The 70,871-nt window shown below is 46.0% G+C and overlaps 4 protein-coding genes and 2 long non-coding RNA genes across 7 annotated transcripts; 3 read left to right on the top strand and 3 right to left on the bottom strand.

Moving 5' to 3' along the window:
• The first annotated feature begins 36,881 nt into the window (after positions 1-36,881).
• On the top strand, positions 36,882-39,724 carry LOC136481683 (uncharacterized). Its single transcript, XR_010764815.1, has 3 exons — positions 36,882-37,545; positions 37,863-39,007; positions 39,512-39,724. It is a non-coding gene; the product is annotated as an uncharacterized lncRNA (long non-coding RNA).
• A 3,427-nt stretch (positions 39,725-43,151) lies between these two features.
• On the top strand, positions 43,152-45,131 carry LOC136481682 (amino acid permease 3-like). The gene is made up of 2 exons (XM_066479003.1): positions 43,152-44,055; positions 44,182-45,131. The coding sequence occupies exons 1-2, from the start codon at positions 43,228-43,230 to the stop codon at positions 44,821-44,823; spliced, it is 1,470 nt and encodes a 489-aa protein (XP_066335100.1). The 5' UTR covers positions 43,152-43,227; the 3' UTR covers positions 44,824-45,131.
• A 1,360-nt stretch (positions 45,132-46,491) lies between these two features.
• Positions 46,492-52,157, bottom strand: LOC136479612 (uncharacterized). Its single transcript, XM_066477419.1, has 3 exons — positions 51,943-52,157; positions 51,478-51,564; positions 46,492-47,041 (listed from the first exon to the last, which is right to left on the bottom strand). Exons 1-3 carry the CDS (start codon positions 52,155-52,157, stop codon positions 46,492-46,494), a joined length of 852 nt encoding a protein of 283 aa, XP_066333516.1.
• A 276-nt stretch (positions 52,158-52,433) lies between these two features.
• LOC136479610 (exocyst complex component EXO70A1-like) lies at positions 52,434-53,516 on the bottom strand. The gene is made up of 2 exons (XM_066477418.1): positions 53,040-53,516; positions 52,434-52,727 (listed from the first exon to the last, which is right to left on the bottom strand). The coding sequence occupies exons 1-2, from the start codon at positions 53,514-53,516 to the stop codon at positions 52,434-52,436; spliced, it is 771 nt and encodes a 256-aa protein (XP_066333515.1).
• A 1,666-nt stretch (positions 53,517-55,182) lies between these two features.
• LOC136481681 (uncharacterized) lies at positions 55,183-56,975 on the top strand. The gene is made up of 3 exons (XM_066479002.1): positions 55,183-55,482; positions 55,576-56,400; positions 56,504-56,975. Exons 1-3 carry the CDS (start codon positions 55,225-55,227, stop codon positions 56,597-56,599), a joined length of 1,179 nt encoding a protein of 392 aa, XP_066335099.1. The 5' UTR covers positions 55,183-55,224; the 3' UTR covers positions 56,600-56,975.
• Positions 56,976-57,941: 966 nt separating this feature from the next.
• LOC136481680 (uncharacterized) lies at positions 57,942-60,157 on the bottom strand. Of its 2 annotated transcripts, XR_010764812.1 has the most exons (7): positions 59,619-60,157; positions 59,427-59,480; positions 59,183-59,279; positions 58,844-58,953; positions 58,652-58,722; positions 58,414-58,530; positions 57,942-58,321 (listed from the first exon to the last, which is right to left on the bottom strand). It is a non-coding gene; the product is annotated as an uncharacterized lncRNA (long non-coding RNA). The 2 variants fall into 2 exon arrangements; XR_010764813.1 differs by lacking the exon at positions 58,652-58,722.
• Between the last annotated feature and the right edge of the window lie 10,714 nt (positions 60,158-70,871).

Below are 70,871 nucleotides of genomic sequence, written 5' to 3'. Positions count from 1 at the left end.
GGCGATGGTGGTGGTGAAGATGCAAGATCAATAGCAATGGTGGCCACCTTCTCATTGTCACTATCATCATCGGATGATCCACTTGATGAATCAATGTCCGTGAGCCAATCACCAACAATGTAGGCCTTTCCACTCTTCTTCTTCTTGTAGAAGTCCTTTTTGCCATCTCTCTTCTTGTATGGCTTGTTCTTTTTCTTCTCATCTTCATCTTCATTGCTTGAGTCATCTTTCTTGCCCTTGTTCTTGTTCTTGAACTTGTCTTTCTTAGGGCTTTGTGCATTGATGAGCTAGATGGCCAAGTTCGCCACAATTGTAGCAATCCATCTCGGAGATTGGCTTTCTTCTTGAGCTAGTGAAGAACTTCTTCTTCTTGTCGTCAAACTTGATGCCACTCTTGTTTAGCTTCTTTAGCATCTTGGCGGTCTTCTTCACCATGAGAGCAAGACTTTCTTCATCATCTTCATCACTTGAGCTCTCATACTCAAGTCTTGCTTTGCCCTTATCTTGGCTAGCTTTGAATGCTAAGTCCTTCTCTTTCTTCTTTGTAGAGGATGAGCTATCTTGTGGCGTGATGTGCATGTACATCTCATGAGCATTGATCTTTCCCAAGATTTGTGTCGGTGTAGCGGCAGGAAAGATCACCTTGAATGTAGCACGGTCACAATGTGTCCCATATTTGTTAATGCGGAGGACACTCAAGATCTTTCTCACAACAGTCGGATGGTGACATTTGAGTAAGTCCAAGCCCATTGACTTCCTCTATAAGAACATTTAAACGTGAATACATCTCATTAGCACTTTCTTTAGGAAGCATCTCAAAGGAATTTAGCTTTTTGATTACAAGATGATAGCGTTCCTCATGCTCACTCTTGGTTCCCTCATGGAGCACACAAACATCCGACCATAGTGTATGGGCGTCTTTGTGGTTCCTTATGCGGTTGAACACATCTTTGCAAAGGCCTCTAAAGATGGTGTTTCGAGCCTTTGCATTCCATTTTTCATAATTAACCTCATCGCCTTGTAAATTAGTTGCATCCCGAGATTTTGGGAAGCCTTGAGAGGCGGCTCTAAGAATACCAATGTCTAGAGCTTCTAAGTACGCCTCCATGCGGATTTTCCAATATGGAAAGTCATCTCCCTCAAAGATAGGAGGAGGTCCATCCCCGTGAGACATCTTGCTCTAAGCGGTTAAGCTTAAAAACATGAGCACGAGGCTCTGATACTAATTGAAAGGATCAAGATGCCCAAGAGGGGGGTGAATTAGGCTAATTCTAAATTTTCTTGCAATAATTAAATCCTATGGTTAGCCCAATTAACCCCTTATGCCTAGAAAAGTGTTTCTATTACTCTAACGCACAAAGGACTTGCAATCTATGTTCCAAACTTACTCTATCATGGCAATTCTATGAATGTAAGAACATGTATTGAATTGCACAAAGTAAATGCTCAAAGTAAATGGAGAGAGAGGAATGCGGTGATGTTTTGCTGAGGTATTGGAGAGTCGCCACTCCCCACTAGTCCTCGTTGGAGCACCCGCGCAAGGGTGTAGCTCCCCCTTGATCCACGCAAGGATCAAGTTCTCTCTATGAGTTGATTCTTTGACACTCCGTCACGGCGAATCACCCAAAGCCGCTCACAACTTGAGTTAGGTCACCCACAAGCTCCACCGGGTGATCACCAAACTCCCAATCACCACCAAGCCATCTAGGTGATGGCGATCACCAAGAGTAACAAGCACGAACTCTCACTTGACCACGCAAAGCCTAATGAGAAGATGGATGCACACTTGGCTACTCTTGATTCACTAATGAGGCTACTCTCTTGGACTCTCAAATCTCAATCACCTCACTAGGACCTTGCTCTTCTTGGCACTCACAAACAGTGTTTCTCAGCTATTGAAATGAGCAAAAGTGACTCCACACATGAGTGGAGCTTCTATTTATAAGGCAGCCTGAAAAACGAACCGTTATGAGCTTCTGCGGGGTGACCGGACGCTCCGATCGTACTGACCGTACGCTCCGATCAGTTCAACCCTGCTGAACCAGTGAAAATGTGTTGATCGAACACTGGCAGGGTCCGGTCACCACTGACCAGACACGTCTGGTCGCATTAAACCCTTACTAGAACCTTACTGGACTCGATCGGATGCTGAACCCTCAGGGTCCGGTCAGTACTGACCGGACGCGTCCAGTCACAGATTCCCTTCTCTAGAACCTTACTGGAGTCGATCGGACGCTGCCTTTCAGCATCCGGTCACTTGACCTCTCCAACGTCGGTGGCACCGAACGCAGTCTGTTGATCAAATGAACTGACCGGACCCTGTGGCCAGCGTCTGGTCGCACCTGGGGCCAGCGTTCTGGTCAGCATTTGACCCTCCATTCACTTCCAACTCTCGATCATATGTGAATGAAGTTTGCTCCTAAGGATCTTAGGCATTCATAGGAGCTACCTAGAGCTAGTTTTAACAAGTGTGCACCACACCTAACTCACTAGACTCACCTAGGTCAAGCTACCCATCCATACCCCTCTTAATAGTACGGCCAAAGGAAAAACAAAGTCCTAAACTACTCTAAGTGTCTCTCCAACTCCAATCGACACTTAGAACTAGTCATCCTTAACCTTGTCCTCCATCCGTTTGAAAATCGAAACGATTTCCATAGTAGGGGCATGACTACTTTGATTGCCCAATTGATCTCCATTACCATGACCTAACTTACTTGTCTCTACAAAACACATGTTAGTCATAGTAATCTTGTATTGTCATTAATCACCGAAACCCAACTAGGGGCCTAGATGCTTTTCAGTATGACCATCTATCCTAAATATGATCACACTCACTAAGTGTCTCTATCACCAAACCAAAAAGCTCCTATTAAGTTTCACCTTTGCCTTAAGCTTTTTGTTTTTCTCTTTCTTCTTTTCCATGTCCAAGCACTTGATCATCATGGTCTCCACACCATCATCATGATCTTCACCATTGCTCCATCACTTGGAATAGTGCTACCTATCTCATGATCACTTTGATAAACTGGGTTAGCACTTAGGGTTTCATCAATTCACCAAAACCAAACTAGAGCTTTCAAGCGCTACTAAGCAAGGCTAGCCACTATAATCCGCTGCAAGCCATGTAGCTCCTCTACAATCAGTTCCGCTTGCGCCATCTCTCAAAATGTTGTCCCACACCTGGAATAGCCATTGTGAAGCAGGGCAACCTACCACAAGCCACTGCAAACTGCTAAACCGACTGCTAGAGGAGCTGCCTTAGGCGCACACCAAGCTGACCCCGTCTACCGAGATCCACACACAGACACCGTAGCTTCTAGTAACCTAGCTGTCTCATCGAGGTACAAGTGCCACACACGCCCTCTGGCTACCAGTCAGAAGCCTCCACTCAGGTCATCGGCAACACTAGTTTGCTAGCACCACCTCCCACGTAGGCCTCCTAGGCCAACTCTGTGGGCGCCTTCCATGCTGGCATCCTCACTAACTTCATGGTCGCAACTCAACTATCAGACAGATGCTGAAATCCTTGACTCGCCACAGCCAAATCCCCCTCCCAGCCACCTTCTGCCGCAATGGACACCTGGAAACTTGAATCCTTAGCTAGGCCTCCACCTTCAAGGCATGATGGAGGTGGCCGGCACAGACTTATAGGCACGAGCTTCCAAAATGACGCCTCCAAGGAGGATCATGACTGCCACCAGCGCCACCGTCGCCTAACTAGAAGGTCAAGGTTTTACACCCAGGAAGAGCACGCCATAGAGGGGACAAGGGCCAATCGATGGGCGCTTCCAAGAAAGAATACGGTGCCCATAGGCGTCACTACCGGATTCAGCTTCTTTGCCGAGTGTCTCAGGCACTCGACAAAGGCCGATATACACTCAGCAAAGCCTTTGCCGAGTGTTACACTTGGCAAAGGGCGCTCGGTAAATAGTTTATCGGCAAAGACCTCTTTACCGAGTGCACTTTATCGAGCACTCGGCAAAGCCTTTGCCGAGTGCTAATCTGACACTCGGTAAAGAAAAGTCACCATGACGGCGAGCGCCACCATGACGGCGGCTTTGCCGAGTGTCAAGGTCAAGCACTCGGAGCACCGTTGACTCAGACACTCAGCAAAGGTGGCCACTGTGCCGAGTGCCACCGGCAAGACACTCGGCAAAGGTAGCCTATTTGCTGAGTGTCCTATCAAGACACTCAGCAAACATGCGACCTTTGCCGAGTGCCTAGCCCATGGCACTTAGCAAATCTGTGATGTTTGCCGAGTGCAATGGCCTTTGCACTCGGCAAAACATGTTCCCAGGTAGTCACTTTGCCGAGTGTCATGGCCATTTCACTCAACAAAGTGACTGAAAACGACCTTTTTTATTTGTTTTTACATCCCATCCAAACAAACAAAAGATATATATAACAAATGTAACACCCCAGGTGTTTGTCACTAGTTAAGCAACGGGTTTAAGCTCAACCATGACATGTTTAGTAGTGATGGAGATGTTAGGTTAAACATATGAAAATGAGTCACCATGTAAACTTGGACCATGCACCATTGCTTACATGCTGTCCTTTTCTAAAGAGTATGCTTGGGTAATGCTTGATGTACTTGTTTCATGTGCCTTGCATCAATATCCATCGATATTGATCCATGGAAAAGTTTCGTGAAGTTTGGAATCAAGAAGTCGCATGAAATGATGAGTTACATTCTTTCTTGGATTGCTTTATTAAGTGAATGGAATTATAGATCGTCAACCAAACCTTGCTACCTTGCCCAAACGACTCAAATTGAAATCTACAACAAAAGTCATGAAGGGTTCGTGTTGAGAAAAGGTCAAGAAAACGCCTCCATCGGTCATGAACTCTAATTTAAGCTTTCCCGTGATGCTACTTTGACCTGGTTTGAAATATGGCTTACGTTATTTGCATGGCAGTGCACCCTTAAGCAAAGTTGTAGTACTTGATTATATAAACAACTTTTATTTTTGGGTCATGAGCTAATTTAGTGCTTAACTTGGTCGTTTAGAGATCACAATAATCAACATGGTACTGTTTTGGAACTAAGGAATTTTTCTAAGTCAAAGAGAGTTTACCGTTTCGATGTGCCTAACTTTGTGACGATATAACTTGATATCCTTTGAGAATTAGACCTAGATCACTAAAGAAAAGTTGGAGATGGTATGTAGATCTACAACGTTTACTAATAGAGTTTTTGCTAAATCGTCGTGGTTTAGAAATTACGGATGGACGAACTTAGGCTTTCAGACGTATTTTTTAGATAGAATTGAAATTTCGAATTTGGTGAACAGGGGGCGACCGACTTTAGCTGCCGGGCGCCACGTGGCCTTGCGCTGGCTCAAATGCGTGCCACGGCGCCTCGATCGCTCGTCTTGGTCGCCAGAGGCACTCCCCACTCCCTCACCCACTCCCTCACTCACTCCCTCGCTCGCTCCTTGACCTCTCCTTCGCTCGGTGGAGCGCGCTCGCCAGGGACGACCGGGCCGAGCTCCATGGCCACGAGCAGAGCAAGCTCCCACCGCCGGCCATCCTCGCGTCCCTTCTGTGTTCTTCGCTGCGCCTCCAAGCTACCGCAACCGAACGCACCTAGCCCAGCCGGTCACCTCAGACCGCCACGCACGCGCGGAGCCGGCCGCCATTGCCGGCAAGTCAAGCTCCACGGCCGCCATCCTTGCTCGTCCTTTGAGCCTCCTCCATCCCAGCTGACCTCACTCTCGACCTCCCCGCTCTACGCTGCCTCCTGTACGCCACCTTCCCGGTCGCGCAGCCACCAGCAGCCGTCGCCGCCATCATCCGCCGGCCGTCGGGCCACAATTCGTGTGGCCGCGCCAACTCAGGCAGCCTCGGGCCGAGCCGAGCTGTCCCCTGGGTGCGCGCGGCCCTGCTGATGCTCCACCACCACTCCACCGCCGCCGACGAGCCTCCTTCGGCCGGCAACGACAAGTCCGGCATGCTCCTCTGCTGTTAATTCCGACCAGGGGCCTTGGGCTCAAATTTGACAAAGTGGAAGGGTCTAACTGCGAAGTCTGTGACTCAAATGAATAGTGCTAATAAGGACCCATTTGCAGTAAATTTGCTGAATCTTTGGAAATTCATAGTAATTCATAGTAAATTCGTAAAATAGCAAATGAGGACTTTTTGGAATCCTTGTGAAATTCTCTATGCATTAGATCTATAATATGGCATGTTTTAGTTTCAATATTTTGCGATAAAAATAGATTTGTGCAGTAAGGTTGTAATGCTAGTTGAATTTGTTATTTTCCATAACTGCAGATCTAGGGCTCCAAATGAAGTGAAATTTTTGTGGCATGCTACTCATGTGATGATTGATGTGTGGTAAAAATTTCATGAGTATTGGATGAAGTATGAGTGAGTTATTGGTTTATCTTGCTCTCACATGATTTCTTGCTTTAGCAACTTATCTTTTTCATAGAGGTTGCTATACATATTCAAATGGAGTGAAATTTGTATAGTAGACTATTGAGAGGATATGTGAGCCACTGTAATTTTTGTAGAATTTTTTGTATACTTTTGGTATATGTTCATTAAGTCACCTTGTTATCTAAAATAAATTAAGAAATGCATTAAAAGAATTTATTTGGTCATGGACACTAGGTTTTCTGGTGTTCTTTAGTCATGTGTGAAATGTTGGTAAAGTTGGTTTTACCCAATTATGAATTTGCAACATAAGTTAATAATTATTTTCTTGCTGATGTGGTTTATGGACAGATCTGGGAACTTAGCAAAGTTCTTCATGACAATGTGCTTTGTTGTGAAACTTGTTTATACAAAAGTTGTAGATAATTTATGTATCTAGCTTCTGTTAAAAGTTGGTATCATTTGGCCGAGTAGTGTTTGAGTTACAACTGTTTAAAGTTAGAATACAGGAATTGTTGCTCTCTGTTTTGTATGAACCAGTTTCTGTAAATGTATAATTTCGACCTACTTAACTTGTGAATCATGCTATGATGGTTATAGATGAAATGTAGATAATTTCATAAGCTTTCCAAAATGTCTTCTTGCAAGTCATACGGATTTGTGTAACTCAAGTTATAGCTAAATCTTGTAGCTGTTGTTTGCATCCTGAAATTGGTAGATTCCAATTATAGTGTTTGCTTGTATATTGTTAAGTGGGACTTATGCCTTGAATGATGACTGAGTTAGAGCACCTGAGATCTTGGGAAACTTGTGTGCATGCTTGGTGTTGTCGTCTTCTTTGCCATCTTAGCATGATAGATTGTGTGATGTTTAAGTTAAGCATCGCAAAGTACTTAAGTGTGTTAGTGTAAACTATGCTTGTCTTGCTTGCTATTTTGTGATGCGTCTCATGGTACTATTCTTCATATTTATGCACTTGCATATTGCATCTCACCTAGGTATGCTAGATGCACCACGTGAAGGATGGGATGTTGGAGCCAAACCCGAAGACAACGTTTGATGGATCTATCCCGAAGATGGAAGGACTAAGCAAGTGCTAGGACCTGAGATGTCACCAGGACGGTGCAACCTAACTGAACTGACTTGTGTCGGATCCTAGGCAAGCCCCGGAGCATATTAAGCCTCCTAATTTCTAAAATGCAGTTAAAGTATTACGGTAACATATATATATTGTTGCATTAAGTTTAGGTGTTGGATGCAAACACTTGTTGCATTGGTTATCCAATCCTTGTCTAGATATTGATACACTGAATCCTATGTAGCTTAGGCTCGTGTAGTGCTTAGCCCTACTTTAATACGGTAGAAGTCAGGTGATTTCCTGTCACCTGCGAGATATAGGAAGATACATATGGCATGGTTGGCTATATTTGCTATCGTGGAAAAGAACCAGTCTTAATTTGAAATGAAGACCGGATGGAGGCTTGCCGGTTTGCAGTGACTCCGTCTGTGTCGCTTAAGGACTGAATCTTGGAGCCTTTCCTGTTCATGTTGAACGCATGCCTCTCTCTTAGTTGGCCATGTCTGAAGACCGACCGCGAAGCCGAGTAGCTCAACTCGGGCCGGGAGTCGATAAGTATAAAGTACGCCTCGGAAGGGAGCCGTAGGCGTGAGTCCAAGGGCAGGTGATTTAAAAGTCCTGATCGTCCTGGCAGAAGGGTAATCCCTAAGAGCGCTGACACTGATCGAACCCGCAAATTTAGTTCCTAAGTTGTCCCAAAGGTGACCCACGGCTACCCTTGCAAAGTATGCTAGGGTGAGAGTTAGGATTACCCCCTCAGCTGAGTTGTAATTCGATTCGAGTCGCCGTCTCTCCCGGTTAGTGAGAACTTGACGGGCTTATCTCCAAAGTAGATACACTAAATAACATAATGGTTCAGAAATGATGATATGATGATGACAGCCTTATTATACCTGCTATGGTTAATATTGTTTGCTCCTAATAAGTGAGTGCTCTAGTACAGGTGCAAATCTAGTGAATAGGTAAATGATGATAAACTTGATGCGAAGTTTAAATAGGTTACTATATTCATAAGCTCTTTTATGCAACTGTGTCAAGCTAGCCCACCTCATAAGCCTTGCATGACCCTTGGTGTCCTTTATTTCTGGTTTTGATGGGTAAGTCTAGCTGAATACATTCTCGTACTCAGGGTTTATCCCACCATGTTGCAGGTGGAGTTCTCGACCTGTTGATGATGGTGGCTAACCGCTGGTGGGCTCGGTGATTCTATAGTTACTTCTCATCTATATGCTTTTGTCAGATGATGTCACTTATACTAGCAATGTATTTGGAACATATATTAATGTAATCTTTTGAAAGCTATGTTGTTTTCACTAATCGGTTTTGAAACCCAAACTTGTACTATTATTTGTGAATCTATTTGTAATATTATTTTCCGCTGCAACCCTGCGTATGTGATGTGTATTTGCTTAATCACGCGATCTTGGTTGTGATGTTGATTTACCGAGGTCTTTCGGGACACTCGGCGGACTACCGGGTTTATATGAGTGAAAGTATGCGCGTGTCAACATGTTAGCGGGGACAGCCATACTTGATCTTGTATAAATTGGGCGGTTCCGTTACAGCTGATATCAGAGCAAGATTAAGCATAATACTGTCATGTACATTGTTTAAAAAACAAAGTTGTGGTTTAAAAAGCCTATTTTAACTAAAACTTTAGCTATAGGCAAATTTATCAAAACTAATTTGCAAAACTATGCTAGCGACATCCTCCTTTATGCCCAGTTAAGGACTGTTAGGTGGCTATCTAAGTACTAACATGGGGGTTTTTACTTTCGTCATCCATATGGCGTGCTATTGTATGGATGCCATTCGCTTGAATGGTAATGTATGGATCAATTGTCTCTACGTCTAGGTAAGTGTGAGTTGTGAGAGCATGACCGTCCCACTAGTCGGTCTAGGGGAGAGTTAGCTTTGGTTACTAGAATATTTACATGTTACACACATATATATATGAAGGTACTTAATTATGGGTATATCTGTTGGGTAGCTATGGATACTGAAGTATATATATCTGGGGATGTATATATGGAGAGTATCTTAGTTTACTGCTTTCATTGTGTGCTTATTTATATCTTGTGGGATGGGCTGCAATGAATTTATCTATAGGTACGCTAACCACGAATGCGTAGATTGAATGTAGCTGACGACTAGCTATATATCAAGAGAGTACGTGTTATGCCACCGACATAGAATGTGATTGCCACCTTAGGCTGGCAATTTCGTGAGGACGAATAGGACGAGCATGCATCATGATTGCGCTTGTGCATAAATATGCTTCCCTCACCTTGTTCTAATAGTAAGTAACTTGTGATCCATGTGATGTTACTATCTTCCCTGTGTGAAGCTAGCCAAAATGTCTTGTCCCATGCTGCTTGAATAGCTATGCTTGAAGTTAGTGTGTGATTAGTTTTGTCTTGTATGTTTGCTTCCAAAGGAAATAGATGACAAGTTATTAATTGGCAAAAACTCACCCCTTTGAAAACTAAATTGCCAAATGTAAGTAAAACTTGTTTTGTAGAGATATCCACCTACTCAGTAGAAAGGAAATAAAAGATAATAGTACCTTCCCACCAGGTTCGCATGTTTATGTGCAGTGGTGTTACTGTAGGTGACTACTTATTATGTACGAGCTTTGTGCTTAGTAATAGTCGCTTAAGCTAATCGGATTGAGTGTTTCGAAATGCTCGCTTAAGACCATGATGTAGGCGTGGATGCTCGTTATCTAGGTAGTGCCATAGTTGTCACCCTTTTGTCCTTAGTAAGCATGTGAGTGTGGAAGAGCGCTATCCTAGAGCAGCGTCCAAGTTTTGATAATCTCAGGGTTGTCGTCTACAATTAAGTTCTCTCTTAGGAACCTGAGCCTGTACACATGGTTGCTAGCCTTGAACATTGCGCTACAAAGACTTTATCTATGCCTTTGCTTGACCTTAGGCCCAAGCTTAGTTCCCTTGAATGCTTGCATGTTTTGTGGTTGTCCTGCTCCTGTGTGGGAGGACCCTGCTTCAAAAACCCTTATTAGATCTCATTGCTCCTTCCTTTATAGATGATCTGGTGCAACGCTAATCGCTATCTGCCCTAGCTTTGGAACCTTTTCCTCGCAAATCATGTCATTGCTTTATCAACTGAATCCCTAGTTAGTGCAATGGCTTCGTCTCTCAAATCTCGTGTATTTTGTCTCCAACTTTGTCAAGTCTCTGGATGTTTATCAGTCTTGATCTCATGTTGTTGCTCGACAAGACCAAATCTCATGTTAATCTTTATCTGGTAATCACTTTGGTGGACATGAGGCGTTTGTGGAAATTAAGCAAGAGTCTCCTGCTTAGTAGTCGTCAGCAATTAGGCTATGTTCTTTTGCGCTGTGTTTTGATCTTTTGATCGCCTCCTTGTTGATTCCTAACCTTGTGACTATCCTTGTTTGCTATCCCTCTTTTGCACAATGCTTGTTCTTACAATCTAATTGGTGCCACTGGAAATTTCACTTTGGTTGTTTGTTCAGTAATGGTGCCACGATTAGCGATCTACGGTGCCACGACGGAACCTAGGGCCTCCTTATGGGCGGCCGACGCATGGTTGTGCTGCTGGGTGCGTGCTGGTATCGAGGTTTCTAGCCATGATCCATTGCCGAACTACACCGATGTGTTATTTTCACATGAGCTCTTCCTTGGTTATCTCTCCATATCTTATCGAAAGTCCATATATCAGACCGAAAGTAGTAGAGCTTCCTTTTGAAGTCACAAAAAGGATAACTTTTGAAGAACTGGTCATCGACATAAATATTAACCGACTACGAGAGGTGGTAGACAAGTGACTCCACTTGGTTGTCCCAGTATTGACGTCCATCACCTAGTGAACAACTTATATCATCATTGTTGGATCAGAAAGGCACACAACAATTAATGTTGGACAAGTTGTTAGTCAGATAAGAATCGAACGTCACATTATGATTATGACCTAGGCTATCCAAGTCTTGATTATTATGTGCATGCTGATCGCACAGTCGAGATCAACAATCTCTAGTGTGACCCCTTGTCTGCTGACTTCGATGGCGACCATCTGTTATGCGTCAATCACAACTATTGTTGGCAAGAGTGTAGATTTAGAACTTTTAGTGTTGAGAGACAACTGATTAGTTACTAGTCGGAAGCTTAACCTCCAGCTAGGTGACAACTTTTTGCTAATTACGAAGGCTATGTCTCGTAGAAGCAATGTTAAGCAATGTAACAGCAAGCCGCTTAGCAATGCAACTACTGCTTTGTTTTCCAAAACCTATGCTATCAAGTCAATTCCATCTTGGATAATCACACAGATAGTACAAGACGTTGTATCGGCTACGTAAGGAGCTAGCTAAAGCATGTGCCTAGTTTTGATCAGCATCATTGTGCCCCTAGGTACCACAAACGGATTTGTTCAAGGTTCTGTTGGACCAAGTGCCAGAGAATATTTAGAAATGGTTCCTTGTCTCTGTAGGAATGCCCTACATGTGGAATAATGCTTTGTGCCCTGCGAAAACAGCCCACAAGTCCAACACTTGTGCATCGTCAAGTTGGTGTCTAGATCAACGGCGGAAATTGTTACCTAAGAAACATGTCAGGAAGACTATAGCCTCCATCTTCAGCTAGAGAAAGGCTGCTGCTGCTATGAGAAAGGTTAAAGAGTGCAAAACACACACCTCAACGTGTGAAGCAAAGAAAAGGGAGAACACGAAATCTGTCCAGATTTTGTGGCACTAAAATTGGTTATCTTCAAGTCGGTAATTAGTGACTCAAACAAAGTTGGATTGACCCCAAACTTGGTGATCTCATTCCTTGCTTAGGACCCTTCAATGTCTTAAGTTGGGTTGAGCATTGGTTGAGTAAAACATCGGATTTGAGAGATATCTTCTCGGCTCGGTTTGCTGCCATTTCAGAACACAGCAGTTTTGGTAGCCGCATTGTTTGGATAGTCAAACAGTGTCCGTTTGAGCTGAATTTTGGTGAGCGGTTAGAGGACTCACGGATCTATGTTTCTACCCAAATTCATGCACAATGGAGCACTAGTTTGTGAAATATGAATAGAAAACAAAAGGGTACAGAATCTGCAATTTCGCTATGACTACGATCATCCTTTGCATTAGACGGTTGTGTTTGTAATTCATGCCAAGAAATTACAACTTGTAGGTGTATTTCTGTTAGACAACACTCCATACCCTTGAGAAGACTAATTGCACCCCTATGTGCCTTGCTTTTGCCCTCTTAGATCAGCAATGCGTGAGTAGTCAAGGTGTTCTAGAAGTCAAATTGTGCCCTTGCAATTCGAAAGTAATTGGAAAGGTGCCAAACCATAGATTTTTGGATTATGGTTTTTAAGATATTGATTGGCCTAAGAATGGAAGCCTCAACGGCAAATATAGTTTAAGAAAACTAGTTTTGCTACGATGCAAGTAAACCCAACTTGCTGTGCAACTACACCACGAAGGCAAATCGTACTTAACCTGCTTGGTAGCGAACTAGTCCCTAGTTTTGTGATTACTTGCAACTTGTGTTGCCCCCAAGCCTCGCTAACATCCTTCTGCATCAATGGTTCTCCAATGCTGACATGCCTAAGGTATCTTCCATGTGTTTTACCCAAGGGGTTGCCTCAGATACAACTCAGATAACTGTTGCCGTTTGGATACGAGAATTCCCTTAAATAATGGTCGTCGAAAACGCTGAGTCAACAGAGTTAGCTATCACATTCACCGCTCACTCAACTGACTCAGGTAATACAGTATTGTTATTAGAGAAAGAGCACTGCACATATGGAACATTATGTAGCTTTCCATCAGTTGACATATGAGTGAGTGCACCGCTACAACCAATTTGGATATTGATTAACTAGCTTCTCATACCCTCAAAGGATGTTTACCCTGTCTATGATCACCTCCTTTGCGAAAGGTTGTGCTCAAGCCACTTTTGTAGAGAACTGCTTATCAAACCTTGGGAACAAATATAGCACCGTTGCAAGGAATATCCGTCAACGGACTGCGGTCTAGTGCAAAGTCCATAAGGTCCATGCTATATCCACTAGGGAAGTAGATGTTACAAGTATTTAGTATACACTTGTATCACTCTTCATACATCGAGGACGAAGTACGTAGGACAGTGCTATCTTGGATTCCTTCCAATGTAATAATGCTTTATGGACGCCAATGAAGGAAATTCTTCAGACAACAGCATACGACGAAGAGCAAGTATCAGAAAGTGTCATGACCAAATTAGCCTCTCTGATACTTCGAAGTTAAGTAGCCTAATGCTATCCCTGATGTTGGAAACTGGATGACAAGTTTCTCTTCCCTTACAAGTCTTTCGCACCAAATCTCGGGACACGATTCCTTTAAGGGGGGAGGGTTGTAACACCCCAGGTGTTTGTCACTAGTTAAGCAATGGGTTTAAGCTCAACCATGACATGTTTAGTAGTGATGGAGATGTTAGGTTAAACATATGAAAATGAGTCACCACGTAAACTTGGACCATGCACCATTGCTTACATGCTGTCCTTTTCTAAAGAGTATGCTTGGGTAATGCTTGATGTACTTGTTTCATGTGCCTTGCATCAATATCCATCTATATTGATCCATGGAAAAGTTTCGTGAAGTTTGGAATCAAGAAGTCGCATGAAATGATGAGTTACATTCTTTCTTGGATTGCTTTATTAAGTGAATGGAATTATAGATCATCAACCAAACCTTGCTACCTTGTCCCAAACAACTCAAATTGAAATCTACAACAAAAGTCATGAAGGGTTCGTGTTGAGAAAAGGTCAAGAAAACGCCTCTATCGGTCATGAACTCTAATTTAAGCTTTCCCGTGATGCTACTTTGACCTAGTTTGAAATATGGCTTACGTTATTTGCATGGCAGTGCACCCTTAAGCAAAGTTGTAGTACTTGATTATATAAACAACTTTTATTTTTGGGTCATGAGCTAATTCAGTGCTTAACTTGGTCGTTTAGAGATCACAATAATCAACATGGTACTGTTTTGGAACTAAGGAATTTTTCTAAGTCAGAGAGTTTACCGTTTCGATGTCCCTGACTCTGTGATGATATAACTTGATATCCTTTGAGAATTAGACCTAGATCACTAAAGAAAAGTTGGAGATGGTATGTAGATCTACAACGTTTACTAATAGAGTTTTTGCTAAATCGTCGTGATTTAGAAGTTACGGATGGACGAACTTAGGCTTTCAGACGTATTTTTGAGGTAGAATTGAAATTTTGAATTTGGTGAACAGGGGGCGACCGACTTCAGCTGCCGGGCGCCGTGTGGCCTCACGCTGGCTCGCATGCGTGCCATGGCGCCTCGATCGCTCGTCTTGGTCGCTAGAGGCACTCCCCACTCCCTCACCCACTCCCTCACTCACTCCCTCGCTCGCTCCTTGGCCTGTCCTTCGCTCGGTGGAGCGCGCTCGCCAGGGACAACCGGGCCGAGCTCCATGGCCGCGAGCAGAGCAAGCTCCCACCGCCGGCCATCCTCGCGTCCCTTCTGTGTTCTTCGCCGCGCCTCCAAGCTACCGCAACCAGACGCACCTAGTCCAGCCGGTCACCTCAGACCGCCACGCACGCACGGAGCCGGCCGCCATTGCCGACAAGTCAAGCTCCGCGGCCGCCATCCTCGCTCGTCCTTTGAGCCTCCTCCATCCCAGCTGACCTCACTCTCGACCTCCCCGCTCCGCGCTGCCTCCTGTACGCCACCTTCTCGGTCACGCAGCCACCGGCAGCTGTCGCCGCCGTCATCGCCGGCCGTCGGGCCACTGTTCGTGTGGCCGCGCCAACTCGGGCAGCCTCGGGCCGAGCCGAGCTGTCCCCTGGGTGCGCGCGGCCCTGCTGATGCTCCACCACCACTCCACCGCCGCCGACGAGCCTCCTTCGGCCGGCAACGACAAGTCTGGCATGCTCCTCTGCTGTTAATTCCCACCAGGGGCCTCGGGCTCAAATTTGACAAAGTGGAAGGGTCTAACTGCGAAGTCTGTGACTCAAATGAATAGTGCCGATAAGGACCCATTTGCAGTAAATTTGCTGATTCTTTGGAAATTCATAGTAATTCATAGGAAATTCGTAAAATAGCAAATGAGGACTTTTTGGAATCCTTGTGAAATTCTCTATGCATTAGATCTATGATATAGCATGTTTCAGTTTCAATATTTTGCGATAAAAATAGATTTGTGCAGTAAGGTTGTAATGCTAGTTGAATTTGTTATTTTCCATAACTGCAGATCTATGGCTCCAAATGAAGTGAAATTTTTGTGGCACGCTACTCATGTGATGATTGATGTGTGGTAAAAATTTCATGAGTATTGGATGAAGTATGAGTGAGTTATTGGTTTATCTTGCTCTCACATGATTTCTTGCTTTAGCAACTTGTCTTTTTCATAGAGGTTGCTATACATATTCAAATGGAGTGAAATTTGTATAGTAGACTATTGAGAGGATATGTGAGCCACTGTAATTTTTGTAGAATTTATTGTATAATTTTGGTATATGTTCATTAAGTCACCTTGTTATCTAAAATAAATTAAGAAATGCATTAAAAGAATTTATTTGGTCATGGACACTAGGTTTTCTGGTGTTCTTTAGTCATGTGTGAAATGTTGGTAAAGTTGGTTTTACCCAATTATGAATTTGCAACATAAGTTAATAATTATTTTCTTGCTGATGTGGTTTATGGACAGATCTGGGAACTTAGCAAAGTTCTTCATGACAATGTGCTTTGTTGTGAAACTTGTTTATACAAAAGTTGTAGATAATTTATGTATCTAGCTTCTGTTAAAATTTGGTATCATTTGGCCAAGTAGTGTTTGAGTTACAACTGTTTAAAGTTAGAATACAGGAATTGTTGCTCTCTATTTTGTATGAACCTGTTTCTGTAAATGTATAATTTCGTCCTACTTAACTTGTGAATCATGCTATGATGGTTACAGATTAAATGTAGATAATTTCATAAGCTTTCCAAAATGTCTTCTTGCAAGTCATTTGGATTTGTGTAACTTAAGTTATAGCTAAATCTTGTAGCTGCTGTTTGCGTCCAGAAATTGGTAGATTCCAATTATAGTGTTTGCTTGTATATTGTTAAGTGGGACTTATGCCTTGAATGATGACTGAGTTAGAGCACCTGAGATCTTGGGAAACTTGTGTGCATGCTTGGTGTTGTCATCTTCTTTGCCATCTTAGCATGATAGATTGTGTGATGTTTAAGTTAAGCATCGCAAAGTACTTAAGTGTGTTAGTGTAAACTATGCTTGTCTTGCTTGCTATTTTGTGATGCGTCTCATGGTACTATTCTTCATATTTATGCACTTGCATATTGCATCTCACCTAGGTACGCTAGATGCACCACGTGAAGGATGGGATGTTGGAGCCAAACCCGAAGACAACGTTTGATGGATCTATCCCGAAGATGGAAGGACTAAGCAAGTGCTAGGACCTGAGATGTCACCAGGACGGTGCAACCTAACTGAACTGACTTGTGTCGGATCCTAGGCAAGCCCCGGAGCATATTAAGCCTCCTAATTTCTGAAATGCAGTTAAATTATAATGGTTACATATATATATTGTTGCATTAAGTTTATGTGTTGGATGCAAACACTTGCTGCATTGGTTATCCAATCCTTGTCTAGATATTGATACACTAAATCCTATATAGCTCAGGCTCGTGTAGTGCTTAGCCCTACTTTAATACGGTAGAAGTCAGGTGATTTCCTATCACCTGCGAGATATAGGAAGATACATATGGCACTGGTTGGCTATATTTGCTTATCAGTGGAAAAGAACCAGTCTTAATTTGAAATGAAGACCGGATGGAGGCTTGCCAGGTTTGTAGTGACTTCCGTCTATGTCGCTTAAGGACTGAATCTTGGAGCCTTTCCTGTTCATGTTGAATGCATGCCTCTCTCTTAGTTGGCCGCAGTCCGAAGACCGACCGTGAAGCCGAGTAGCTCAACTCAGGACTGGGAGTCGATAAGTATAAAGTACGCCTCGGAAGGGAGCCGTAGGCGTGAGTCCATGGGCAGGTGATTTAAAAGTCCTGATCAGTCCTGGCAGAAGGGTAATCCCTAAGAGAGCTAGGCGCTGATCGAAACCCGCGAATTTGGTTCCTTGAGTTGTCCCAAAGGTGACCCACGGCTACCCTTGCAAAGTATGCTAGGGTGAGAGTTAGGAATACCCCCTCAGCTGAGTTGTAATTCGATTCGAGTCGCCGTCTCTCCCGGTTAGTGAGAACTTGACGGGCTTATCTCCAAAGTAGATACACTAAATAACATAATGGTTCAGAAATGATGATATGATGATGACAGCCTTATTATACCTGCTATGGTTAATATTGTTTGCTCCTAATAAGTGAGTGCTCTAGTACAGGTGCAAATCTAGTGAACAGGTAAATGATTATAAACTTGATGCAAAGTTTAAATAGGTTACTATATTCATAAGCTCTTTTATGCAACTGTGTCAAGCTAGCCCACCTCATAAGCCTTGCATGACCCTTGGTGTCCTTTATTTCTGGTTTTGATGGGTAAGTCTAGCTGAGTACATTCTCGTACTCAGGGTTTATCCCACCATATTGCAGGTGGAGTTCTCGACCTGTTGATGATGGTGGCTAACCGCCGGTGGGCTCGGTGATTCTATAGTTACTTCTCATCTATATGCTTTTGTCGGATGATGTCACTTATACTAGCAATGTATTTGGAACATATATTAATGTAATCTTTTGAAAGCTATGTTGTTTTCACTAATCAGTTTTGAAACCCAAACTTGTACTATTATTTGTGAATCTATTTGTAATATTATTTTCCGCTGCAATCCTACGTATGTGATGTGTATTTGCTTAATCACGTGATCTTGGTTGTGATGTTGATTTACCGAGGTCTTTCGGGACACTCGGCGGACTACCGAGTTTATATGAGTGAAGGTATGCGCGTGTCAACATGTTAGCGGGGACAGCCGTACTTGATCTTGTATAAATTGGGCGGTTCCGTTACAACAAACATCACCAACATCACATATATATCATCAACATCACATATATATCACCAACACCACATATATATCACAAACATCACATATATATCACAAACGTCACATGTCTCACAATATATCACAAATAAGTTCACAAGTAATCCAAGTGCTCCATCATCTACAACCACAATTGCAAATAGAAGTATCATTAACAACCACAAGTATCATTACCAAGATGGTCAATGAGTCTGATTTGGTGAAGGATTCACTGGAGCATGAGGATTGTTCGATGCCGTCGATTGATTCTACACAAAGGAGAAGAGATTGCATGTGTGAGACAAGATAAATATATACCATACATGAATAAAACTTTCAAACTCTACTAGGTTTGACCGTAAGCATGAACATACAAACTAAAACATTTATACTCATAGGAGTAGAATAGTGAGGAGTTGGAGGTGGAGGTGGAGCGAATAGCGAAGGTGGCGGAACTACACCCATAGCGGCGCCAAGACTTTGCATGTACTAAAGAATCTCTATCATCCTTCGCTGCTCGGCCTCCCTCTCGGCCTCCAATCTCTCCATCTTCGCCTGCATCTGCTCCTGTATCCTCCTCTCTTGTTCCAGATGGACCTACAATATATTCACCCTAATGTTATAATAATGCAAAGGAAAGGTAGAAAAAACTAATGAACAACGAATAAACTAGGAATAACCTCGAGTGCCTCCACCTGGTGGTGTGAAGTGTCTTGCCAAGGTCATATGGCTAGGCTCGTGCTCATGCTGCTTGCTTGAATCTAGGAGAGACTGGGAGTAGCGGCTGAGTCGATTGCGCCGTCACCAATCCAGTACCACCCATGCTTCTTGCCTCCTCCCACCCTCATGATGACTTCTCCATCAAAGTCCTTGATGCTCGGATCGTACTCTGGCCCATGAACCTCCCTTGCCATCGATGTGTACTCATTGAGGCAGTTGTGGACGGTCGCATTGTTGTACGCCTCGGGCCCGTCCTCTGGGTTGTAGTCGACGTCGGACGTCGCCTTGCCCTTGTGGGCCATAGCAAATGCCTTGAAGATGGAGCAAGGCTGGCCACCATGTGACGCCGACTGCGAGAAAAACAGCAAGATGATTAGAAATCATGCAGAATTGAGCGTTAGAATAAATAAATGAATTTGCATACCCATGTTTCTATGTATCCGCTGAGGCTACGGCTGCCTTGATGGTGTGCTACACCTGGCATCATCAAACGCCATTGTTCCTACTATCTAATAGGTGAGGATAGGTCCTAATCCGACATGAGGATCCATAGATGAGGTTAGTTTCCATGCTCTACTCCTATCCGAGATAGAATTTTGGCAGCACCTCCCCGTTGTTCTCCAAATACACGTCTTGCCAGGGAGAGTGTGTATCCAGGAGAACAACAGGGAGATGATGCTGAAACTCTATCTCAGATCGGAGCAGACCATAGAAACTAACCCCACCTATGCATCCGCGGGCTGTCCAAAAAACATGGACAATTCAAAACAGATACGGTTTTAGATATGGAAATATCTATATATTTCCAACCGTATCTCTTTCGAACGGGAGACGCCTAACTAGGTTACATGATCTACGACCATGATACGGAAAGAGGGGTTATACCTAGGGTGGCGGTGGAGTCAGGCTAGCGGGCCATGGCGGATCGGTGCTGTGGTGAGGCGATGCGGTGCAGGCAGACCTGCAGCGGCGAGGAAGGTGATCGGGGTCACCGAGGTACTTCGGCTCTGCTCCGACGAGCTCTTCTCTACCAAAAAAAAGAAATATAAAACTGTCAATACAAAATTTCGGCAACACCTCCCTTACACGGTGAGGTTTCCAAAACCTGCAAGAAAACCAACGGCATGATGGCCGACATGCACATATATATGAACAACACGATGGCTGACATGCACAAGATTATATCCAACCACATATATATAATAATGTCACAATCACTCCTATGACTCCTATGACTACCACCACTTCTACTCTACCACTACTACTACCGCAACTACTAGTAGTACTACTGACGATGATGATGGTAGGGCATACCTAGTGGGTGTTATAGGGCAGCGGTGGTGAAGGGGCTAGGGCACCGGTGGACAAGGCGAAGGTTGGGAAAGCGCCGGGGACGTGGCAACAGGTGGCTGGGGCTCCTCCTCCTTCTTCCTCCTCCTCTTCCTCCTTCCTCCTTCTTCCTCCTCTCCTCCTTTCTTCCTCCTCCTCTCTTTCTCCTCCTCCAGCGGCACGGCGCGGGGAGCGGCGCGGGCGTGGGTGGGGGCGGCGGGGCGGTCACCACATTTGCAAATGTGCTAACACTCCAAGTATTTCACCATCGCGTGCAAGTGTGTTAGCATTTTCATAATCATTTTTCAAAGGTTAAACACTTCTCACCGAATGTGCACTAGGCCTAAAATGCAATGCAAGTATTTCAACACCTAGTGGCACTAGATGATCGAGTTTTCTGATAAGAGCTCCATTCTTAATAGTACGACCATCTATCCAAAATATGATCACATTCACTAAGTGTCTCGATCACCAAACCAAAAAGCTCCTATTAAGTTTCACCTTTGCCTTGAACTTTTTGTTTTTATCTTTCTTCTTTTCCAAGTTCAAGCACTTGATCATCATGGTCTCCACACCATCATCATGATCTTCACCATTGCTCCATCACTTAGAATAGTGCTACCTATCTCATGATCACTTTGATAAACTAGGTTAGCACTTAAGGTTTTATTAATTCACCATAATCAAACTAGAGCTTTCAAGCGCTGCTAAGCAGGGCTAGCCGTTGTAATCCGCTGCAAGCCGTGTAGCTCCTCTACAATCAGTTCCATTTGCACCATCTCTCAAGACATTGTCCCACACCGGAATAGCCATTGTGAAGCTGGGCTACCCGCCACAAGCTGCTGCAAACTGCCAAACCGACGCTAGAGGAGCTGCCTTAGGCGCACACCAAGCCGACCCCGTCTATCGAGATCCATGCGCAAACACCGTAGCTTCCAGTAACCTAGTTGTCTCATCGAGGTACAAGTGCCACACATGGCCTCCGGCTGCTGGTCAGAAGCCTCCACTCAGGTCATCAACAACGCTAGTCTCCTGGCACCACCTCCCATGTCGGCCTCCTCGCCAACTCCATAGGCACCTTACACGCCGGCATCCTCACCAACTTCATAGTCGCAACTCAACTGCTAGACAGATGTGAAATCCTCGAATCGCCATGCCAAATCCCCCTCTCGGCCACCTTCCGCCACAATGGACACCGGTGTTGACACCGTTTTTTTGCACGTGTCAAAATGATCAGAGTGGGCTAATCGGTAGGAGGAAAGTTACTGTATACACTGACAGCCGATAAAAATCAGCTTGTAAAGATGGTCGCCGATGAATGGTGGTGATCGATGGAGAGGTTGATTTAGACTCGGGCGTTGTCGATAAGGTTGGAAATGTTATTGTCGATGCCGATGAAGGAAGGCTTGAAGACTACTGCCGATGGAACAGGAAGTATGCCAATGGAGAGGAGGTCGGTGAGATTTCCATCATAATCAAGGTGGACAAGGAAATAGATAGGAGTTGATTTCCTTTTCTATGTTTGTTAGAGTATGATTCATGTAAGAATCGCGTGTTCCCTTAGATATGGTCTTGGCGTCCTAGTTGTGTTTGGTTATGTCTCTTTAGATTAGGGTATAAATATAGATTGAGGGGCAATGTAATAAAGAATATATATCAATCAATATCAAAACCAATTTTTACTCCTATTTTGCATCTACTTACTTTTCGGCGATTTCATCAATTTGCATATTTTCCCTTTTTACGAGTTCTCATTGATTCGGCGAGTTGCATAGCTTCAGTGCGACCTTCAGCGATTCTCGAGTTCTGCGTGAGTACCTCTTGGCCGTGACTTCCGGGCGTATCGCTGTTGTCAGGACCAAAGTGCTCGTATCTTCATCCTTGTCGATTAACAGGTCAAATCGACTGGCATGCTTTGGATATCGATTCGGGTATTAGCCCTTTGTGTTTACAGATCCACTTTTGCATCAACACATCTTTTGGCACGCCTAGTGGGACTCTTCAATTCGATCAATATGTTCAATTCCGAGATCGATTCAGGGAACATTATCGCGGTATCAGAAGAAGATCTTAAGGAAGAGTAGAGGCAGGCTATGGAAAAGGCTGTAGAAGAATACAGGCAGCTTTGTCTGAAATCGTTTAGCCTGAACAAGAGTGGACAAGTCATCCAGAAGCAAGATTTGCTGTTGCCTCGGCAGGTTACCTTTGACTCCAATCCTGGTAAACTTCAAGAGATGGTTAATTCTATAGTAAATCATGCTTTGATTAATCATTCCAATGTACTGTCCAATACTGTTCATAATGATATGGTTCGAACTCTCAAAGAAGGACAAGTGTCACAGCATTACATCGGGCCTGTCTATCACCAACCAGAGCCGGCATCTGTTAATACTCCATCGGCTCCCTCGGCCGTTGTGGGTACAGAAGTTACTTCTCCTCCAGTATCGGCAGGCTTACCTAATATTCAATCTACACCGATACGATCAGATCCGGTACTATCAGGAGGACGAGTTCAGCTTAATACAGATCTAGCGGCATTAGCTATGTCAGGCCCTATGTCTCAGAATAGCCAGATTCCTGCTAATTGGTGGGGATATGGTATGCCTCCGGAGTCATCTGCTTTCAATCCTGGGTTACCTCAAGTGTTTGATGCAGTAGGAAAAGCTCCTATACCATCGGCTATTTCGCCGATGGCTCAAGTGCCTCAATATGCCACAGCAACTACTGTGCAACCAACTCCAGGAGGTTTCCAGATGCCTTTGGTTCAAACACCCAATTCAAGTCCATCGGCAAGCTTACTGCCGATGCAGCAGAAAGCCCCTGTTATGAGTCAAACTAGGGTTCAGTTCATGCCTCAAGCTGGTTATAATTATCCAACAATGTCAGCAAATTACCAGCCATCACAAAATCAACAGGTTGCAGGGATTCAACAAGGTCATATGCAAGCTGGTTTCTAGAATCAAGCATCGGCAGCTCAGTCGATGAATCCTTTCCAACAGGTTAATGGACCACAAGTGACGGCAAATATGCCGATTGCTGAAGATCGTGGGCCACAAAGATATGTGGAGGGATATCAGCAGGCACCTCCCATAGAAATTCAGCCAGTTCATCATCAGGAGGCTGATGCTTTTTGGGCCGATAGGATAGCAGAAATTATGAAGGATCAGTTTGGGATAAAGCCCAAGGTCAATACTTATTCTTATCGGACTCCATACCCTCCTGCATATGATTTAATTCCTCTCCCAAATTGGTACAAGGTACCAGATTTCACTAAATTCTCTAGGCAAGATGATACATCAACAATGGAACACGTCAATCGCTTCATTATTCAATGTGGAGAGGCAGCTAGCAGAGATGAATTAAGAGTTCGATTATTTTCATCATCTTTGTCTGGATCGGCATTTACATGGTTCATTTCATTACCACCAAATTCTATTATTACTTGGGTTGATCTAGAAAAACAATTTCATAAGTATTTCTTTGCTGGAATCCATGAAAAGAAGCTTACCGATTTAGTAAAATTGAGACAGCGTAATGATGAATCGGTAGAGAGCTTTGTGCAAAGGCTACAAGATGTAAAAAATAAGTGCTACAGCCTGGTGCTGGATGATCGGTAGCTTGCCGATCTAGCTTTCCAAGGATTATTGCCACATCTTAAAGACAGATATGCTTCTCAGGAGTTCGAAAGCCTCAGTCATCTTGTGCAAAGGATCTCTGATCAAGATACCAGGGTCTTTGAACCTAAAAAGAATTGGAGTAAAAAAGTATCATTTGTTGAAGAAGTAGGAGATTCTGATTCTGATGAAGAACCAGTTATTGGCTTAGCTGAGTGGGTTAAGAATAAAAAGCCGATATCTTGTCCCTTTGGTCAGAAAGAGCTAGAAAAGTTTACCTTTGATATCACCAAGGCCAACAAAATATTTGATCTTCTGCTTCAAGAGGGCCAAATTAAGCTGTCACCTAATCATGTTATCCCATCGGCAGAAGAGTTGAAGAAGATCTTGTACTGCAAATGGCATAATGCAACTTCACACAGTACAAATGAGTGCAAGGTGTTCAGGCAACAGTTACAATCGGCTATTGAATCTGGGAGAATTCAGTTTGGTACTTCTAAAGCCCAGAAGCCGATGAAAATTGATCAACACCCTTTTCCAGCAAATATGTTGGAGGCCAAAGGGAAGACCAAGGTATTGACGTCAGAGGCTGCTGAGAAAAACACATCAGTGGATCCCCAACATCGGATAACTACCGATGATGCAAAAAGTAAGGGTTTGCTGGGAGAAAGCAGGAGTTCCAAAAATCCTCCTCGATCTAGCATTGTGATTACTCATCAAAGGCAGCAGGAGGATTGGCATCAGCGTAAGGACCGATATCGACAACAGCAAGAAGAGAGACGTCGGGAAGAATGGTATCGGCATAAAAATCATTGGAGGTGCCCGTTTTTCATCCATTGTTGGGAAGAAGGTATTAAATTGCCAACTGTTGAAAATTGCCCTGAGTGCAATGGTTATTATGGGGTTAATCGGTCAGAAAGGAGGTTTCAACCTGGCAATCAGGGTTTATTTATCAATGAGCCGATCAGAGGTAGAGCATCAGTGCATGATCGGCTAGGGGGCAGACTTGGTGTACATGAAAGACTTGGTAAACGCGCTGAATATTTTCTAAGGAATCAAGAGGAGCTTGAGGAGATGGCAAACGCAAGAGTTCCCGATGAAGAAATATTCTATAGGGACCCTAATATACGCTGTGTAGAATCAACTGGGACCTGTTATCAGCCGGTTTGGAAGACCAAGTTTCCTCGATGGTGCCCGGAGGGTCTGACAAAGACACAGAGAAGAAGGATGCAACATGAGCATCAGGAGGATTTATACCGAGAGGAAAATTCCTCCAATGAGAGGTCCGGTCATCAGCAGTGGCAGGTAAAACACAAAAATAAGGGTCCATCGGCAGATGTTAATATGGTATTCATGTTGCCGATGGAGTTTTTGGCACTATCAGATAATGAGGATGAAGTTGTTCTCTGTGATCAAGTAGCTCAGTTGACACTAGATCCAATGATGGTTGTTTTTTAGAAACCTACTGATGACGAGAGATAGTATCTTAAAGCTTTGTTTGTGAAAGGCAGAGTTAATGGGCAGCCTGTATCTAAGATACTTATCGATGGAGGGGCTACGATTAATATTATGCCTTATGTGATGTATCAGAAACTTGGTAAGGGAGATCAAGACTTGACCAAAACCGATATGATGCTGAAGGATTTTGAAGGCAATGTGTCATCGGCTAAAGGGGTAGTATGCGTTGAATTGACCATCGGTAGCAAAACCTTGCCGACGGCGTTCTTTGTTATTAATGGCAAGGGTGCATATAATCTGCTTCTAGGGAGGGATTGGATTCATGCTAATTGTTGTGTTCCTTCTACAATGCATCAATGCCTCGTACAGTGGATTGGGGATAAGATTGAGGTTGTTCCTGGTGATTCTTCTTATATCATCGCATCGGCAGAATCAGATACTTATGAGCAAACTAAATGCATATCAGGAGAAGTTTGGGAAAAAGAGTTTCTTAGAGTTGCTGATTATGAAATTCCACCGATCCAAGCAGTCGGTTCTGAAGAAGAGTTTTAATGGATAGGTTTGCTGATGATGGAAAATTAGGTCAAGGGTTCACATCGGCAGATGATTTAGTAGAAGTAGATATTGGTGATGGCGATAGGCCAAGACCTACTTTTATTAGTGCTAAGTTAGATTCCAAGTGTAAGCAGCAAATGACTGATTTGTTAAAAGAGTATAAAGATTGTTTTGCTTGGGATTATATTGAGATGCCTGGATTAGACCGATCGATAGTTGAACATCGGTTACCTATCAAATCTGGATTTCGGCCACATCAGCAGCCAGCGCGCCGATGCAACCCTAATATACTTCCTGACATTAAGGCCGAAATAACTAAATTAATTGAGGCAAAGTTTATTCGGCAGTATCGATATGCAGAGTGGATCTCTAATGTGGTTCCTGTTTATAAAAAAAATGGAAAACTTCATGTTTGTATTGATTTCAGGAATCTTAACAAAGCCACACCGATGGATGGCTATCCAATGCCGATTGCTGATTTGTTGATTGATGCTGCAGTCGGACATCAAATTATCAGCTTCATGGATGGTAATGCAGGTTACAATCAAATATTCATGGCTGAAGAAGATATTCCCAAGACTGCTTTCAGATGTCCAGGTCATGTAGGGTTGTTTGAGTGGGTAGTCATGACGTTTGGTTTGAAAAATGCCAGCGCTACTTATCAAAGAGCTATGAACTTTATTTTTCATGAATACATCGGCACATTAGTGGAGATCTACATTGATGACGTAATGATTAAGTCTGGAGATATCACAAAACATCTAGCCGATTTACGAAAGATATTGGAGTGCACAAGGAAGCATGGATTGAAGATGAATCCTAATAAATGTGCATTTGGTGTATCGGCAGGTCAATTTTTGGGTTTTATGGTGCATTAGCGGGGTATCGAAATCAGTAGGAAGTCTATTGATGCAATTAACAAGGTGGTTGCTCCTACCACTAAAACTGAATTGCAATCTTTGATCGGTAAGATTAATTTCATTAGAAGATTCATATCTAATCTGTCGGGAAGGATCAAGGCTTTCGGTCCATTACTTAAATTGAAAGCCGATCAGGAATTTGTATGGGGAGCTGAGCAGCAGTTAGCCCTAGATGAGATTAAGAAATATTTGACAAATCCTCCAGTGCTAGTTCCACCTCAACACGGGAAACCTTTCAGGTTGTATTTGTCAACTGATGATACCGTTATCGGTTCAGCTCTTATTCAAGAATTTGAAGGGAAAGAGCGTGTTATTTATTATTTGAGCAGAAGATTAGTGGATGCTGAGACAAGGTATTCGGCCATTGAAAAATTATGTCTGTGTTTATACTTTTCTTGTGTCAAATTAAGACATTATTTGTTATTTGTCGAATGTACAGTCATATGCAAAGACGACGTAGTCAAGTATATGCTGTCGATGCCAATATTAAGTGGTAGAATCGGCAAGTGGATTTTAGCATTATCAGAATTTGAACTACGTTACGAATCGACTAAGGTAGTTAAGGGGCAGGTTATGGCTGATTTTGTCACTCAACATTGTAACACAGTGGACTCTCTGGAGGTTGCTCCTTGGACACTTTTCTTCGATGGGTCCACATGTGGTGAAGGAGCAGGTATCGGCATTGTATTGATTTCACCTCAAGGAAAGAAGTATGAATTTTCATTGCCGATTGTTGCTACATCGACAAACAATCAGGCTGAATACCAAGCCTTGATAAAAGGGTTAGAATTGCTGAAGGAGATATGTGCCGATGCTGTTGAAATCTTTGGTGATTCTATGCTAGTTATAAATCAATTGGCTGGGATTTATGAATGCCGAAGTGAAGTTTTAATTTCGTATTATGAAAGATGTTTGCAATTGTTGAAAGGGTTTAGAGATTTTCGTCTTGAACATATTTCTCGACTGCATAATGAAGAGGCTAATCAACTAGCTCAGCATGCTTCAGGGTATCAGCCTATTCAGGAAGTGCTAAAATCGGTAGTCGGTACCGATGACTAGAGAAAGGAGATTGTCGATTATTTAAAGGATCCATATAAAAAGGTTGAAAGACGTATAAGGTTCCAGGCTACCAAATATGTGCTCCTCGATGATGAATTATATTATTGAACTATAGATAAAGTTTTACTCAGATGTGTTAGCAGTGATGAATCGAAAAGCTTGATGGGTGAAATTCATGAAGGAGTGTGTGGAGCGCATCAATCGGCTTTCAAGATGAAGTGGATGATCAGAAGGAATGGATACTATTGGCCGACTATTCTTGAAGATTGTTTTAAGTATTTTAAAGGATGTCAGGGGTGTTAAAAGTTTGGTAATGTTCAAAGAGCGCTTGCATCAGCTATGAACCCTATAATTAAACCTTGGTCGTTCTAGGGATGGGCTATCGATCTCATCGGTCAGATTTATCCGCCATCGAGCAAAGGACATAAATTTATTCTGGTTGCTACCGATTATTTCACAAAATGGGTTGAGGCAATTCCTTTAAAAAGGGTGACATCGGCTAATATGATCGATTTTGTGAAAGAGCATATTGTTTACTGATTTGGTATTCCTCAAACTATCACTACCGATCAGGGTACTATGTTTATATCAGGAGAATTTGATGAGTTTGCTGTAGGTATGGGAATTAAAGTTTTAAATTCTTCTCCATATTATGCTCAAGCTAAATGGTCAGGGCTGAGGCTTCTAACAAAGGGATCATCAAACTCATTAAGCGCAAAATTAAAGAAAATCCTAAGAGGTGGCATACAGTATTAAATGAAGCCTTATGGTCATATCGGATGTCATGTCATGGTGCAACCAAAGTAACGCCTTATCAGTTAGTATATGGACACTGACGCAGTATTGCCTTGGGAAATTAAAACTGGCTCTAGGCGAATACGTTCTCAAAATCAGCTGACTAGCCGATGATTATGATACTCTTATGAAGGATGAGTTGGAAGATGTGGCGGGTCATCGGTTAAGGGCTCTAGTTAGCATTGAAGAAAATAAGAAAAGAGTAGCCAGATGGTATGACAAGAAGGTGAAGGTAAAGGAGTTTGCCGATGGAGATCTGGTCTAGAAATTGATTTTACCGATTGGGACTAAAAGTTCAAAGTTCGGAAAGTGGTCTCCTAATTAGGAAGGTCCATATCAGATAAATCAGTCTATTCCTGGTAACGCATATATTCTAGAAACCCTCAAAGGGGTCGTGTTTCCCAGAGCATTAAATGGAAAATATTTAAAGAAATATTACCCTAGTATCTGGATGGATGCATAAAAGTATAAGTGCCGATAACAGTCCTATCGGCTAGAATTATACAAGGATAGTCAATGTCTCGTAAAGTGCCGATGCAATAGACAAGATTTACAAGTTTAACAAGGATTGGATAGCCAATATCGCACGTAGGCGAATCTAGTTCGGCTTCCTTCATTTCTTTGATGTCTTCATCGGCTAGTACCCTCCACAGGCTTGAGTTTTTTCTTCATGGCCAAGGCTTTGCGAGCCTGGGTGTCTCTTTCTTGCTGAAGGGACCTTGATGGCATTGGGTAGCTGGCTTTCTTCTTGTTGAGCATGAGTTAAGGCTACCTCGACTTCTTTCAATTCAGCCAATAGAGCCATCTTCTTTGCTGATAAATCTAAGATTTTCTGCTTAAGTTCAGCGCCCGAAGTCTGCAAGTTGCCGATGCCCTTGTGCTTCTCATCGGCAATTTGTTTCAGTTGTAGCATCTCTTCTTTGAGTAGAGCCTGAGCTGCTCTATCGGCAATGCGTTGAGCAGCCCGTTGATATTGCAGTTGGCGGCTTTCTAAATGGGCTGCTGGGAAGAGTACTTCTTCAACATCGGCAGGGACCTGGCCACGGATTGTTTTGAAAATTGCCTTTGCGGGGTCCGAGTCATCTACCAGTTGGGCGGTATCCTGCTGTAACAAGTTCGGGAGAGCTTCCAACTTGGACTTAGTTTCTGCCGATATTGTTCCCAGTGTAAGGGAAGAACTTGTTTCCTCTCCATCATCGTCAGAAACATCAATGGCAAAGGAAAATAGGCTATTTGAGGAGTCTTGTTCCTGAGGAAAAGAAAAACAGGTCAGTTAAGGATAAGTATGAATATTATAAATCGACTAGGTCAATCGGCTTACCTGTTTCAAGGCAATTTCCTGTACTTGGCTAGAGGAAGCAGCCTGGAGTATGCCGTGTGGAGGATCGGCTGAGCTTGCCGATGGGATATCCTCTATGACCTCATCGGTGGTTGGCTCTTGGGGTATGATGACCGATGGTATGTCCTGTACAGGAGGATTAACTGCTTGCTCAGTTGCATCGACTGATTCTAGGCGAATTGCAGACATTGGGGCAGATGTGGGGATCGGCATGGACTTCTGTCATTTTGGCTGTGCCTCAGCATCTGTTAAGGCTTTGCGCTTTGCTTGGGCATCAGCAACGGTTGGCTAGGGGGCATCGGCACTTGTTGGTTGTGAAGCTTGGACATCTGGTACGCTTGCCGATGTACCCATTTATTGCTGCAAAACAAGCGTAAGGTATGATATTTAACAGATAAAATGTGAAATCAAAGGGATACCTCTGAAGGTTTGTCAAAAGAAGTGGTGCTTGATATCGGAGGAATTGTCGATGATGATCCAGCAGCGGCTCTTACACCCTGATGATTAATATTAATACAGTTTGTGATCGGCATGAGTAGAAATAAACAGGGTTGTTACCTTGAATGCCTTGACTAGGGTTGTAGCAGCAGCCGATGGAGTGGCCCTAGCTGTAGCCAATTTGGACTTGGAGGTGATGGTCTTGGCACGGGTCTTCTAGGTGAGTCAAAGCAGCTAAGGTGGGGGCGTTGTAGCCGATCGGTGATATCGGGGAAACAGGCCGAAGATCGAAGGGTTTCCCACTTTTGCTCATAGTTGGTGCTGGGTTGTTAACCTGTCACGAGAAGGTTAGTTACCGATATATGAGAGGAAAAAGCAGAAGAGAGTTAAAAGAAACTTACTGCGTCATCAGGAATGGCGTATTCAGGGTCGATCATGTGCCAATATGTGTGAGCAGATGTTGCAAACAGTTATTCCCTCCACTCTCGCCACCATTGCTTATATGACTCGGTGATGAAAGATACTGGTGTCCAGATGGATAGATCGACATCTGTAGTATCGGCATCAGGGGAGAGTCGCACTACCTTGCTCCAATCTGTTCCGCATGTGATTGTTTCTCTGGGTTTGATCACATCGGCAAAACAAAGTTTGATTGGCAGTTGCCCAAAAGCCAATTGACGGGATACTGCCGATGGATTGTAAAACTCATACGTGATATTGGTGTTTTTCCCGCTACCGAATGTGTTTACTGGGATTGCCCTGGGAGTAATGATGGCCATCATGAGTTCGTTATCCTAATTCAGAGTGTCATCGGCAAAGTTGAAAAGAAGGGGGAATCTGTTTTCTTCGTCAATATAAGGTACCCAGGCCCTATGATCACGAGAAAGACCATTGTAGAAGCTTTGGAAGAATCTATCGATCTGGTCTTCATTGGCCTCTGTTCCAGGGAGGACAATTATGGCTTCACCAAAATTGAGGGGTGAGCGTGTTGCCGATTCCTCATCCCCAAGCACATGGTCTTCAGCAATTTCTCGTGGGAATTGTTGGGCAAAGAAGTCCCATTGCAAACATTTGTGCATATGGGTATTCAGCCATATGTTGATAAACCACCACGGGACCTCCTAAGTTGCCGATGGGTTCACCAAGCAAAAGTTTCTGAGACACTTGATGAAGAAGATGATAAGTAGAGCTTCAGAAGGTATCGGCCAAGAGGGAACCTTACACCATTGGCCAAGAGTTCAGCCACAGGGAGGAAGGCGTTGGTTGGTTCCTACTGATCGACCACAGAAGATAAATTTTTCTAACCACATATTCAAGAATGTGGCATGTTCCCTCTGGTTAACTATCCCGGTCTTCTGGCATTCTTGAATATATCATGTCCAACCGCCGATGTTACGGGTATTCACCCTATATTCAGATTTTCTGCCATAGATGGAGCCTTCATCGGCAGTTGAAATATCCAAACCAGTGAGCATGTAGACATCGGCAAGTGTGGGAGTAGCTGGGCCATGTCCAAACATAAAAGTGTTTGTTGTGTCTGACCAGAAGTAAGCAGCTGCAATCATCATTGACTCGTTCTTCTGCATATCGGCAATAGATAGCCTAATGCATTGGTCTAGCTTCCGTTCTACCCAGTGTACTTAGCATCGAGCCTATTAACCCTCAAGTACCAATCTTTCCACCCTTTGGTGGTTTTGGGCCAAGATCGGAATGTATCTTTCCATAAATTCAGAGAGAAATTTTGGGCACTAAAGAGGATTCTGTTAACCTATGCATTAATCAGATCAGTTGGATATGGGTTGCCCATTGGTCCTAGGCATTGGACATGCGGCTGATTGGTTAGGAATAACTAATTTGTTGCGCAGTTCCTAAGTTTAGAGGATCCTGGAGAACAAAAGAAAAGAAAAATTACCAACTGTATGAACTCGCAAAGACCAGAGGAATCGAGGTAAAAGGTAATGGAAGTGGAACGAACCGCAGGGACGTCGAAGTTGATTGCCATTATCTTGAGGTAGATGGGGGCACGAGCCGGAGACTCGAGGTTGACGCTGGAGAAGAGTTCTTGTTGGTTGAGGTCGCGCAGTTGTTCGTTGGAGTCGCCGCCGGAAAGAGAAAATGTCAAAGATTGGAGTCTGAGGGTAGAAGACGAGCGTTCCGGAGAAATCTATTTATAAGCCGCTTGGAGTAGGGGTATTTTGGACTTATCTCTATGCCACGGCATGTAGGTCGAGGTGGTTCAGATGGATATGGTAACTGTTCGTACGATAATAAGGGGATTGTACAGATGAGTTGATGGCAAGTAATCGTGACTTGGAAGAGATATCGGTACAGGATATTTTAATTCTGAAAGTGACGGCATTATTATGTTAGGATCTTGCCGATGGATTATTGTTTCGGTATCTTAACCATAATCAGGGCAAGAGTGGTTGGCAATTGTGCGATATTTACTGAGGTGCGTGAATCAGGATTAGATTTGATTAGATTTGATAGCAGATCAAGTTTTGGCTTGAAGGATGAGTTACGGTAATTGGACGAAGGCAAACGTTATCTGGAGTAAATTTCGGAGCATTAATGGTTTTATACTCCGAAATTGGGGGGCATGTGTTGACACCGTTTTTTTTGCACGTGTCAAAATGATCAGAGTGGGCTAATCGGCAGGAGGAAAGTTACTGTATACACTGACAGCCGATGAAAATCAGCTTGTAAAGATGGTTGCCTGATGAATGGTGGTGATCGATAGAGAGGTTGATTTAGACTCGGGCGTTGCCGATAAGGTTGGAAAATGTTATTGTCGATGCCGATGAAGGAAGGCTTGAAGACTACTGCCGATGGAACAGGAAGTATGCCGATGGAGAGGAGGTCGGTGAGATTTCCATCGTAATCAAGGCGGACAGGAAAATAGATAGGAGTTGATTTCCTTTTCTATGTTTGTTAGAGTATGATTCATGTAAGAATCGCGTGTTTCCTTAGATATGGTCTTGGCGTCCTAGTTGTGTTTGGTTATGTCTCTTTAGATCAGGGTATAAATATAAATTGAGGGGCAATGTAATAAAGAATATATATCAATCAATATCAAAACTAATTTTTACTCTTATTTTACATCTACTTACTTTTCGGCGATTTCGTCAATTTGCATATTTTCCCTTTTTACGAGTTCTCATTGATTCGGCGAGTTGCATAGCTTTAGTGCGACCTTCGGCGATTCTCGAGTTTCGCGTGAGTACCTCTTGGCCGTGACTTCCGGGCGTATCGCTGTTGTCAGGACCAAAGTACTCGTATCTTCATCCTTGTCGATTAACAGGTCAAATCGACTGGCACGCTTTGAATATCGATTCGGATATTAGCCCTTTATGTTTGCAGATCCACTTTTGCATCAACAACCGGAAACTTAAATCCTCAGCTACGGCCTCCACCTTCACGCCATGATGGAGGTGGTCGACACATATTTACAGGCACGAGCTTCCAAAACGACGCCTCCAAGGAGGAGGAATGTGACGCCACCTGCGCTTGACCACAAGGTCAAGGTTTGACACCCAGCAAGAGCACGCCACAGAGGGGAGAAGGGCCAATCGATGGACGCTTCCAAGAAAGAATACGGCGCCCATAGGCGTCGCCGCCATCAATCCACTGGACGTAGCCTTCGCCATGGCACCTCAACCCCGTGCGCGGCTCGTGAACTTGCTGTGTCAGCCGCCACCCCACCGGTGAAGCGAACCCACTGTCGTCTGCCGTCACCGCCGCCGGAGCAGCCGCCAATACACCAGCACAGGGACCGACCGAAGCCGCCGCCGCGTCCTCCAGTGCCCGCAGTACCAAGCAGCTAGCCATCCGCGCCGCCGTGAGGTGGTGGCCGGCTGCCCGGCTCCCCTGTAGGTCCGGCCGTCGGGAGGCATTGCCCACAGCCGAGTTGTCGTGGCCCCCGCGTCGATGTCGGCCTCCGTCCTCGTCGCTGGCGCCACACGCCGGGAACACCAGAACCGACTCCGGGACGGCCAGCAGCAGGCCCAAACGGCGCCTCCAGCCCTGGGGGGCCCCGGATCCGAGCTCCGGCCGAACACCAGCATCTCTCCTCCGCCGGCGCCTCCGCGCACGATGCAGGAACGTGCCTCTGCGCACGCGCTGCAGCAATCGACGTTGCTGTGCCCGTGCAGCCTCCCAGCCTCAGGCCTCCACACCGCCACATAGCCGCCGCCGGCCATACTGCAGCTTCACGAGGAGCGCCATCGCGGCGGATCTGGCTGGCCGAGGTACCCAGCAGATGCGCCCCAACCACAGAGATTTAGGGGGGGATTAGGCCCCGCCGCCACCATCCTAGCACACGCACGGACTCCGGCAGAGTGCTCCGGCGGCAGCGAGACGCAGGGAAGGGCGAAGGTGGGGCTGGCGGCGCGGTGGTTTGGTCGCCGCCCGTGTCGTCCCCTGAGAGCGACGCGAGGGCCTGTGTTGTGGCGATCAAGGGTATTTGGTTGTTTACCTGGATCAAGTGTATTGCCACAATAATTCTCGCCAAGAGTAATCTCTCAAAAAGTCATGGTGTGATCCGGCATTCCGGCCCATTGACATCTTGAAAATTGTCTTATATAATGAAAAAGTACCTGTAAGTAAGAATGGTACGTCCTTCCCAATCATTATAAAGAGTTCTTAATACTTGTCCAAACAAAAGTTATTTCTTGGACCATTTTTTTTTCAATCGATTGGGTCTTCTTTAATATATGTATCCTTTTTTACAACATTAATATATGGCTGTGTTTAGATGGCGATTTTTTTTTTGCAAAATGCTACTGTAACACTTTTCGTTGTTATTTAGCAATTAGTATCCAATTATGAACTAATTAGACTTAAAAGATTCGTCTCGTGAATTTTGGCTAAACTGTGTAATTAGTTTTATTTTTTATCTATATTTAATGCTTCATGCATGTGTCAAAGATTCGATGTGACGAAGAATCTTAAAAAATTTTGCAAAATTTTCTAGAACTAAACTGGACCTATGTATCCTTGCCGTGCTTCTCTATCATCATCATCAAGCTTGGATAGACGACGTCTCATAAAGTCTTTCCAAGTGAAAAGAATGCCACATGCTAATCACAAACTCTCTTGAAACTTCACACAAAGCATGTTCGTTTGGCCGTGGCTTATCATAAACGATCATGAATTTCCAACCGTAACAGTATTTTTCTCTCACACAAACCAGCCAGCAGTACTTCTTCACGAACCAGTAACGATACGAACCAGCCAACCGAACAGGCTGAGATCGTTGCTAAGTGTAGAAAGTGCACTATCCAGACCTCATCTGATCGGTTTCTACCTACCCTACGTGGTGGTAGCCAGCAAGAAAATTTGGTTGAGTCTTCGCAATGTTTTTCCTCTGTTACTTTTCACATGAATGATGTTGATACAATTGGTTTTTTTGTGTCAGCAACTTTACTGATGAATCGTCCTGCTAGAATGCCATGTGGCAATTCACACGTAGAACATATGGTCATATGCTCATATGGGCGGATGTGTCCATATATCATGTCGGCGGCCTTATCTAAAAGAGATCATGACCGCGAGGTGCGTGGCCTGTAGCTAAATGGATGTATATGCATATTCCCCAGATGAGAAGGAACTGTAAAATCATCCTAAGTGAAGAAAATAAAGAGAGAGAAAAAAATGAGGTATCTATACTTTTTAAAAGAAGTTGTCCGTTTAACTTGCCCTGATTTCTGAAAAAGATTGAGGAACAGATGTGCCAGCTTAGACGGCCGGCCGGTCACTAGTACTACGGCATTCTTCACGAGGAAGATGAGTAGATGACCAGGAGGAGAATATGAACCTACCAGCACATCATTGATGGATCGCTACCGTTGCATTTTTTGCGATGAGTTCTTTTGGTCATATTTTAAGTTTTTCACGCATCAACTTAATTATGAGGTGCATTCTAGAGAGCACCTACTGCTATGTACTGTGCACCGGATTTATCTCTGGTGGTGCGCCAAACAAGCTATCAGAGTTATGATCCAACAGTTGGCAACGACTAGTTGATTGATATAATAAAGGATAACAGATTTCTCCAGGTATCGTCACTTGATGAGCTTCGGTACACTAGGCAAATCAAAGGAAGTCCTAGCCTCCAAATGGCTAGTTGGTGTTTGTGGAGCTATATATACCCACACCTCCGATCATTTAGAGTTAGGTTAGGTCAGTCTCAGTGAGAATTTTAGCTGGGTTTCATTCTCGTTTAACAAGATGACATGTCAGCCCATTAGCTGAGTTGGTAATCTATTAATGAGAAGGGAGAGGAACAGAGTTTCATGCGGAGGAAACCGATCAGTAGCTCGCGTACCCAGACGATGAAACGCGGATGAAACCCCGTTGAGAGCCCGGAGTTTCAGTTTCATCAGCTCCGCGGGATCTCCTGCGAGACGCGCGCAGATTTTCGGTCCCCGCGTCGTCTCCCGCCTTGCCCTTCCTTTTTCTCGCGCCAAAGCCAATCTCCAGCTCCGATTTGCTCCGCAGGTCGCCTCCTTCCAGTCTCGCGGCGGCAGATCTGTTTCCCAGCTCCGATTTGTTTCACAGGCGCCTCCTCCAATCCAATCTCGCGGCGGCAGCATCGGCAAGTGGGGGTGGCATCGGCAAGCGCCGAATAGGGCCGGCATGGCCGGCGATGCTGCAGCGCCTCCATGACGCCGCGGCAAGAAGACCACCAACAAATCCACTTCGCCGGCTGCGCCCGTCTGCTGCGCCACCTCAGGCGGGGTTCCCCTTCCCCCTGCAGCCACCGCTGCCATCGATTGATGGTTTGTGGCCCAAATCCAGCGGTAGCAGTGGAGCAGGTCACTCACCACAAGGAAATCAGTATGCAAATATGTGGTAATCTACTTCCTTATTGTTGAATTAACCCTAGAGTATGAATTTCAAGTGTTGCACTCTAGTCTGTAACCATGTCAATTTCTGAATGCAGTGAAATTGCTCCTACATTGTTCCTGCATTGTTTTTTTTTTATGAAGTATGAATCTGTAACCATGTGCATTTCTGAATTGCAAATGTTATGTGAGCTGAGCCACTCAAACAAGAACATGCCGTACCTAAAGGATTTTGCAATCTGTCAATGGTGTTATTCATTTCAGCAACTTGGTACTAGAATATGCTTGTACCTGCAATTTAATCAGATTCATTTGATATGTTAGGGGATTTCCGCAAGAAGACCATGCACCAAACATGTCAGATCACAATACTTTGGATGATTTCATCGCTGAGGATGACATCCTGGATGAGGTACTCGATCAAGCCATGGGGGTTCTGAAGAGTAGCATGGAAGCACTTCAAAAAGAGGCGGACGATCATCGATTGCATCCGTGGAAGTACATCAGAAGGCCTCATGAGGAATTCAGTTAGCGTCTAGTGGATGATTATTTCTCTGAAAATCCTGTTTATTCTTCCAATATTTTTCGCCGAAGATTTCGTATGTCTAGACCCCTTTTTCTCCGTATTGTGCAAGGTATTATATCAATATTTGGTGAACAATATTTGAGGCGTCCGACTGTGGAGAATACTGAGCATCTTCTCAAAATTGGCGAGAAACGAGGATTTCCTGGTATGTTTGGCACCATTGACTGTATGCATTGGCACTGGGAAAGATGCCCAACTGCATGGAAGGGCAGTTTACTCGAGGTGATCAGAAAGTGCCGACGATAATTCTTGAGGCCGTGGCATCACATGATCTCTGGATTTGGCATGCATTCTTTGGGGTTGCGGGTTGTAACAATGACATCAATGTTTTGAACCAGTCTACTATATTTATTGAAGAGCTAAAGGGACAAGCTCCTAGAGTCCAATACATGGTCAACGGGAATCAACACAACATAGGGTACTATCTTGCTGATGGAATATATCCGGATTGGGCTATATTTGTGAAGTCAATATCGATGCCCATCTCCGAAAAGGATAAGTTATATGCACAGGAACAAGAAGGAGCAAGGAAGGATATTGAACGGGCCTTTGGTGTATTGCACCGTCGATTTTGCATTTTAAAACAACCAGCTCGTCTATATGACCGGGATCAACTCCACAATGTTGTGCTAGCTTGCATCATACTTCACAATATGATAGTTGAAGATGAAAAGGAAGATGACCTGGAAGAGAAGCTTGATTTGAATGAGGCTCCAAGTACAGTGATTGTCGAAGAACCGGAATTCTCTCCCGACCAATATGTTACATTTGAAAGAGTTTTAGAGAAAGATAGTGACATTCGGGATCGTTCGGCGCATCATCGGTTGAAGAAAGATTCGGTGGAACATATTTGGAACAAGTTCGGACGCCGTCGAAATATGTGGTAAGCTCACAGGGCTTTTTATCCCCATCAGGTTCTGTTGTTGTCTGCTCTCCTATTTCATATTTGCATCAAGTTAAGAGCATCAGTTATGCAGTTCAGTTCTTGTAGCACAGAAGAGATGCACCTTACTTAATTCTGCTGTTGTTTTTACCTTAGTAAATTCTACTCTTGTCTGCACCTTACTCAGTTCTGAAATGAGATTCAGTTCTTGTATACACATATAGCAGTAGCAGATAGGAAATTTGGTTTCAGCATTTGAGTTTTGTGCAGGACAGCAGTAATCTGACTGCATGAACCTGGCTGGAATTAGTTCTCCATGGTCATGGGTCATTCTTTTGTTTTGCTATAAATCTTTGTTTCTTGTATACACATTAGCTGCAGTATGTGAGTGATTTAGCAAGCTGCTGTATATGAGTGATTTAGCTGCAGTAACCTTTTTTATATTCACTACTCCATCTTCTACAGGACAGCAGTAACTTTTTTTGTTCACCACTTCATTTTCAGAAGCTGGAGTGCACGCTGTTAGGGAAATCACCAATGTCAAGATTTGGCTGCTAGCCTGCCCTTGAATGTCTATGAAGTGAACTGAGAGAGGCTATCTGAATGTTTTTTTTTCTCGATCAGATGAACATCTATCTGAATGTTATCGGCATTTGGCATGTTTAATGTACTTCATTTTTCTAACTGAACGCTTCATCGTCCTGTGTTCAATATACTTTTTTTTTTGGCGTGTGATAGCAACACCAGTGTGATAATAACGCCAAAGTCATACTTGTTCAGTTTATATACAATTCCAAATACATATTGCACATGACACACATTTGATCACAACACCATGCAAAATTAAATGCTACAGATTGTCTATGAAACAGTGCAATGAAACTGTGCATCGAGAGAGGTAGTTTCATTTTTCAATCTAAGGTTGTAAAGCTGACGTGGCAGTCTTGGAAACAGCGAAATGAAACTTGCCATAGAGTGTGCAGAGATTGTAATTGAACAGAGGCACACATATCGTTGTGCTCTAGCCATCACGTGCTAGTTAGAGACCGCTTTAGTGCTTGCTTTAGTTTTCGAACTAGAGTCTATTGAGTTTTGCATATATACCTGCTTGATATCGGTGCTTACTAGTACCATGAGTTGTACACGTCGAGGCTTGTAAGTATTGTGAGATCCCCCAACTGCGTCTGTGGAGTAGCCGTTGATGGTGTACGAGTTGAGGGGCTAGAGGCCCTCAGCGTTTTGGCTGAATATCTCATAGTAGAGGACGGCGGGCTAGGAGTGGTCCGGGAGAGGCTTGACGGGGACCTACTTGTGCGTGGGTTAGGCCCGTGAGATGTCCACGAAATTGCTCGGTCAGGAACTTTTGGACATCTGAAAGTTTTGAACACCAGTCAAACTTTGATAACTGACATGTCCAGAACATCGGGACACTAAGTTTCTAAAGCTGTCAAACCTGTTCTCTCTGCAAAGTGTATGTCTCTCAAGGGCTTTGTCAGATCTTTGAGCACTTTATCTTCCTCAAGTCTGTGTGGATCCGTATCCCGCCTTTATAGTACAACATTTCCTATACTCAATTTCAAAATATAATACAAGTAAAGACTTCATTGGGCTGAACACTAATTCTTCTTTAGAACTGAGGGGTCACAAAGCTCTATCATAACTTCAAGGGGCTAATAGCTATATCATAACTCATTTGTTCGACGAAAAAATTAACTCCCATTCACCGCATTCTGATTGTCTGTTCTGGTCCTTTAGGTAGTGTTTGGTTAGAGTGATAGGATGGTTGCATGTGGGATACCCACTTTCGCATGGTATTTGCATGGTTTAGGGATAGTCAGAGACGGGACAATTCCACTAGGGAATATACCCTCTATATGCGGGTTCAACTCGTCCCTAGAAATTTCACGGACGAGTTTATCCTAAGTGGGATGAGCGCTCCACGTACGCGAGCAAGAAGCAGAGGTGTGCATAGGCATGGCTGATGTGCAAGGGGTGAGGTGATGCTCCGGGTGCAGCAAAGGACGGAGGTCGCGGGTGACAGAGGGCGGTGCGGGTCTGTGGTCTCAACGGGGTGTCAACGGTATGGGGCACCGACAGAGCTCGCGAAGCCGTCGAGCACAGTGGCACAGGCGCGAGCGGAGCTCGGGGGGCACCAAGCCAGGGGTGTGGCCGGAGGCTGGTGGAGTGGAGGCCGACGCTGTGGATCCCGTCACGTTGGATCAGAATCTGACTCTGACGCCGTTTGGGCGAGATCCACTACCATCGCGTTATCGTGTGGGTTTGATCTATTGCTATGCAAGCAAGCTCTGCTCCTGGCCTCGCCTTGCAGGCTCTGGATTTGTCTGTCACGAGCGCCCGTGGATGGTGGATCGGTGATGGCGTCGTGGTTTCAATGGATCATGGATGCATGTATAGGAAAGCAAGACCATGAAAGAAAGAAGGAAGAGAGAAAAAGAAAGAGAAGAGACTAGCAGATGGTTGATCCCACTTTTTCGTCCCGTGACCAAACAGAAAATAAGACTAGAGATGGCAATCACACCCGCGAGTGCGGGTGCCCACGGGCGCTGCACCTGTTAGGGTGTGGGTGCGGGTTGGACCCGCAGGTCTCTTTGGGTCAGGGTGTGGTGTATATTTGACCCGCGCGGGGCTTGAAACACATTTATTTCTTTTTTTCCTCCAAATATTTGGCATAAGCATTTGTAAAACCTAGTATGACTTTTATGAAATATGTTGTCCATGTAGTATATAACTAGACTCGATTTAAGTCGTGAACTTTTTTGTTCGTCGATGATGATAAATTAATAATTGAGAATTGAGAAGACAAGTGTGCAGAATGCGAATGGGAGCGTGATCAGAGCAGGACCCACGAACGGAAGCGCTGCGGAGTTGCTACCGGCGGCTATACATGGTCAACCGGGCCGCATGGCACGGCACTGGCACGAGCACGGTCAGGCACGGCACTATGCGGCACGGTGGCTTAACCGTGCCGTGCCTAACAGTGCCGCCGTGCCGAGACCTTGGCCCAGGCACGGCCCTATCGGAGGTGAACCGTGCCGTGCCGTGCTGTCTAGCACGGCAGCTTGGCTTGCCCGCGCCACCGCCTGTGCTCGCCCGCCGGCGTGGGGCCGCGTCGCCACCAGTGCTCGCCCTCACGGGGCCGCGCCACCGCCTGTGCTCGCCCGCCGGCGTGGGGCCGCGCCGTCGCCTGGGCTCGTCCTCGCCGGGGCCGCTCCGGCCCCTGCGCTCGCCCTCGCCGGGGCCGCGCCGCCGCCACACTCGATGCCGTAGAGAAGGCCGGATCCGGGAAGAGGGGGCCGGATCTGGGCCATGGCCGCCGGATCCGCCCGCCGCCGCCGTGGATCTAAGCACCGGCGAGGGAGAGGCCGTGCCACGCCGTGCCAGTGAAGCCGCTCCACCGCGCCGGGCCTGCTCCGGCGCGCTGCGCCCGCGAAGCCGTACCGCCGCGCCGTACCCAGCTCGCGAGGCCGCGCCACCCAACTCGTGAGGGAGAGAAGAGAGTGAGAGAGGTGGGGGAGAGGAGAGATGCATGAGAGGGGAGGGAGGGAGTCGCGGCACGAGGGAGGGAGGGGGTCGCTGCCTCGTGCCGTTTGCGGTGCCTAGAGAAGTGGGTGGGTGAGAGAAGAGAGACTGAGGAGCTAGGGTTTCCAGTTCCATGATTATGTATGACTTGATGTGAATCTAACGGCTCTGGTTTAGTTAGAAGATCCAACGACTGATATTTATCGGGTCAGCATAGTGTCGGCCCATGTAGCGTGCCGTGCCCGTGCCGACACTACGGGCCAAATGGCAGCCCAGGCACGGCACTAAGACCGGGCCATGCCAGGCACTGACACGAAGACTGTCGAGCCGGGCCGTTTCTGGGCCGTGCTATTTAGTGCCGTGCTTAGGCCGGCCCATAGTGCCGGGGCCAAACCACCTTTGGCAGAAGTTAGAAAGGAAACCAGACTTCTCCTCCCTCTAGCTCTCCACGCGGCAGGAATTCGAACAAACAGCCACTCCCACCACCACCATTTTTCCCACCAACCAACACCAGTCATCACTATTATAATATAATATATGTACACATATATACATGCTCATCGCAGCACGCTAAAGTTTAGTACCATCGTGCCTCCCTGCTAGCTACCTGATCATCACACTGGTTCGAAGCAGCTTCTAGAGGACGTCCAGCCGGCCGGCGGAAAGACTAGCCGTGCGTGATGGCCGCGAAGGCAGCAGACCACGTGGGCAGCAGGGAGGAGTTGGAGGTGTCAGTGGAGGCGGGCAACCTCGCCGACGACGACGCCGCGCGGCTAGACGACGACGGGCGGCCGCGGCGGACGGGCACCATGTGGACGGCGAGCGCGCACATCATCACGGCGGTGATCGGCGCCGGCGTCCTGTCCCTTGCGTGGGCGATGGCGCAGCTGGGCTGGGCGGTGGGCACCGCCATGATGCTGCTCTTCGCCGGCATCAGCTACTACACCTCCACGCTGCTCGCCGAGTGCTACCGCTGCGGCGCCGGCGACCCGGAGTCGGACGCCGGGACCGGGAAGCGCAACTACACGTACACGGAGGCCGTGCGCAGCATCCTCGGCGGCGCCAAGGTCAGGCTCTGCGGCGTCATCCAGTACGCCAACCTCGTCGGCATCGCCATCGGATACACCATCGCCGCCTCCATCAGCATGAGGGCGATCAAGAGGGCGGACTGCTTCCACGTCAGAGGCCACAGGAACCCGTGCCGCGGCTCCAGCAACCCGTACATGATCCTCTTCGGCGCCGTCGAGGTCGTCTTCTCGCAGATACCGGACTTCGACCAGATATGGTGGCTCTCCATCGTCGCCGCCGCCATGTCCTTCACCTACGCCACCATCGGACTCGCGCTCGGGATCGCGCAGACCGTCGCCAACGGCGGGTTCAAGGGCAGCCTCACCGGCGTCGGTGTCGGCGGCGGGGTCACGCCGATGCAGAAGGTCTGGCGCAGTCTGCAGGCCTTCGGCGACATCTCCTTCGCCTACTCCTACGCCTACATCCTTATCGAGATACAGGCAAGCTATCACGAACGAAGCCTATGCCTACTTTGTCAGTTCTTGAACCATTTTAATAGATGCTCTGTTTCTTGCCCCCTGGTTTTGCTCTGTTTTCTCTGATTCGAAATCGAACAATACAAGCAGAACACGATCAAGGCGCCGCCGCCGTCGGAGGCGACGGTGATGAAGAAGGCGACGATGGTGAGCGTGGCGACGACGACGGTGTTCTACATGCTGTGCGGGTGCATGGGCTACGCCACCTTCGGCGACGCGGTGCCGGACAACCTACTCACGGGGTTCGGCTTCTACGAGCCCTTCTGGCTCCTCGACATCGCCAACGTCGCCATCGTCGTGCACCTCGTCGGGGCCTACCAGGTCTTCTGCCAGCCGCTCTTCGCCTTCGTCGAGAAGTGGGCGGCGGCCACGTGGCCCAACAGCGCCTTCATCACCCGGGAGCTCGGCGCCGTCGGCCCCTTCAAGCTCAGCGTGTTCCGCCTCACCTGGCGCACGGCGTTCGTCTGCCTCACCACCCTCGTCGCCATGATGCTCCCCTTCTTCGGCAACGTCGTGGGCCTGCTCGGCGCCGTCTCGTTCTGGCCTCTCAGCGTCTACTTCCCCGTCGAGATGTACATCGCGCAGCGCGGCGTGCGCAGGTGGAGCACGCGCTGGGTCTGTCTCCAGACGCTCAGCGCCGCGTGCCTCCTTGTCTCCGTCGCCGGCGCCGTAGGCTCCACGGCCGGCGTCATAGACGCAGTCAAGTTGCACCGGCCGTTCAGTGGTGGCTGAGAGCGTGTGCTCCGTGCATCATGCTCGTCTCCCTCCTTTTGCTACTTCCGGCGATGTGGTAGAGCAGAAAGGCGGCCATCTCAAACTCCATTACCGTGATTGTTTGTCAAGCCTGCTCGTGTACTGGTTTATACCTAAATAAAGATGGCCATAAGACCCAAGGCCCATGGGCTGGCCCATAGCTTGCTGTTTTGGCCTGGCCTGCGCACAACACAGCCCGACGCCTTTTGGGCTGAGGAACAGGTCTAGATAGACACTTGGTGCCGATGCACCCACACAAAAAAACTGGAAAACAATGATTATCATCAAATTTTTACCATATAATACATCTATATATATAGTAAATATTTGTGCACTCATAAGACAAACATATCATCCTTGCATTTGCTCTAGCTCTGTCCCCTGTCTATGCCCGTGTCATCCCTACCCAATGTGAGGGTGATGCTTGGTGGCTCCCACGCCACGACGTGATAGCCTAGGCCAGAGCGACATGGCCTGCTACAATCTCTATCTACCACTAACAAGACGAAAAAAGAATCGTTCACACGACTCCTTCGCCCCGCTCGGCTCCAATTCTGTCCGACTCCCTTCAGCCCTGCACCAGTCCAATCATATCCCTCGATCCCCACCAACGTTGATTCCCCAATCACCGTGTTCCGCCCACCCACGCCCCCTGGCCCCTCCTCACCGCATCGCTCCGCAGTCCGCAACCCTGCCCTGCCACCTGCTCGCCGCGGCAGCTCCCCGCTCCCAGGTCCCAACGCTTGGCCGGTCGGCAGGCAGCCAGCAGCCGCAGCCTGCGGGAGAGTGGAGACGGTAGCAGAAGGCGGCGCCGACGTAGTTCGAGGTCGTGCCAGGCGCTGGCGTACGTCGAAGGACGCTCCATGGAGGGAGAGTGGTAGCAGTAGGGGGCGGTGAAGTGTTGCGGTTGAGCGCCGCAACCGCCACCGCCACCCACAGGTGAGGTGGCCGGAGCTTCAAGTTACATCCCGGTTGACAAAACTGGGTTGACAACAAGGGTTCAGGGAACAATAGGATACTTGTATCCTATGTACTTTTACACCAGCCACCTCACCGATAAAAGTGATGTCTACAGTTTTGGTGTAATTCTTGTGGAGTTGCTCACTAGGAAGAACCATTTTCGTATTTGTCCGCTGAAGGCGATGGCCTTGTTTCCCATTTTGTTAACCTACTTTCCGAGGGAAATCTTATCCGGATAATAGATCCACAAGTTATGGAGGGAGGCACAGAAGTCCAAGAAGTTGCTACACTTGCAGCATCATGTATAAATTTAAGAGGTGAGGAAAGGCCAACAATGCGACTGGTAGAACATACACTGCATGGGCTTCAAGGTCCCAAGAGGTATAACAAAGATGGTATTCTAGCTGTGGAGGTCGAAAACAGTAGCATTACGACGAACTATCCATGGTTGAGTGAACAAGGGCAAAGAATTGAGAAACCAAGTAGTAGAAGATACAGTTTGGAGCCAGAGATGATCTCGTTGGTTTTAGCCAAAGCTTATCACCCCAACAGTATTTTTCTCTCACAACGAATCAGTACCAGTCGAGGATTAGTCCAAAAACCAACCAGCCAACATGCTGATCCGAGGTAGCACTGCTCTGTTTGCACGTTAGCATAAGACGATTCGTTAACTTCTCCTAGGAGTAACTATCCGAAATCACGGTGCCTCCCTATTCCACCTTCCACCCGCCGCCGCCGCCGCTCCACCCGACCGGCGCTGCCGGACGCCTTCCTCAAGATCCCGTCCCGAGCCGCGCCTTTTCCGAGTTCGGACTCAATCCGCTCGGCCTCGCTCGCGACTTCCCGCACCGCGCGACTCCGTTGGGCGCTGCCGCTCACCGCTCGCTGCTCGGCCGCTCCCGGCATGCCTCCCCTGCCCGCGAGCGCCCAGCCGCGCTGCGGCGGCGGCGCGACGCCCAGCCCTTGAGCCGACACGCCCCGGCCCCGGCGCCCCGTCCGCAGCGCGGCGGCAGCCAGCCCCAGCCCCGCCCCGAGCACCGCGTCCAGGCCGGCCACAGCAGCAGCATACTCCTCGCCTGCTCCCTCGCCCTTCCGTTCGCCGCCGCCGCCACGGACGCGAGGAGCGAGGACGCGCCGGCTCCTCCTCGCCTGCTCCAGCGCCGTTCCGTTTTGCCCCGCCGCCGCTGCGGACGCGAGGAGCGACGACGCCTCGGCGCCCGCCTCTCCGCCGCCTCCACTGATGTGTGTTTGTCAGGAATATAACGAAAGAGTGAAAGCATCTCCCGGGCTCTATGACGAAAGGGGCTTATATGGCCATCGCAGTTTAGTAAATCAACTTCTTCAGAATTTGTCAGGAATACTGAAAACTGTCCATCATATTGCTCTATGGCCCCTTCCACTCCCATGGATGGATGGAACAAGAGAGAGTGCCTATTTTAAGATGGCAGGCAACTGAAGTTAAGATGGCATGTAATTTGTGGTTACCACACTATCAGTGCTGCGCCCCTGAACCTGATAGTGTCCTAACAGGGGCGGCTATCAGGGGCAGGACTTCTTTTGGCGAAAAGTTGTCCCTATGACCACTGACTAGGCAAAGGACCATTTCTGTCTGATCTTGAGGCCCTTTCCCCTGATGAACTGTCGCTTAAGAATCTGAACCTTAGTGCCCAGGAAGATAAAAATGCCTGGTCAGTGCCAATTCTACATCCATAATTGATTAGAAGTGGTTTAATGCCATTTTTGGCTGGCTCTGCCTCATCAAAACTTATAAATTAGCACAGTTATTGAATTTGTGGACAATGGGTGTAATACAATAACCATTATATGTATTGTGGCAATAATCATTAAATTTAGTTCTATTTTTTTTCTCTCAAGGGGACCTGTTTGCTGTTTTGCTAAGAATCCAGAATTGACAGTCATTTGGTGGTAACATCGGGACATTGCTGCTCATGTATTTATACGAAAATTGTTCCTTCTGATGTCTCTCTGATAGGAGGGAAAATGGTTGGGAGGGAGGACTGCAGACTTCACCTGAAAAAATCTATATTGGCAGGCTTAATGTAGGCATAGCATTCTTCAGGTCTAGGAATGCCACCAACCTATCATTTAGCAAAAAAAAAAAAAAAAAAAAAGACCCTATAAGTAAGAGACTGTATGGTGTAAGTAATTTACGCTTGGCTGTATAGCACAGCATGCCTCATGTAATTTATGCCATGTTCGTTTGGCTGATAAGCCATGACTGAAAGTACTTTTGGCTGATTTGTTGTGAGAGAAAAATACTATTCGTTGGCTGAAAAAGTACGGTTTATAAGTCAAGCGAACAGGGCGTTAGATTTGGCAATGGACCGTGAATCTTTTCCCCTTTTTTGAACATTACAGTATGCCTCCTGTAATTAGTCGAGCCAGAACAAATTATGTTTCTTTTTGATTAACTGATGCAAAAGGACATTCCAAGCGGACCGAGCCTAGCTCGGGTGGCAAGTGCCCAGGTGTTGGGGCTCGCCGGCCGGAGATTGATCCCCCTGGGGAGTAGAATTTCCGGTCTCGCACCCATATTTGTTTCGTGCAGGTCCTGGACAATCACGTGGTGCTACAATGGGACTACGACGTTCCCGTCGTCTACGAGGCTCGTGGGGCTTCGGTGATCTCTAGAAGGATGTTTGAGGTGTATATGTTGTAGTTTCTAGGGGTGTGTGTGGTGGTGTAAGTGTGTTGTGTTGTGTTGAGTACAGATACTGCAACTTGTACACTAGGAGTCCAGGCTAAAAAAAAAAGGACATTCCAAATTCCATCTTACCCAACAATGTGGTTTTCTGATAATCCAATGATACTACAGATGCTGATGTCATACTCTGATGGAATCCTATTTTTTTTTATTATCTTTGATAGTTCTGTTTTTTTTTTGGAAAAAAAGTGTTGTTCAGAGAAACTGTTGTGTTTTTATTAATCCTGTCTGATGGAATATTTATTAGAAATTGGTATCTGGTTACACGTCATTTGACCTCGTGGTGTTCATATAACAGGTTTGTGATTGTAAAAACCTGTAAAGGGATCGAGTAGAGAGAAGATCAAGTCAGGCCATCCAGTATTGGCCAACAACGAGGTGCCGACCAAAGAAACACTTAGGGCTCGTTCGTTTCAGCTGAATCCAGTCCAGGAATAATTCTTGTTCACTCAAGCTTATTCAAATTAGATAATAAATCCAGCCAGGAATATTTTTAGGGAGTCATTCCATTTGAAACGAACGAGGCCTTAAGAAGATTTCTCAGTACATTGGACCGTAGATAACTCATGTTTATTCCAGTCATGTTTTAAAGATATCCAGATTAGAGAGCACTGATATGCTACACAAAACCTGCTTCATCAGCCTGTTCGTTTCGGCTGAATTGGCTTATAAGCCATGACTGAAAGTACTGCTGGCTGGTTTGGTGTGAGAGGAAAACACTGTTTAAACCGTGGATTATAAGCCAGATATGAGCGAATAAGCCGAAACGAACAGGCTGCATAAGTCTATGTGATGTGGTTATGTTCATATAAATAGAATTTCTTATTTAGTGTATACATAGTTGCTGAAAAAGGCTGGATATCTTTCATCATGTTGGTCAATGATTCCTGACAATCCTGGCCATCTCAACAGCCATCCTGACTTATCTTTTTAGTCTCAATTTGCACCAATGCATAGAAAAACAATATGAGGTCAACTAGAACCATTGGTTTAATGGTTCATGTTATTTGCTCTACTTGTTCATCTAACTGATAGAGATCCTACAATCATGTGTCCATGGATTACTTTGTCCTTCAGTACTTAGTTGTTACAACCTGGCCATGTCTCTTCCTATTACAGATTAATACAATGCAAAATAGTGGTTCTCGAGCGCCATTGGGAGACAAGACTAACACAACTAAAGAAGGTTACAGAATGCAACATGCTATCGAACATTCCATTGTGTTCCCTATGTATATGTTATATCGATTTTTTTTTAAACTATCACCAGTTGATGCTAAAGGCCACAAGAGGGAAAAGGATAGAGCTCGATGGCATGTAATGTCAAGAACAGAGGGATGACAAAAAAATAAGAGGCGACGTGAATCATATCATAATAAAAAAAATAAGCATCAAGTCACCGAAGCTACCAATAAAAAAAAGCACTTATTTTGACATTGTTACTAAATTTGACGCTTATTTATTTGAATGTGGCTCGAAATAGTATGTTGCTAAGCCAAGTTAAAATTTATTTGTCTTCATTTCAACCCACTATTTTTTGATACTCTTATTGCGTTGAAACTTTGAGGCTCCTAACCTACAATTTTTTTCTTACTTTTATTGTGTTGAATTGCATTCAAAATTTTAAGGTTTCCATAGCAACGTACGGGCATACGCTAGTAGGGCCTCGTTCACTTTGCAAAAAAAGTGAACCTGATGAATAGTACCACTTTCGTCTTATTTGGCAAATATTGTCCAATCGTGGACCAACTAGGCTCAAAAGATTCATCTCGTGATTTCCAACTAAACTATTTAATTAGTTATTTTTTTACCTACATTTGATACTCTATGCAAGCGGCTAAAAATTGATGTGATGGAGAAAGAGTGAAAAAACTTGGAATTTGAATGACATCTAAACAAGACCTAGTATATAAAATCCTGACAGCACCATAGCCGCTCACCTAGTCTCTCGCATCGAATTCTCCTCCCCTCATGCTTCGTTGATGCAGCGGTGGTGGTGCCACCCTCCCGCCAATAAACGGAAGTGGTGTAGTGTGGGCGTGTGGCCCTCAGTCTACGCGCGGAGGCAACGGTTATGATGACACAACACCAATATGGGCGATGGATTCCATTTTAGGCCCCGTTTGGTCGGGCTCCTGCTGCGAATCACTATAACTGCACTATTCATCGAAGTTGTTTTTCTCTCTCCTTTCCCCTCTCACTGATACCACTGGAGCCGGAGAAGCTCGTTTTTTTTGTCTCCCGTGGCTCCGGATACAATGTCACTACAGTGTAGGAGCTGGAGCAGAGCCCGGCCAAACGGGGCCTTAGTTTCGTCTGTGCATGAAGAATGAATTCGATTTGATTTTTGTCACTACTACAATAATAATGATTTTCAGCAACGGAAGCCTGCGGAGGTGGCCGAATAATTAGATTTGTTTGCTCAACATTCATAATGTTTTTGTTTTAAAAACATTATTAAGTGCATCAACATTGGCCTATTAATTAGTTAGTTTTTATGGTCTATTTTCTAGCTTTTAAATAGGGATTAGGTTTGCATGAACAATATGTTTACTTTAATAGTTTTCAACTAATTTATTTCAATTGCAATTGATTATAATTAAAAAGTGAACATTGATAATTGTTTTAATTAGGGGCCATATTGTATATAATTATTATTACTTAAATTGATTAATTCTTTTTTTTTGTTTCGATGTCTTAAAAGATGGATAGGAACACATGGACGTCCAGTTCAATGCAATGGAAGCCATTTTTCCATGATAAAGTGAATATATTCATTGAAGCCGCAAATTGGAATGCAATCACCAAGAATGAAATCAAAATTCATTGTTCATGTAGCTATTGCTAGAATAATCTTGAACTGAAAGATGTGAGTACAATCAGATGGCACTAGATCATGCGAGGCTTCATGAAGGACTACACTATTTGGGCCAAGATTCTGAGCTAACGGCGAGGCGGACACGCCGACCGTGGCGCCGCTGTACCCGTCGGCGAGCATGGTTCTGTTCCAGTGGGCGTTCGCCGGTGTCCCATATCTACTTTTGCAACACTCAGACATTTACGTCCGAAACAGCTGAAACACTTGCAACATACGTCTAAACACTTGCAAAACACCTACAAAACACTCAAAAGCCATTGCAAAAATATGCAACATTCAGAAACACTTGCAACAGACGTATGAAACACTTGAAGCATATGCTTGCAACATGTATGTATATGCAACATCTAGATCTACTTTGCAACATCCAGATAAAAACACTTGCAACATACGTCTAATACAGATGAAACATTTGGAACATACACTTGAAACATACGTGTATAGCCATTGCAATATGTGCAACATCCCGATCTATTTTTGCAACATCAATACAAAACAATTGCAACATGCTCTTTCAGGGCAAACATCTCCTTACTGCTTCGGTGAATGGAGGCTGGTCAGCGCGTGGAGGTCACTGGTGTGCTTGCCGGTGGCGCGGAGCTCGCCGGCAATGCGGAATAGGACGGCGACGCATAGAGGGCAGGGTGGGGGCGACACAGGCAGCGGTGGGGTAGAAGGCAGGTGGGCGCGGCGCGGGTGGCGCAGGGAATGGGTGAAGGGTCTAGATGTCGAATGTTTGGGTCTGAGCATTTCCGTACTAATATATACTAGTCCAACCATCAATACATATTCCCACACGCCGTTCACCCCTCCCTACTTGGTTCATTAGATCCTAAGACTATCTTCAACAGCACATACCCAAACACAAGACCCATTCCATAGTTTGGGTCACGTACAACAAGAAGGTCACGTACCCAAATCTTATCTTCTCCAATAGCGAACCCAAAACTCGCCACCTCCTACCAACGGATCCACGCGAGGCCGTCGTTCCTCCATCGGCGCCGCCATCTGAGCGAGGCGCGCGAGTCATGCCGCGCCGACATCGGACCGCATCCGTGCATCGAGGTCGGCATCGCCTAGGACCGCGTCCAGGGTGCCGCAGCAGTCGGCGAGGAGGCCGTAGTAGTTGAGGACGTAGCGGGTCATGGGGTGGATCTCCCCGCCGTGGACGGGCTTCCATGACGCCTCGCCATGGATGGCGTGGCTGAACTCGATGGTGTGGCGCACGGTGGAGCCCAGCTGCTGGACGGTGCTTGAGACCTCGCCCCAGGGCCGTCCCTGCGCATGTGCAGCATGAGCGACGGCGCAGGGCCTCCAAATCTAGCAGGCCTCCAAATAAAGAGTAAATAGATCAGCACAGCTGAAGCTTCGGCTTTTGGCCCATTAGCTAGCAAGCCTATTAGGACAGCTTGCACAGCAACAGTTTGGCCTAATAAAAAATGATTCGTTGGCCGGCCGCTGGACAGTGGGCATCATTTTGTTTTGTCAATCCCAATTCGCAGCAGTTAGGTCTCGGTCTCCTCGTCTCCTACCGCCGCCATCGTCCTGATGCCGTATCGGCTGCTGGCCGCGTATCACGAGCGATCGACTGTTTTTTTCTAGGCTAGTAGGCCACATTTTTTAGCTTGGTACAGGGCCTTGAATTTTCCCGGGACGGCCCTGCTCGCCCGCAAAGAATTCGCGCACGGTGCCGTCGTAGAAGAGCGCCTCCAGCTCCGACCGCACGTCGGTGAGCGCCTCGTACATGACGAGCGTGCGGTACAGCTTCTCAGTGGCGTGCGGCGACACGGCGAGCGCGTCCGCGAAGGCGAGCAGCTGCAGGACGCAGGCCCTGGCGACGTCGGTGAAGCACTCGTGGCCGAGGTCCTCGTCCGACATGAAGACCTCATCGTAGAGCCAGCGCTCGTCCGCGAGGAAGGTCCTGACCACGGCCCTCATGGCGTGACTCCACCACCGCATCCTCTGGTCGAGCGTCGACCACTCCATCCTGAGGACCTCCTCGATGGTGATGGCCTTGATGCCGAGGACCGCCACGGACTCCATGAGCGCGTCGCGGCGAGCGGACACGTACACCTGCGCGAACTCTGGCCCGTACCCGGCGCGCAGCATGCGGGCCGCGACGGTGCCCACGGCACCGAGGTCGTTCGATGACAGCTAGAGGCACCGCAGAGAGGGAGCGGAGGAAGAGAGCAGGGAGCGCGCCTCCTCCTCCAGGCATGGCATGGCAGCATGCACAGCGCCGGCGGCTGCGCGGGCGGAGCGACCGGATGCCGCGATGGCGTCGTCAACGGCATAGAGGTAGTCAGCGCTCAAGCCGCCAGAGGATGACGACGAGGAGTTGCCGCCGGCTCGAAGGAGGAGGCTCCGCCGCTGTTGGGGAGAAACAGCCGCGACCGCCGGTGAGGGAGGAGGCACCGCTCCTAGCGTTGCCGTCGAGGATTTATGCTGCTTGGGAGAGCTCCGGTTCACTCCGCCGCTGCGCGTCTTATCGCCCTGCCTCGCCGCCGCATGGGGCACGCCCAGCCCTGGCTCAAGGTTCGTCCACGTGCCCGTGCACCTCAGCACGCCACCCGCCCCGCCCATCGTCTCCTCGCCGCTACGCCCCACGGCCGTGCCCTCTGCACCAGAGATTTAGGTCGTGTGTCGGAAGGACGCTTATTTGCCTTCCCTCTCTCCTCCCACGCAAAATGGGTACTTTGATTGCCTACTCTGTTGGTGGGGTTTTTTTTAACTATGCACCATGCATTTTGGGTTTATGTGGCCTTTACGTTGTTGGAGACAATCTAACAACAAGGACTCTACTCTGCTTGACGTTTTAATATCTTAGGAACGCTATTAAAATACTATTTGTAAACATGTCTCTTTTTTAATAGAGGTGGCTCATTCTACTATTCCCTCTAAAAATGGTTTCCAGAACAAGCCACCTCTACAAATATATTTGTAGGAGCGGTTGATATTTTCAGGCTCTCTATAAATGCTCCTATCTTTAGATGAGACTTTAGATTCAGCTGCCTCTATAACTTTATTGATGGTTAGTCAATAATTCATAACTCTAGATTCAGCCGTTTCTAAAAATTGGGTAGCATAGTAAAGTTCTTTTTAAACAAAGTTGACTGAAGGCAAAGTTTATGTCAAAGTTGTATATCTCGATATCTACAACTTTGTAGTTGACATATTTTTCATTTAAAATAATTTGGATCAAGCAAATTCAGTTTGAAGTACTCATATTTTGAAATTCAAATTTTTTTAATTTTCTAGACGACCTCGGATAGAGAAATGATCAAAGCAAAAGTTATAGATCTCAAAAAGATATAGAACATTGCGGTCGATAACTTGTTCATTTGAAATAATCTATGGTCCTAAATTCTAGTTTGAAGTCCTCACATCTTGAAATTCAAAATTTACAAACGACAGAAACGACACAAGCCAAAGGTATATCTCTCGAAGAATTATACAATATTTTTTATTTGAAATCATTTATCCAAACAAAGTTATGTTTAAATTGTTTACATTTGAAATTTAAAATTTTCAAACATGCTCGGATGGAGAAGCGACCAAAACCAAAGTTGTACAACTTGACGTTACATACAACTTTGGATTTTTGAAACCTTTTCTATTTGAATCCCATCTAAAAACCGGTCATGTAATTTACTTTTTTTTTTAGATAGAATTCCATCTACTACTATGCTCCAAGCCCAAAAACTACCACAGGCCCACACAGCCCAACAAGTCATGGCCCATTTGCCTGAGACACACTACACAGGGCATCGCCGCCGCTGCCTTTCTCCTGTGGCCTGCGGTCCTGCCTGTGCCGAAGATGGCGGCGGCGACGACGCTGGACATCGCGGAGCTCCCCTTCTCCGACCTAGTCGTACTCCTATCTCCCGAGACGCCTGCTGACGACGGCCGCTTCCGACGCGTTGTGGACGCCGTCGCGACCGAGCTCGGCCGAGGCGGGTCCGGGCTGCTGGCCATCGCCGGGGTGCCGCGTGTGGGCGCCCTCCGGCGGCGACTCCTCCCCTTGGCCCGACGCCTCGCCCTCATGGACCACCCGATCCGCTCCCAACTCCTCAAGGTACCCCTCCCCCTCCCCTTTCCTTCTTCTCGTTGTTGACCATGAAAGTTGAAACTGCAATGTGCCTTGATATATTTCCGTCGATTATTTCAGAAGCATGGTTTGGGCAGCGACGTGCCTTTGAAGAAGCTCAATCGGTCTGTATCCTCGTTCGCGCAGCTTCTAAGGCACTCAGGTGAACTCACCTTGCTTGAGTCTGTGAACAACAACAACGGTTTTAATTCTTCAGATAAGATACAGGATTGTAACCAATCCGTGGACGCTAACGGTGACGATGACATGGAGAATCTTGGTGGCCTCGTTAAGGAGCTTGGTTTGTACATGATGGAGCTTGGGATTTTGGTTGCACGAGCTTGCGATATTGCCATCGGTAGAGGTCAGCTAGAGCAGAGCATCACTGACTTTGGGACGGCAAAGGCGAGGCTCATTCACTACCACTCTGAGCTGGATAACAATGTTATCAGGGATAACAGTACAAAGAGGAAAGGTTCGGTAAGTAAAGTGGCAGTAAAACCTTATCAGTCATGTTCTGAAAGGAGGTCCGAATCACTGTGCCCGTGCTGCATCAAGTCAGAAGATGGGACTACTGTAATGTCAATAAAAGAAAATGATTCTAAGGATGCCTCGATTCAGGGTCAGGCGGCTGCTGAAATTTCCCTGTTAAACCTATGGCAGGAATGGCACTATGACTATGGAATCCTCACTGTTTTAACAGCACCATTGTTCCTGAGCGCCTCTGAGGACGAAAACAGTTTGGTCAACCTGGAATGTCATCCTCCTGATGGGCACACACACTTGCAGTTATGCAATGGAAGGAAGATATTCTCTGTTAGATGCTCTCCTGAGAACTTCATTGTTCAGGTTGGAGAGGCAGCAGACATCTTGTCCCAAGGGAAATTGAAATCTACACTTCATGCTGTGAGTAGACCTTTGACTTCCACAGACATCAGCCGTGAGACTTTTGTTGTCTTCCTACAGCCCTCATGGGACAAAACTTTGGCTTATCCTGGTTACTCTTTAGATGAAGGTGAATCCATTCTTAGCAAGGAGACTTCAGACGTCAGTGATGGATCAGCAGGGCCTTGTGATGAAGATACATTTATGCAAGAAATTCTGAAAAAAGTTCCCCCTATGTCATCAAGGCTAAAAGAAGGGATGACATTTGCAGAATTTTCTCGTCAGACAACAAAACAGTATTATGGTGGCAGTGGCATCCAACAAAACAATTGAGCACTAGCACTACAATGGCACATGCATGTAGTTGTAGCACACATTGAACTGATGTATTGACTTGCATTTCGATACCAATATGAATGCGCAAAATGAAAGCGTCCTGGTAAACAATGCATACTGCTCATCCTACTCGATGACTAAGTTTTGCAATTGTTCACATAACAATTGGTGTTTTTAACTGATATTAGCAACATATCCAAGGACTGGGGTCCAGGATTTCTACTAGGCCTTTTGTTTTGCAGTAGGTGAATTAATTACATAAGCAGCCTTTATTCATGACTTGGGGTGCTGGTTTGATCTTTTTAGTGTGAAAGTTGAGGGTTGCATGGAAATTCTTTCGGAGAGAAAATCACTAAGAAAATTAAATTAAGCCGGCCAGGGTACGCTCTTTTATTCATATTGAACTGGACCATATCTTGTTTAATGCTTTCATACACTTCCTTGGCCATTTGAAGAAATGTCAATGAAATGAAGGCAGTCTTTTCTGTTAGTGCTTTAGTTGAGGCCAAAAGTTAATAATGTCTACTAAAAAATTAATGTTCCATGGCTTTGTGAGTTCACAATGGTTGCAGTACCTACAGTTTGTGTGTGTGCCCTAGCCCTTTTGGCAGAATATCTGGCAGTGGTTAGGAAATAGTCTGAACATTGCTACTGAGAACCTTCACTCCATCAGCCCTGATGATTCATTATTTCCAAATCTAACTGTATCCTCTTTTATTTCATTACAACTTTTATTAATAGAATATTGATTGGACTGTCAGAATATTCAATCCCATTATTTTGGCTAACAGGGTTTCACACATGGAATTCTCCTTAACTTTGCATTTTTAATTCAGATAAACTTTCCCATCATGCTGGCAATTCAATCATTATCCCTCTGTTTTTTAGAAATGCTAATTTTCAAAATGCAAGCAGATTATTTGTTAGCAATTTTGTTGTATTACCCTGGATGCATAAATGAGAACTTTTCTGGACTGGTTTCTCTAACTTTGGTGCTAAATGGTTACATCTTTTTCATTATCACTAGGATCATGCCCGTGCGTTGCAACGGGAACAAAGTAATACGACGATAATCTTAAATTTAAACGTGTATTATACTATTATCAATGGCTAATTTAATCAAGAACCTAGCTATCAAAGCACAATCCTGTGATGGCAGCGGCAACCACTGAAATTCAGGTGAACCATAGAGCTTAAATATATAACTGGAGCGATTAATTGCTCTGTACCCTATTGTTATATAAAAAGATATGCAACCCATAAACTGGTCTAAACACTATGCTCTCAGTATGCTTTCTTACGGCATCATCTGAAAGCAATTCAAGATACCGATCGGCACAGCGAGAAGGCTTCACGGGATGGGTTCTTCCTCGTTTGTTCTCAGACTCTTAGTGGTCAAAAGAGCTCCGGTGCAAGCAGACAAAAGCAGCAGCCTGCTGAGCTTGTTTCCACAGCATTACATGCCCGGCTTCTCTTACAAGAATTTCATTGTTGGCAATTATTAGTCATATCAGCCAAGGGATTGTCAAGTCGATCACTACCATGGGCGCCACCATAGGGTAACTCATCTGCTAGCATGGGCTCGCTTCAGTCAAAACACTGGATCCTATAAGAAACATATATCTCCAATTTTTTTATTCAGTTGATTAAAAGTAAAACATTCTAGACCCTAATTAAGAGAGGTATCTCCAAGCATACCTTAATTTCCTATTCACTGAACCTCAGCTAATTTGATGAATTTTCCACAGGAAGAGCTCTCACCAAAATTCTGTTCACTGAACTTTTGCAGCGCTGGGACTTCTCTGTGTAGTTACACTGGAAGGTAACAATAAAATTAGAGTTGAAAGCTCGATGAACAGAGAATTGAAATTTTACAGGATGAATTTCAGTCCATAGTGAAATTCTTAACTATTATAGGACAGGCTATTTGTATTACCCCTTCAGTCCATAGTGTTCTTACTCTCTAGACTGAAAAGTAACCCACATGCAGTTTGAAGATATTACTCCCTAGATTAAAAATAATGTAGCACAATTATTAGGATATGCACCCATTTAAAAATAGACAATAGAGAAAAGGTTTTCTTCTCTGAATGATTAAGACTGAAATGACCTCTACGTGAACCTGTACCTGTGCAAGACTGGAAGGTTCCTGCCAGATCAAGAATAGGGACGAGCAGGGAGGGGTACTGCCGGCAAGGGGCGAACCATGGCCGCTTGTGTGCATGTCGATTGAATGAGCTGCCGAGATTAGAATATTTATTGTTTTAATTGATGCACGGGGCAGAAAAAACGTGAATTAGACTCTTGCTATACTCTTATTTGAATCAAACTCTCCAATTGGTATTATATTGTCTGAAATTGAGCATAGGCCTGAAAAGTTTCAGGTTCATAAACATAATTTAACTCAATGGACACAAAGATTCAGTTTTATATTCGAGAATTACAAAAGAGATAAATGATATAGTACCATTGTCTGTATTATGCAGGTTCGCTCACCAGTAATAAACTCATCAGAATTCAGGGTATAACACCCTATCTGTTTTATTCAGTCTTCAGTTGTACAACTGCATCAAGATCGAGTCAATGTTTATGTCTACTTTGAGCTGGCTAATCCTTCATCTCAAAGCCAGGTATCCAAGCAAGATGTAGATGAAAACTAATGGAAGATGTAGATGAGAACTAACGCATACAAACAGAAACAGGTTATGTACCAGGGTCCCGGTAGTTGACTGTGTAGATTCTCCACGGAAGTTAGGCTCAGAAAGCTGCAACTTCACCATACCAATGCACGCAGCATCAGATATCAGATAAAAAAAAAAATCAACCGAAGTCCGCCTGCCCTGTGTAAGTTCATCATATGGAAAATATCAAGTTGAAGGGGCATGGGGATAATGGGGTCGTACCTAGCGGTGTCTGCATGAAGGAGTGTCGAAGGAGCAAAGAAAGCCTGGTGGCAACGGAGGTCTTGTGGGTCATGGAAGGTGCGCTGCAGCGCCACTGCTTGCCGCCGGAGCGCTGGCAACGGAGGTCCTGCGGCACCGGTGCACAGCCAACCCCGCCGCCGCATCGAGTCACTGCAGTTCCACCACCATGACGAACGAGATCTAGGTCGCTTCGGCTAGAGGCCTGCTCCTCCGCCCACTGTCATAGCTGGACGTACGATCTAGGGAGGAACACGGAGCGACGGGCGTGCTTGGGGATGGACCCGAGGCACTGTTCCATCAGAGACTCAGAACGCTGGCAACGCAGGTCCTCCGACACGACACTGACCTTTGCGTGATCGCTGGAGGGGCTTAGCTGGAAACCGCGTGGGCGTTGACGTCCTCTGCTATGGGATCGGCGAATCGGCGTTGGCGTCCTCTGCTATGGATCGAGCCGGACTGGAGGAGATCGGGGGTAGGGGCGTTGTGTTTCCTTCTAATGTCGCAGTGATTACCTCCAGTTTCCATCTATTCTCACGGTGAATGGAAGTGCCGGGCGGGGTCTGGGAGCGAGCGCGTAGAATGAGCCTTTTACCTTGTGTGCTGTTACAAGAGATGGTCGCGGTCTGCGTGCCACTAAAAAGTTTAAACGCACCTATATGCTATGACACTTTACCTTTTTTGCCTCCCGAGCCATTTCCGTTCACCTTCTGTTTGATTTTTGCCGTTTGTCAGCCCTGACACGTGGGTCTAGTCAGTAAAAACATCCAAAATACCCTTTTGTCAGGGCGTAAACTGCTCTCTATATTTTTCCCCATCGGCATCTTCTTCCGACCGCGCGGCCCTCTCTGCGATGCGCCGGCCTCCCGACTACGGCGACCCCCACCCCAACTCCGGCGAGCCCCCTCCCAACTCCGGCGAGCCCCTCTCGACTCCGGCGAGCCTGGCTCCCCTCTCCCTCTCACATCCGCGATGCGCCGGGCACGGCCCCGATGCGCCGGCGTCCGCTCGGCCAGCGCCCGCCGCCTGCCCCAAGCCCCGGCCCCGACGCGCCGCCGGGCCCTGAGAAGACGACGCGCGGTCGAGGCCTTGCTCGTAGGTCGCAGCTCGCGCAGCGTGGCTACGACGAATAGGGGCCGAGCTCCCCCCAAGCAGCCAGGTCACATGCCGCCCGCCGAGCCTCCACTGGCGCGCTCGCCGGTGACCACGTCGTGCCCGTGCCTTGCCAGCTCCTCCTCCTCACTGTGCCCGGGCGGCCTTCCTCCCGCTCTGCGTGTTCGTCTCCCTCGCTGTCTCCGCCATCTCCGCCCGCTCATGTTGCGCCTGGCGCGGGTTCCAACGGCGCCGCCACACTGCTGGCCTCCCCGGCGACGTCGTCTTCGTCTTCATCTTTGGGCTGTCTGTGCCCTGGGAGGTGTGCAGGGTCGGGGCGGCGCGTCCTCGGCTTGAGGCGGCCTTGGCACGCGCAGACCTAGGCTGGGTCCGATGAGTTCAGGTGGGCAGGGAGCTCGCGACCGACGGCGCGGCAACGCGGCCCACGTAGGAGCGCATGTGGCCGTGCAACCATCGCGCGCGTCGATCACGGTGGCCGGGGCGGTGGAATTGCTGGGTGCCGTCGGTGGGCGCACCGGCGATGGAGGCACGAGGCAGCGAGCGGCTAGGCTCTGCCCGACCTTGATGTTCACGAGGCCGCCGGCGCCCCCGACCACGGCGCCCGCGCGGCTGGCTCCGCCCCCCGCCCTGGCGCACGCAGGGCTACCTAGCCCCGGCGCACGGTGGAGGACGGGACGAAGATGATTGGCGGAGGAAACGAAGAAGGGCACGGTGAAGAAGCAACGTGAGGGTATTTGGGACTTTTTCCAACGCAGATTGACACCGTTAGATGGAAAAAATGGACGAAATGGCTTGGGAGGCAAAAAAAGTAAAGTGTCATGGCACATAGGTGCGTTCGAACTTTTTAGTGACACGTAGGCCGCGACCATCTTTTATAATGGCACTGAAGGGACCGTGATGCCTAAGAGGGGGGATGAATTAGGCAACTTAAAATTCTAACTCTAAACTATGGCCTCTTTTTCTAACCTTAGCAAAATCTATGCGAAAGATAAACTATCTAAATGTGCAACTACGGTTTTGCTAGTGTGTTGCTATCTCTACCGCAAAAGGTGTAATACAATTAACATAAATGTGGAAGCTAAAGAGCAAGGTAGAGATATGCAAACTCCCGTCGACGACTCCGGTATTTTTACCGAGATATCGAGAAGCGTGCAAGCTTCCCCCTAATCCTCGTTGGAGCCCCTCACAAGGAATCTCTCACAAGGGCCAAGCTCCCGGTCGAGTAACTCCGTGGATAGCCTCGGGCCTTCCCTACGCGCAAGTGGGTCTCCGACGTGCCTTTCGGCAAGCCTCTCTCGCATGCTCCCCGCTGTCTTCACTATCAAGCTTCCGGCCGAAACGCCGCGGGCTTGTTCCCTCCGGTACACGGTGGCGGCCACACCACAAGCACGGTTGGTGTGATCTCGCAAGACTACAAGCCCCTCCAATGTACAACAATGGTGCTCGCAAGCACCGAGTGGTAAGAGGTACACAAACCTCACTAAACACTAGGCCTAAACCTAGAGCAAGCGCATAAGCGGTGGTCTAATCAACCTAAGCACTTTGCAAAGCACCTACGCTAATCACCTGATGAATCACTAAGCACTATGCAAGTGGAGATCACTAAAATGGTGTATCAACACCCTTGGTATGTTTCCTCAGCTCCACACCTCTCATTTGGCCGGTTGGGGGTTGTATTTATAAGCCCCACTGAGAAAGTAGCCGTTGGAGACGAATTCCCGCTTTTCTGCTACTGACCGGACGCTGAAATCGTCCTGGCCGGACGCGTCCGGTCGTCCCGACTGTTGGAGCCGCGATCAACTGATCGGACGCTGCCAACGTCCGGTCACCTGCCACCGGACGCGTCCGGTCGTAGTTTCGCCGCTCTGGAACCTCTCTGTACTCGACCGGACTCTGCTGTCCTGCGTCCGGTCGATCTGCCGCCAGCGTCCGGTCGCGCCTGTTGCCGAGCCTCTTGATAGGAGCGTCCGGTTACTTTCTTCCAGCATCCGGTCCAGCGTCCGGTCACTTCTGTGAGCTCGTTTCTTCGCGATCTTGCGTACGGCTTGGTTCCTATCTTCATGCTTGGACTTTGCTTGATATCTTGGGTCTTCTCTTATGCTCCTAGGGTCTTGCTTATGGTGTTGATCATCGGATCATCACGTCGTCTTCGTCCAAGTCACGTCTTGCATCCTATTGAACTATAAAACAATCACTTACAAGTTCATTAGTCTAATTTGGTTGTGTTGGTCATCAAACACCAAAATCCAAAGTAAATGGGCCAAGGGTCCATTTTCCTTACAATCTCCCCATTTTTGGTGATTGATGACAACACGACCAAAGCAAGCAGATAATAAAAAATTTTGAAATTTAAAAACTACCTACTTGCTAGGATGCAATGCAAGGGGCAAGATTATGTGATACTAAAAGATACTACATAAAAACTTATCTTGCCCTTGCAAATGTCGCCATGTGGCATTATGGATTTACGCCTTGCTTCCTACATATTTTCCCCATTACATCGACAATCCATAATCCACTATCCTCCCTTTCTCGGACTATTACCACTTGTAAATTATTAATGTTTGCTTTTGGTCCTCTAAATTCTCTCTTTGGAATCAAACACCGAAAAGGAAGACATTAGTAGCACAAGGGAGGGTCAAACTTTGTGAGCCTTTATGTGTAGAGTGGAATAGGTCACAAAATTTGACTCTCATATTATATAGATTAAGCTCCCCCTAAATATATGCATACATATGATAGAAAGCAAAGTATATGCCTAACTAGCAAGTTATTGCTCAAGGGAATTTAATCTATATAATGCATGGAGAAATCATATAAATATCAAAGTAAAATCAACATGATGATATTGGTTTAGAAATACCACATGTGAAAACCAAATTGATTTCTACCACTTGCAATGAGTGGTGAATATTTGAAGTGTGATGCTTAACTCCGGGGACTCCATTTTTCTTGCAATGAGACTACTACACACATGATAAACTTGAAAAGGGTATTAGTCTCAAAGCATCCAACTTGTAGATTAACCTCCCCCTAAATTTGTGCACACATAAGTGTGGAATACTTGTAGGAATAATGCACATTGATTTTAGAATCAAGAATACCACTTGAAAGATGACATCTCATGAATGTGAGAATCATTTTCGAAGATAATATTCGGGAGAAATTATCTATAATTTGGACTTTGGCACATATTAGACGAATAATCAAAAGACAAGCTATGTGCCGCGCTCCTAAACAAATTTAAACCATGTAGGTTTGCTCCAAGGACTAAGAATGAAACCGAGCAAGCCTACCATAAGATATACCTAGTGTATGCATGACAAAAGATATAAGCATGCAAATGCAAACCTAGGCATGAAGGGTAACTAGATGCTAAAAGATACCAATTATAGGAAAATTTAAATCTAATACCAATTGAAGTAAATTGAATCTAGTTACCTAACATGGGAAGGGGAATTTGGGTCCATAGTATTCACTAACCCACTTGATAATAACTTTGTCCATAATGATGCACCCCATGAAATGCATCCATACTTTGTCAAGTCTCCAAATTCCCCGTTGTCCATCGGACTTCTCACTTCCCTTTCGGGATCCAAACCTTCTTGGTGCTCTTCATGTTGGAAATAATTTCCTTTGGCACCCAAAAGCGTTTGACCCCATTATTGGCTTGCTTGTTCACCTTGATGGCCATCACCTTGTCATTTTTCTTCTTCTTCAAGAGATAAGGTGTGGAGGCCTTCTTGTCCACCATGTTGGTGTAGGTGTTGGAGAGCTTGCTTGTTTGCTTTTTGTTTTTCTCTTTCTTCTTTGCTCCTCCTCCATTCTTCACTTTGCACTCATAGGATTTGTGACCTTCCTTGTGGCACACATAGCAAAACATGGTTTATCCTTCATTAAGCTTCTTCACTCCCTTGATGGTGTTATCTTGATGAAGTTGGACTTGCTTCGCCTTGCCTTTCACTTGAGTCAAGTCCTTGGTGAGGCGAGCTACTTCTTGCTTGAGTTGCTCATTCTCCTTTGCAACCTCTTGTGTGCATGTATCTATAACACCTTTCTCAACACAAACTTGGTTGCACGAGGGTGAGTCTAAACATAAATCATTGCAAGAAGTGGAGGCATCCTTTTTAGACATGTTAAAGATAGAACTTTTCTTTTTAGATGCCTTGGTGGGGGTTGTACTAACGGCTTCAAGCTTAGCAACTTTGTTAGTTAGCTCATCACAATGTTTGCACATGGTTTCCATTTTAGCAAGCAAACTTTTATAAGCATCTTGTGAGCTAGCTAACTTTTCTTTTAGTTTTTCATTTTTCTTTACAAGTTGCTCATCATTGATTATGCATGCATTTGTTGTTGCACTAGCCTTAAGTTGCTCAATTTTAGTAGATAGTTCAATATTGAGATTACCAAAGTTCTCATATTGTTCAGGCAAAGTTTTGTATGCTTCTTATGAACTATTTAGTTTTCCTTTTAATTTTTTGAGCCTTTTTGTTGACTAGTGCAAACTTTAGCATAATTAAGATTTTATTGCACAATTTTATCATAAGAAGGCATTTCATCATCACTATCACTCTCACTAGAGGATGAGCTTTCGTTACCTCGTGCCATAAGGCATACACGAGAAGAGCTTGATGATGAGTGCTTGTGGCCTCGCCTCTTGTGATGGTGTTCTTTTTCACTTGAAGAATCATCCCATGACCTTATTGATGTGAGGGCTTGGTTCTTGCACGCCTTCTTCTTTGTCTTGGGTGTGGACTTGTTTGGACAAACTTCCACAAAGTGCCCCAACTCGCCGCATCCATAGCATCCTCTCTTTCTTTGCTCATTTCTTTGATTGGTGAAAATGAGATCTTGGATTTGGATGGGCACACCCTTGACATTCAGCCTTTGGATCATCTTCTCCACCTTGTTGATTAGTTTGATTGATTCTTCATCAAGGTCGGAGGTAGAGGAGGAAGATTGACCATCATCACTTGATTCTTCATCATCATCCTCATCTTCTTCTTCATCTTCACTTGAGGAGCTTGAGCTTGAGCTTGTCTCAACTTGCTTGCCCTTCATCTTCTTTTTCTCGCTACATGCGAGAGCTGTGCCTTTGCTTGATGAAGGGGCTTCTTCTTGATGCATCTTGCGTGACATTTCAAATGCCACTATCTTGCCAATGACTATGGTTGGGGTCATAGTACTCAAGTTCTCCATGTTGTGAAGGATGGTGATGATGCTTGCATATTTCTTTTGTGATAGCACAGAGATGATCTTCCTCACGATGTCCGCATCACCTAGCTTTGTTAATCCGATAGAATTGAGCTCATTGATTAGATTTAAACGAGAATACATATCACGAACAAGCTCATCATCATTCATTTCAAAAGAATCATAACTTTGTTGAGCTAGGCAATGTTTTTGCTCACGGACATTACTTGTGCCGTCATGGAGCTCTTGGAGTTTTAACCAAATTTCATGTGCCGTATTTAAAGTGAACACTTGGTTAAAAATATCCATGCTAAAAGATTCGAACAAGCAATTTTTAGCTCTAGCATTGAAATGTATTTCTTTTTCATCACTCTTTGTGGGTTTTTCGGGATTCTTAATGGGTTTCATCCCGTCACGAGTGACTCTCCAAACGCCCAAATCAACCGCCTCAAGATAGCAAGCCATTCTAGCTTTATAATAGGGGAAGTTTGTGCCGTCAAAGTGCGGAGGCCTAAAGGTATCCATCCCAACCACTCTAAATGGCGTCGGCTCAACGGCGGTTAAGCCAAAGGTCCAAATTGAGCCAACCGGCTCTGATACCAATTGAAGGGACCGTGATGCCTAAGAGGGGGGGGGGGTGAATTAGGCTACTTAAAATTCTAACTCTAAACTATGGCCTCTTTTTCTAACCTTAGCAAAACCTATGCGAAAGATAAACTATCTAAATGTGCAACTACGATTTTGCTAGTGTGTTGCTATCTCTACCGCAAAAGGTGTAATACAATTAATATAAATGCAGAAGCTAAAGAGCAAGGTAGAGATATGCAAACTCCTGTCGATGACTCCGGTATTTTTACCGAGGTATTGAGAAGCGCGCAAGCTTCTCCCTAGTCCTTGTTGGAGCCCCTCGCAAGGAATTCCTCGCAAGGGCTAAGCTCCCAGTCGGGTAACTCCGTGGATAGCTTCGGGCTTTCCCCATGCGCAAGTGGGTCTCCGACGTGCCTTTCGGCAAGCCTCTCTCGGATGCTCCCCACCGTCTTCACTATCAAACTTTCGGACGAAACGCCATGGGCCTTGTTCCCTCCGGTACACGGTGGCGGCCACACCACAAGCGCGGTTGGTGTGATCTCGGAAGACTACAAGCCCCTCCAATGTACAACAATGGTGCTCGTAAGCACCGAGTGGTAAGAGGTATGCAAACCTCACTAAACACTAGGCCTAAACCTAGAGCAAGCACATAAGCGGTGGTCTAATCAACCTAAGCACTTCGCAAAGCACCTACGCTAATCACCTGATGAATCACTAAGCACTATGCAAGTGGAGATCACTAAAATGATGTATCAACACCCTTGGTATGTTTCCTCAGCTCCACACCTCTCATTTGGCTGGTTGGGGATTGTATTTATAAGCCGCACTGAGAAAGTAGCCGTTGGGGATGAATTCCTGCTTTTCTGCTACTGACCGAACGCTGAAATCATCCTGACCGGATGCATCCGGTCGTCCCGACCGTTGGAGCCGCGATCAACTGATCGGACGCAGCCAGCGTCCGGTCACCTGCCCCCGGACGCGTTCGGTCGTAGTTTCGCCGCTCTGGAACCTCTCTGTACTCGACCGGACTCTGCTGTCCTGCGTCCAGTCGATCTGCCGCCAGCGTCCGGTCCAGCGTCCGGTCGTGCCTGTTGCCGAGCCTCTTGATCGGAGTGTCCGGTTACTTTCTTCCAGCGTCCGGTCCAGCGTCCGATCACTTCTGTGACCTCGTTTCTTCGCGATCTTGCGTACGGCTTAGTTCCTATCTTCATACTTGGATTTTGCTTGATATCTTGGGTCTTCTCTTGTGCTCCTAGGGTCTTGCTTATGGTGTTGATCATCGGATCATCACGTCGCATTTGTCCAAGTCACGTCTTGCATCCTATTGAACTACAAAACAACCACTTGCAAGTTCATTAGTCCAATTTGGTTGTATTGGTCATCAAACACCAAAATCCAAAGTAAATGGGCCAAGGGTCCATTTTCCTTACAGGCACACAGGTAAAAGGCTCGCGCAGAATTGCCGAGCGGGACCTGGGAGGGCGTGACACCAGATCGCCGGGTGGACGGAATAATTTTAGATGTTTTAGTTGTAGAAATAATAAATACAAAGTATTTAAATGACGCATATGTGTTTTTTAAACGTTTGTTTAAATTATTGAAATTTTTGTGAGGGCAGTTTGAACTTGGGGTGTATATTATACTGTGGCCTCTGTTAATGCCTTGAGTTTGTTGCTTTGAGTTTTTAGGGTGAAATTTGGTGGTTGTTTGGGCACTAAGAAGAAAAGAGCACTAGGAAAAAAAATAAAAGTTAAACAGGTTGCTTGTATATTACTCCCTCCGTCAACAAAAGAATGCAATTATCGCTTTTCGAGAAGTTAAATAGTTTGAACTCTGACTAAATTTATATAAAAAAGTATTAATATTTATGATACAAAATAAGTATCATTGAATTCGTTATAGGATATATTTTCATAATAAATTTGTTTGGAGACATAAACATTAATACTATTTACTATAAACTTGATCAAACATGAATTAGTTTGACCGGTATGAATCCCATAGTTGCATTCATTTCTGGACAGAGAAATATTTGGATGATGCTTAATCGACTATTCCATTTCATGTTTAATTGCTTTCTTTCACTTCCTTGGTTGACCGAGAGATGTGACTCAATAAAGGCAATCCTTGGTGTTTGCGTGTAAAAATGGGCATCAGTTTATATGACGCCTGCTGGTAAAAGGTTGATGTTCCATGGTTTTGAGTAAACAATGTCTTCAAATGTATCCTTGGTGAAAATTAGAAGTTTTTCGTAAACTGCCTAAAGCAACTCCAAGAGAATGGCTAAAAACACTTTCCAAAATTTCTGATTTAGCTATTGTATAAAATAGAAACGCCTAAAAAAAAGTTAGACTACTCCAACAGGCTCTCTAAAGAAAAATAGCTATCTCAACGTTCAACCCGCCACGTCACTGGGCAACAGGCTCTACTGATTGGCACATTTCGTCGAACATGCAACAAGCACTGACCGCACCTTGGCAGCTACTCTCGTCCGTCTCGTACTTGAGCTGATTCCCTCCAGCTGCTCGCACGCACACGCACCAAGCTAAGCTAGCTACTTCCTACACGGCTCAACTTAGCCAGCTCACACGATGCTAAAGTCGTGGAGCCCGGTGCTCAGCTTGCGTCGGCCACCAAGTGCTGCGCGGCGGAGGACACACCGCGGTGGCCTCCGACAGCATTGCGCAGTCCCGGCCGCAGCAGTGAAGCTCTTGCGCCGGCTCGTGTCCTTGAGCTGCCTCTTGTCCCTCGTCAATAGCCTGGCGTCGGCCACCATAGCTGACAAAGACGGTAGTGCCCGCTGCAGCTGCACTCGTTCGGCCTCAGCGAGCTCCGCGGCGCTGCTGCGGGGCCTCAGTTGCACGTCCCGCACGCGTTCACGGACGCTGACGCGGAGCTCCGACCGTGCGACACCTAGGAGAGGAGGCCACCTAGAGGTGGAGACAGCATGACTCGGGGTGCAGGAAGGACGAGCGCTGCACGGGAATCACGCGGGGAGGCTCGCTTTCTTTAGCCGCCGAGAAGGACGGAATGGCTAGTTTGCTAATTTGGAATCCCGAATAGAATAGCTGTTGGAGGCGGATTTCTTTCACAGAAACTCTAAATTAGCCTTTAAAGTACCAAAATCAACTCTCTTGGAGTTGCTCTAAGAAGAAAAGAGCACTAGGAAAAAAAATAAAAGATAAACAGGTTGCTTGTATATTACTCCCTCCGTCCACAAAAAAAAAGTACAATTCTCGTTTTTCGAGAAGTTAAACAGTTTGAACTTTGACTAAATTTATATAAAAAAGTACTAATATTCATGATATAAAATAAGTATCATTGAATTCGTTATAGGATATATTTTCATAATAAATTTGTTTGTAGACATAAACATTAATACTATTTACTATAAGCTTGATCAAACTTAAATTAGTTTGATCGGTACGAATCCTATAGTTGTATTCTTTTGTGTACGGAGGAATATTTGGATGATGCTTAATCGACTATTCCATTTGATGTTTAATGCTTTCTTTCACTTCCTTGGTTGACCGAGAGATGTGACTCAATAAAGGCAATCTTTGGTGTTTGCGTGTAAAAATGGGCATCAGTTTATATGACGCCTGCTGGTAAAAGGTTGATGTTCCATGGTTTTGAGTAAACAATGTCTTCAAATGTATCCTTGGTGAAAATTAGAAGTTTTTCGTAAACTGCCTAAAGTATGTGTGTGTCTGTTAAACCCTCTCGCTAGAGTAAACTGCCTGAAGTATGTGTGTTTGTGTGTGTCTATTAGACCCTCTCCCAGAGCATCAGGGATTAAGGAATAAGGATGCAAACTCTAGGCTTAATTTTACGGGTTATCTATTTAAATCTATAAAAATTATGCCTATGTGCCGATTCAACCCGCCTTACGTCTCTATCGGGGGTTTCAGGGGTAATGAGGAAACCATTCACCTAAACAATGTTACCATGGACGTGCTTGAGGAGGTAGCAGACACAAATACACTGCTGTCTGTACTGAGGCGTTCGATTTGGTTGCTCTTTTCGCATAAGATGGATGGTACTTCCTGTATATACCTGTGTCTGCAGGTGGGCGTGGCTAGCGACCGGACGTCCGGACGCTAGCCCCGGTCTGGACGCCCGTGCCCGTTCCGCCTGCTGCACCCGTCCCATCTGTCACGCATGCTGCTAAGCCTATCTCGCATGTCCCGCATGCACGTTCGCCCCCACATGCAACTGTTGCATCTGCACATCCGCCCTCGCATGCAACTGCTGCGCCTGCACACCCACCCCCGCATGCTGGTGCGCCTACGCTGTAGTTGTGCGCCTCGTGCCTACTGGTGCGCATGCAGGTGGGGACCA

This window comes from Miscanthus floridulus, chromosome 9, assembly GCF_019320115.1.
Source record: "Miscanthus floridulus cultivar M001 chromosome 9, ASM1932011v1, whole genome shotgun sequence".
In the NCBI taxonomy this organism is placed as follows: Eukaryota; Viridiplantae; Streptophyta; class Magnoliopsida; order Poales; family Poaceae; genus Miscanthus; species Miscanthus floridulus.
The sequence above is the reverse complement of the archived record's forward strand: the minus strand, read 5'-3'. Positions and strand labels throughout refer to the sequence as shown.

Bases quoted from the DNA above. Each gene is read 5' to 3' on its own strand.
- LOC136481682 (XM_066479003.1), top strand. From the start codon at position 43,228: ATGGCCGCGAAGGCAGCAGACCACGTGGGCAGCAGGGAGGAGTTGGAG. The intron at 44,056-44,181 runs GCAAGCTATCAC...CAATACAAGCAG, and splicing joins ACATCCTTATCGAGATACAG to AACACGATCAAGGCGCCGCC.
- LOC136479612 (XM_066477419.1), bottom strand. From the start codon at position 52,157: ATGCTCAGACCCAAACATTCGACATCTAGACCCTTCACCCATTCCCTG. The intron at 51,565-51,942 runs GTAAGGAGATGT...TTGCAAAAGTAG, and splicing joins AGCCTCCATTCACCGAAGCA to ATATGGGACACCGGCGAACG. The intron at 47,042-51,477 runs GTTAGCTCAGAA...AACACACATCAG, and splicing joins GTCGGCGTGTCCGCCTCGCC to TGGAGGCGGCGGAGAGGCGG.
- LOC136479610 (XM_066477418.1), bottom strand. From the start codon at position 53,516: ATGCTGCGCGCCGGGTACGGGCCAGAGTTCGCGCAGGTGTACGTGTCC. The intron at 52,728-53,039 runs GTACCAAGCTAA...GAGGCCTGCTAG, and splicing joins CCGGGAAAATTCAAGGCCCT to ATTTGGAGGCCCTGCGCCGT.
- LOC136481681 (XM_066479002.1), top strand. From the start codon at position 55,225: ATGGCGGCGGCGACGACGCTGGACATCGCGGAGCTCCCCTTCTCCGAC. The intron at 55,483-55,575 runs GTACCCCTCCCC...CGATTATTTCAG, and splicing joins TCCGCTCCCAACTCCTCAAG to AAGCATGGTTTGGGCAGCGA. The intron at 56,401-56,503 runs GTGAGTAGACCT...GTTACTCTTTAG, and splicing joins TGAAATCTACACTTCATGCT to ATGAAGGTGAATCCATTCTT.